Raw genomic sequence first — 72,089 nt, forward strand, 5'->3', positions numbered from 1 at the left:
GGACAAAACGGCTCCTTCATTCACGTCTATCACCAGGCTAGTATTATGTGGTGCACATGTAGTTAAATTTACAAGTGCTTTTGTAAGAAGATCTTACAAGAAAAGAGACAATTCCGAGCTTGTAATTTTTACCATTGTTCGTATTTTGCAGCAAAAGAACCTTAAAAGAGTTAAATACTATCAGGTTCGTCTTGAATGTATTTTGCAAAAAGATTATATAACACCAAAGCCAAAACTGTCTTTGAGGGACGTTTGTGAAGTACTACAGACATATGACGCCTTAATCGATGAAACAGTTAACGCAGATTTCAGTCAGTACGAGGCTAAGCTTTATAAATTGTCTCAAAATGGGCCGAAGAGCCAAAGGAATCCATTTGTTAAATATTTATGTGGTTCAAGGAGAGAAGATTCGAGTGAAGAAATTTACAGCATTATTTTTCCCGTCAACCAAGAGAAGAACGAATACAAAAGTGACTATGTCCTCCAAAGAGCTAAACGGCTAATTGTAAATCTGTGTCCATTGTCGACAGCTGTGATGATCAATTCCAATGGTCAAGGGCTTATCGGTAAAGACAGATTAACAAACTCTTCCGTTGAAAATCATTTTAAGATTCTTAAACACCAGGTATTAAAGGTAGCCTCTAGGCCAATTCACGTTTCAAACTTTGTCGACAAAGTTTATGAAAACTCCAAACATATCACAAGTATTAGACTCAGTGAGAATAGCCAGAATGAACACGTGTCTTGATATGCCAAACCAGATAATGTTCAGTTAGTATCGTCCGTGTGTGAATCAAAATATTTAGGTTATTATTGTTATTTAGACGAATCATCAGAATAAGAAATCATAAGGTTTTCTCTGCCATAACCAACGCAGGAGTCCTGTTAAAAAAAGCGCAACTCCATTAAATATAATTAAGAATTTTATCGAGAGCCTTGGTCCAAAAAATTGATATTTTATAAAAAGTATTTTGCAGAATAACATTCATCCCAAAATAGAAACCCCAATTAAAATAAATCGAATGTATTCGCTCCAGTTGAGCCGTCATATAAAAAATATGAGCCGCTGCCAAAAGGAATCAAAAGGGAAAACAGTACATCAAAAGTAAAAAAAACACAAGTATAAATGAAGAAAATACAAACTATGAATCCAAAAGATACACCAAATTTGTGCAAGAATTTCATGAAATAGACACAACTAACAAGCTAATAATTGGACGGATCCGTACTGGCAGCCATAAAGTTACGACTGGAAGATTTGAAAACACTTATTGAATTTGAATGGCTTAGTGACAAAGTAATTGATTATTGTATTTCCGTCAAGCTTCAAGATCTAGGTCTTACAGATGCAATGAGTGTGTTCCCATTTCCTGTAGCCGATAAAATTCTTGATGGAAAGTCTATTAATTCTAGACTATTCCAAAAAAAAATTTTTATATTCACTATTCTTCAAACTGGCCACTGGAGAATTGTAATTATTGACAAAGAAAATCGATGTGCCATTTTCTTTGATCCTCTTAACCACGAAATGGAAGGTGAAAAAAAAATGTTCGAGGCATGGATGATAAAAAAGGGGATGCTTGGGCATGAAGACAAACTGGATAATTTACAGTTCCAATTCTACCGCCAGACAGACGGACACAAATGTGGAGTTATGTGTTTATCATTTTTAGAGTTCATCTTCAATTTATATGAAAACACCCAGCAGTCACCGCTTCTAAAAATTAATGAAATGAATAAACAACGCAAGGACATAATTCCAAATTTTCAAAAACAGAATGTTGCCCTTGCATACCGAATCAAGATTTTTGAATACGTTTATTTACATACTGATACAAATTATTTTCAAAATCGTTGCCGGATTTGCGGTTTTGGTCATCCCCCGTACAAAGACTTGGTTAAAGGAAAGCAAGTACAATGGATTGGCTGTAACTCAAATGCTAACCATTGGTTCCATATAGTATGTTTTGAGAGAGAAATTGGCGAACTACCATTCAATGACGGAGAATAGTTTTTTTTTAGAAACGCAGATGAAAAATTATTCAAATGTGGACTTTGCACACATGGTATGTTGTAATAGAAAAATAAGAATCACTTTGAGAAGAATGTGTAGCAAATTTATTTAAAACAACTACTCAACCTCTAGCCTGAACAGTGACAGCAAGCCCAATGATAGTTTAACAATACTGTCCCAACATCAACTTACATAACTAGTATTTATATTCAAAAGATAGAGTTTATAGAACAAGAAAAAATAATATATAAAATTTTAAAAATATCTGTTTTAAAAATTGAGCTATAAAACAACTTTGATTTTTACTACATTAAAAGAAAAAGAATAATTTCACTGAAAATTTAAATATTGGTAAACTCAAAATTTAAATAAGCAAATTAAAGTCAATAAGAAGATGTAAAAAAAGAAAATTGAAGCCAAACAAAAATATGAAGTAAGAATAATAACGTAAGAAATTGTACAAGCCTTTGGACCAAAAAGTGTTTTGCATGTAATTTTTTGTAAAAAAAATTAAATTGCTTTTCTGAACTGATTTTAACTAGTGTGTCGTAATGATCCAAACCATTCTAGTTTTCTATATTGTTTTCATTTTAATTTTAAATTTAGCAGTATATTCAAACCAAATTTATCGGTACAATTTTTCTGATATCAAATCATTAAATCATTACCACTAGTTATCTAAGTTAAACACATGCAGGCCCACGACTGTACACTCGCACAAACTCACTTACCTACGAACAAGAACATGCTAAATAGAAACAAAGTGTCGTCTATATCCAGCAGTAAGAATTAGTGACAAAATTTGGTAAAAAACACAGTTGAAAAATGGTATCTCATTTTTCAAACACTAGCACGATACATTTTTTTTGTAGAGTTTTCGTTCTGATAGGTCAAATTATATTAGTCGAACGAGTAATCAAAAAATGGCTACCGTGTTTTTACACGTCCTTTCGGCTACTAAGGTCGTTAGGAAAAAAGTGCAGGACTCCACCTAGGTACTCTTTTCCATGGTATTACGAAAATTTGCCACCAGGCATGGCTCGGTAAAAGAAAATTTTTACCCATCCCCCCCCCCTTCTACCGCCCCTCCTGACTGTTTTTTTTTTGCAATTGTTGTTTTTTTTTTGTCAATCCACGTTCCGATAATTTTATTTTTTACTTTTTTGTTTTATTTCTCTTTATAAAATTTATTAGGATAGTATTGTTGGTAATAGTATTATTAATATGGTAAGGGGGGGGGGAAGTTGACCGTATATCAATGTCTTCTCTTATAAGTAGGAATAGAATTACTGATTTACAATTCCAAAGGTACCCTCCGAGATTTATACGACCACTCCTTCAATATGAAGGGCATCTGAGGATATAGAGAATAATAAAACATTATTGTTAATATGGTTTTAAGATTAAACTTGACAAGACCAACGTTGTGGCTCTTTTCTATAGGCAGGGCGTAGCACGCATTTACGATAAAGTTGTATTGTTGATTTGTTCATGTGCAAGAATATAACCCACTAGAAAGCTGTAAAAAATTAACTTTTTAGAGGTCGTATCTCCCTTTTGATTAGGAGTGTCAGTTGCTAACTTTTTGCTATAACCTCTTTATTTTTATAACACCAGGTTGAACACTTTATACTCAATACAGTCCCAATAGCTGTTATAAAAAGGAAAATTTAAATTGCTTTTAAATTAATCAGAATTAGGCACAAAGCAAGGGGATTAAATTATATTTAAACTTTTTTTTGCCAAAATTTATTTTTTTTTTTTTACAGAGTAGTGTAAATTTTCAAAATTGGTTTGAGAATATGAAAATATATTCTAATTTTTTTATATAAAAATAAAATTATAAACGATTCGAAAAATCAAAATAGTTTATCCGTCCATTCTCGACGACACTGTAAATAAACAAACACACATGGTGACTCATTGCAAAAACAATGACAAGAATAAAATCTAGGTTAATTTTCAACTGTAAGACTATGCTCTAAACTATTTTAATCTTTGTCTCTAATACTGGACGTAGAGAGCAAATAAGGATATAAGGGCAATGACGTCAAATAGAGGAAAAAGGTTTTCTAGAATGGACAATTTGAATGGCAAAAATACAAAATTTGGGGAAATTCGCTAGTTTAGAAAACTCGCTAGTTTAGAAAATTTTCATATCTACGGGTAAAAGAATAGGTTTTAAGATTAAACTAGACAAGAAACACCTAAATGACTAAAATAATAACATTGAAAATTTAAAGGCTGGAAAAATCTATAATTAAAAACTCAGACTATTAATTTTTTACTGAACCGTTTAATTTTTTACTGAATAGTTTAATTATTCTGCATTTGTTCATTTATTTGTACCAAGTTTGGGAAAAAAATAGCCTTGGGTGTAATATTACAAAATTACTCTTTGGTAATATTTGAAATATTATTAATTACAGCTGAAGTCTTTGCTTAGGTGTAAAGTTTCTTTGTTCACTTCTCTGTGAATTGTCTATTTCTCTGTACAGTGAGACTTCTTCTCTTTAGGGCCTTATGGTAGCGTTGGCTTATTATCTGGGTTCTACCGGTGGAGGATGCCTAGAACCTCTAACCATCACATAGTCTGTGTTCAGAGTATAAAACGTTTATTTATACATATAATACAGTGAAGGTACATATGGCTAGGACAGATACAGAATTCGAACTGACTTAAATAATCCAAATTGGTACCCACATTCGGATACACATCTGGCCACTTGACAGAACTGATAAAGAGAATTTCTAAGAAGTGGGGTTGTTGATATGTTGATAATTTGCAACGTTTGCATCTTAGATAATGGGTTTATTCCGGGTTCAAGTGACCATGGGAAGAATTACACATACGAATCTCCGACATATATTTCGAATCTTAATTATTGGTTTTAAGCAAGAAAAACCTATTTCCAAAGTTTACAGATTTTCCCCGGGGTTTTAAAAATCTTTTTTTTCCCACACACACACACACACACACACACACACACACACACACACACACACACACACACACACACACACACACACACACACACACACACACACACACACACACACACACACACACACACACACACACACACACACACACACACACACACACACACACACACACACACACACACACACACACACACACACACACACACACACACACACACACACACACACACACACACACACACACACACACACACACACACACACACACACACACACACACACACACACACACACACACACACACACACACACACACACACACACACACACACACACACACACACACACACACACACACACACACACACACACACACACACACACACACACACACACACACACACACACACACACACACACACACACACACACACACACACACACACACACACACACACACACACACACACACACACACACACACACACACACACACACACACACACACACACACACACACACACACACACACACACACACACACACACACACACACACACACACACACACACACACACACACACACACACACACACACACACACACACACACACACACACACACACACACACACACACACACACACACACACACACACACACACACACACACACACACACACACACACACACACACACACACACACACACACACACACACACACACACACACACACACACACACACACACACACACACACACACACACACACACACACACACACACACACACACACACACACACACACACACACACACACACACACACACACACACACACACACACACACACACACACACACACACACACACACACACACACACACACACACACACACACACACACACACACACACACACATAGCCTAGACCAATATAGCCTAGACCAATAGACCACACACACACACACATAGCCTAGACACACACACATAGACCAATAGCCTAGTTTGTTTGAGGTAGCCTAGGCTAAGAAACTAATTTCAATGGTAGTCTATGGTTTGAACTACAAATATCCCAATTCCAGAATTTGTAAGAGGGTATATGGACTACCATGCAGTGCTTTCACCCCTTTGATTCGTATCTTCAATCCTTCATTTTCTTCAGCTCACTTATGTTTTCAGAAATGGTCAGCAGTAATTCTATATAGTCAATATCCCTAGGGCTATTTATCAACTTTCTATTTGGCTAAGAGTAATTTTGTCTGGCCCATTTGTAATTCACCTCCCGTCTAGAATTAAAAATAATTAATTATTTTACGGAACGAGGAACAGATATGAGCAGTGGGCGGGGTCTATTATTTCTAATATAGGTGATGTGGAATAGATTTCAGTGAAAAAAACTAATCATTATTAATTATAATCACGACGTGGAATACACCCTGTAATATATGTAGTATGTACTGCGTTTCATTACTTGTCCGGAATTCCGGATAAGTAAGATTATTAATCCAAGTGTTTCATAAGGGTAGACGTGACGTCAGAAATTAGTGGGGATAAATAATGGAATGCTCAGGATTACTTTTCTGAGGACTTACACTTGCTAATCCTAGAAAAAGCAGGATTACTTGAGGTAAAGGTACGGAAAAATGAGGTCCACACTTTTTGTTAGCTCCTTAGCCTTTAACGAAATCCTCATCATTTTGTCAATGATAAAATTAAAAAATTGAATTACGAAAGTGCTACAAATTAAAACACATAGCCTACTACAGTGCTACACATGATGAAATAGTGCTGAAATAGTTCTTTTGTGCTAAAGTCAGAAAAACTTTTGCCCCTAATCTAACTCTACTTTTACCTTGCTTGCTTACCCTTGGTGAATCCTGCTCTGCTTTCATGGAAGAACAGCCATTTTGCGTGATTAATTAAAACAACTTTTTCCACCAAGTAAGTTTTTCAAAGAAAAGTAAAGAATTCCATTAAACCAAAAATGAGCAAAAGTCAAATCAAATAATCTACCAAGCGTGAAACGACCACAAATCAGCATCGATAAATAAATGAAACCCAGAACGAACAGAAAATACAATAAATAAACGAGTCAAGCTCAAAACAAGCGGAAATTAACATGAGTAGGGCTAATACCCCCTATGCCTTCCCAATGCCAGAACATAATTTGCACTTTACTGAAAAAATATAAATGTTTTTACTTTTATAACTTTAATAAATCAAATAATATTAACAAATGGATTACTAAATATCAGTATATGTATATTAAACTGACAATGCACATTCATTTGTATTTTTTTTCATTAAAGTGCAAATCATGTTCTGGCATTGGGAAGGCATAGGGATTTTGAGCCCTACTCTTGTTAATTTCTGCTCGTTTTGAGTTTGACTGTTATTTATTGTAATTTCTGTTCGTTTTGGGTTTCATTTATTTATCGATGCTAATTTGTGGTAGTTTCATGCTTGGTGGATTATTTGATTTTATTTTTTCTCATTTTTGGTTTAATGGAGTTCTTTACTTTTCTAAAAGTAAATCTAAAATTTTTTAGATTTAGGCTATTTTTAGGCTATCTATAAATTTTGATTGGATGTGTTTGGGGAAAAGGTCAGCGTGAGAGGGAGTTTAGTTGCCCTCCAATCACTTTCGACTATTAAAAAGGGGACTAGCACTTTGAATTTCCATTTGAATGAGTCCTTCTTCAACTTTCTACGACACAGCTTTCAATAAAAACCTTTTATGCCCCCAGGGCATTACTTACAACCCTTACCCTGAGGGCTATGGGGAAAAAATCCTCCTCAAAGATGTAATATCCGGACCTTTCAACTACTTTGAACAAAATTGCTATCCCAAAATTTTGATTGGATGTGTTTGGATAAATGGTGGGCGTGAAAGGGGTTTTAGTTGCCTTCCAACCACTTTCGACTATTAAGAAGGGCACTAACCATTTCAATTTCCTATCAAATGAGTCCTTTTTGAAATTTCTACGGCAACGCTTTCTATAAAAAAAAATTATATGCCCAGAGGGCATAACTTACAACCCTTGCCCTGAGGGCTCCGGGGGGGTTTTCATCTTCAAAGACCTAATTTCCGGATGTTCAACTAAGTTGAACAAAATGGTTATCTAAAATTTTTGATTGGATGTGTTTGGGAAAAAGGTCAACGTGATAGGGGGGTTAGTTGCCCTCCAACCCATTTTGACTATTAAAAAGGGCACTAGCCATTTGAATCTCCAGTTGAATGAGCTCTTCAAGTTTCTACGATCAAGCTTTCAATAAAAACCTTATATACCCCCAGGGCATAACTTACAACCCTTGCCCTGAGGGCTGTGGGGGAGTGTCTTCCTCAAAAAAGAATTTCTATTTGGAAATCAACTACGCTGAACAAAACGGCTATCTAAAAATTTTGATCAAACGTAGCAGACTCGCCATGTCCTATTAAGGTTTATTCTATTATAAATGCACAACTGGTACTGCCTGAACAGTTAAATAAAATTATTCGTAAAATTTTGCTTAGTTTTAGCTCCTTTCACCCCATGTCCTTTTCTTTACTTTTTTTTTTATGTATTTACTAGTGTATTTATCCACTTAAAAATAGTACATAACCCCTAGTTGCTGGAAAATGATTTCTGTCAAGATATGCATAACCAGATCATTCTAGGTTGGAGATGGGAGAGTTATATAAGATCAGGATTTATTTTTATTTATTTGACAGCTTCATTAAAAAAAAAAAAACATATATGCACCAAAAAGATTTTCGGGCAAGGTTCCAGGCACAAGACGCTGCAAGTTAATTTTAAAATTCAGATACAATGATAAACAGTTTCTTCATTTTTATTAGAATTCAAAATAAAATGAATAACTATAAAAAATTTGAGGATCCTTGGCAATTCTTTTCCAAGCTGCTGAATAGAATGGCATGAATTTGTAGAAAAGAAACAGATCATGAACCCTGAATGAGAGCATAAAAGACTTCAAAAGCCTTTAGAAAAATTGCCCCCCGTTTCTAGCAGCTTAGAAGCTGTATCCAGGATTTTAAGTTACTTTATGGTGTTGTAGGAGCAACGCTTTGGTTTTAGTTGTAGTTTTCCTTTCTTTGTCTTTTTTTGCTGCCAATTCTAACTAATTATAAGAAAGTTGAAAATCTTTAAACTTTTTATTTTATGCTGAGAATAATCCTTGATGACCTGATCAATTATGGGGCATCGGTTTAATCATAAAAAAGCAATTTATCAGGTACATTATTCAAAAAATCTTCAGAGGCTGGTAAATATATTTTGTGGTGCATATTGAAAAAGTGTTTGACACTCAACAATCGAGCTAAAACCTTATTTTGCGCAAAAACTACCTCCGTCTTGAGTTGGTGCGATTTTTTTGGCAGAATCGTTGGCAGGTAGCACCTAGTTGCAAGGAGAATCATACATCACATCCCTATCAGTACGTTTTCAGTGGCTCAAAGTACTGTCAGGTTTTCTTCTTCTTCCATTATTTTGCTGTACTTTGTTTTTGAGAACATTACTTCTAACAAGAATGCCAATGAAAAACTAGATGGGGTTTAAATGTCTAAAACCCATAAGGTAAGCTATATTTATCTAACTCAATGCTTTTTCTTTGTCAAATTTTATTCATTTATATTTATTCAAAAAGGTAATTTATTTATTTTTAAGAAAATCGTGCAAAAAAAGTCTGTTCAAGGAAATAGCTGCAGTTAAAGCACCTGCAACAGAAATTAGGCTTTTCAATCAATAGTACATCAGTCTCATTATTTTGCACCATTATTACCACTAAAATGGAGCAACAGCCACTAGGTTCTGAAACTGAATCAGAAGGAATCCGTGGCTTTTTATAGGTGTTGGCTATTATTTTTCGGTATAGGTTAAGGCAATTTTAATTTGGAATGAATAAGTAGGTATTGATATGTGCGAGCATAAGACGGAATCATAGGCAGCGCGCTAGCGCTGTCTAAGTAAAGAGCGATGTGGGCGCAATGTCTTCTTTTTTTGGGGGGGAGGGTTTCTCCATACCCAGACACTTCGTATCGAAGGAGTCGTCGTAGAAACTTCGAAAAGGGCTCATTCGATTGGAAATTGGAGTGACTAGTGCCCTTTTTAATAGTCGAAAGTGATTGGAGGGTAACTAGCCCCCCCCCCACGCCCATCATTCCCCCGAACATATCCAATCAAAATTTTGAGATAGCCATTTTGTTCAGCATAGTTGAATTCCAGAAATAGAAAATATGTTTTTGAGGAGGACACTCCCCCACAACCCTCAGGGCAAGGGTTTTAAGTTATGCCCTGGGGGCATATAAGGGCCTTATAGAAGGCGTTCCCGTAGAAACTTCAAAACAGGTTCATTCGATTGGAAATTTAAAGGGCTAGTATCCTTTTTAATAGTCGAAAGTGACTGGAGGGCAACTAGCCCCCCCCCCCCCACGCCCATCATTCCCCCAAATACATCCATCAAAATTTTGATAGAACTATTTTGTTCAGCGTAGTTGATTTCCAGATAGAAAATATGTTTTTGAGGAGGACACTCCCCCACAACCCTCAGGTCAAGGGTTTTAAGTTATGCCCTGGGGACATATAAGGTTTTTATAGAAGGCGTTGTCGTAGAAACTTCAAAACAGGCTCATTTGATTGGAAATTCAAAGGGCTAGTACCCTTTTTAATAGCCGAAAGTGATTGAAGGGCAACAGGCCCCCCACGCCTATGATTCCCCCAAACACATCCAATCAAAATTTCAAGATAGCTATTTTGTTCAGCGTAGTTGATTTCCTGATAGAAAATATGTTTTTGAGGAGGACACTCCCCCAAAACCCTCAAGGCAAGGGTTTTAGGTTATGCCCTGGGGGCATATAAGGTTTTTATAGAAGGCTTCGTCATAGAAACTTCAAAACAGGCTCATTCGATTGGAAATTCAAATGGCTAGTACCCTTTTTAATAGTCGGAAGTGATTGGAGGGCAACTAGCCCCCCCCCCCCCCCACGCCCTTCATCCCCCCAAACACATCCAATCAGAATTTTGAGATATCCATTTTGTTCAGGGTAGTTGATTTTCAGATAGAAAATATAATTTTGAGGAGGACACTCCCCCACATCCCTCAGGGCAAGGGTGTTAAGTTATGCCCTGGGGGTATATAAGGTTTTTAAAGAAGGCGTTGTCGTAGAAACTTCAATAAAAGCTCATTCGACTGAAAATTCAAAGAGCTAGTGCCTTTTTTAATAGTCGTAAGTGATTGGAGGGCAACTAGCCCCCCCCCCTTCACCCATCATTCCCCCAAATACATCCAATCAAAATTTTGATAGAACTATTTTTTTCAGCGTAGTTGATTTCCAGATAGAAAATATGTTTTGGAGGAGGACCCTCCCCCACAACCCTCAGGGCAAGGATTTTAAGTTATGCCCTGGGGACATATAACGTTTTTATAGAAGGCGTTGTCGTAGAAACTTCAAAACAGGCTCATTCGATTGGAAATTAAAAGGGCTAGTACCCTTTTTAATAGTCGAAAGTGATTAGAGGGCATCTATCCCCCTCTCACTCCCACCTTTTCCCCAAACACATCCAATCAAAATTTTTAGATAGCAATTTTATTCAACGTAGTTGAAAGTTTTGGAAATTAGGTCTTTAAGGATGACAACCCCTCCCCCAATAGCCCTCAGGGCAAGGGTTGTAAGTTATGCCCTAGGGGCATATAAAGTTTTTATTGAAAGCGTTGTCGTAGAAACTTCAAAAGGGATCATTCAATTGGAAATTGAAAGGGCTAGTGCCGTTTTTAATAGTTGAAAATGATTGGATAGCGACTAACGCCCCTCTCATGCCCACAATTTTCCCAAACACATCGAATTAAAATTTTGAGATATCCATTTTGTTCAACGTAGTCGAAAGTTCTGGAAATTTTTTCTTTTAGGATGATAACCCCCTCAGAGCCCTCAGTGCAGGGTTGTAAGTTATGCCCTGGGGGCATATAAAGTTTTTATTGAAAGTGTTCTCGTAGAAACTTCAAAAGGGGTCATTCGATTGGAAATTCAAAGGGTTAGTGCCCTTTTTAATAGTCGGAAGTGATTGGAGGGCAACTAGCCCCCCCCCCCTCCCACGCCCATCATTCCCCTAAACACATCCAAGCAAAATTTTGAGATAGCCATTTAGTTCAGGTTAGTTCAGGTTGATTTTGTTCAACGTAGTTGATTTCCAGATAGAAAATATGTTTTTGAGGAGGACACTCCCCCGAAACCCTTAGGGCAAGGGTTTTAAGTTATGGCCTAGGGGCATATAAGGTTTTTATAGAAGAATTTGTCGTAGAAACTTCGAAAAGGGCTCATTCGATTGGAAATTGGAGTGGCCAGTGCTCTTTTTAATAGTCGAAAGTGATTGGAGGGCAACTAGCCCCCCCCCCCTACGCCCATCATTCCCCCAAACATATCCCATCAAAATTTTGAGATAGTCATTTTGTTCAGCCTAGTTGTTCTCCACATAGAAAATATGTTTTTGAGGAGGAAACTCCCTCACAACTATCAGGGCAAGGGTTTTAAGTTATGCCCTGGGGGCATATAAGATTTTTATAGAAAGCGTTGTCGTAGAAACTTCAAAACAGACTCATTCGATTGGAAATTCCAAGGGCTAGTGCCCTTTTTAATAGTCGAAAGTGATTGGAGGGCAACTAGCCCCCCCCCCCACCCCTCTTTGCCCCAAACACATCCAGTCAAAATTTTGAGATAACCATTTTGTTCAGCGTAGTTGATTTCCAGATAGAAAATATATTTTTGAGGAGGTTTTTATACAAGCCTCCTCCTTCCTATTTGCCCATTATGTTTCAAAACTAAATGTTGCCTTAAGATTAAATCAAAATGCACTGTGATAATGCTAATTCCCAATAAGGCATCTCACCAGTATCCTAGGAACGACTGAGGGTATTATGTTCATACTTTTGAGGCTACATCTGCTCTTAAAATTTAACCAAATCAAAATAGTGAAAGTGTATCCAAGCTATCAAAGAGAGTAAACAGATTTTTTGGCAAATGGTATCAAGTTTTCCATTTCAGGTCAACTAGAGGAGGTATCAAACTAAGTTAAACAGTACTATTTATTTGTGTCCAGATTTTTAAAATGGTGTATGTTGTTAAAAATTGCTGAAAATTTTTCTCCAGCTTACAAATAGCAGGCCAAACTATAAAGTCTTAAAAAAACGAAAAGATTTAAAGTGTTATTTTCTTTTTACCTGAAAAGACTATGTCAATATAAAACGAACAGAAATTAATAAAAAAACTTTTTCCATTAAATAAGTTTTTCAAAGAAAAGTAAAGAACTCCATTAAACAAAAAATTAGCAAAAATAAAATCAAATAATCTACCAAGCTCGAAACTACCACAAATCAGCATCAATAAATAAATAAAACCCACAACGAGCAGAAATTACAATAATTAACCGAGTCAAACTGAAAACAAGCAGAAATTCATATAAATCGGGCGCAAAACTCCTATGCCTTCCAATGGCCAGAACAAAATTTGCACTTTACTGAAAAAATACAAATGAATGTGCTTTGTCAGTTTAATATACATATGCTGATATTTACTAATCAAAATGTTAAAATTATTTGATTTATTAAAGTTGTAAAAGTAAAAAATTTATATTTTTTTCAGTAAAGTGCAAATTTTGTTCTGTTCTGTAAATTTTGTTTCAGTAAAGTGCAAATTTTGCCTTTTTTGATGTTACACATCAAAGGCAACAAGCTCCAGAAAATCTGGAAAATTTTCAAAAATAAGTAAAACACCCACAAAATGGCAAATTGTCGTAATGAAAGTCAATCCCCTAGATTCACCACATTAGATGACCATACTGTAGAAGTTTCAAGTTCTTATCTACAAAATATAAGAAATGGAAACGATCAAAAATGGGGCTTTTAAGGCCAAATCAGCATACTAAATAAACATTCTAAATATATTCTAATACATTCCCCACTGAGTTATCAGTGGGGCCTTTCCCAGGCCACTCAGCGCGTCCCCAGGTGGCGGATAGGGGAACGTCCTGTAGATATGCAGGGCACCTCCCGGTAGGGAGGCGCGGACCAAGGGAGGACCCGGTCTCTGGGATCCTGAAATATAGCTGGAGCACCCACGTCTGGGGACCATGAATTCAGGTGGAGAAGGTGGAAGGCCCCTCTGATGTGCACTGGGCAGGGCTCATCGGCGTTTGGATACGTCCCGCCAGTCACAAACCTTCTCCCAACAATGGGAAAATTGCAGGTGATGCAGGACGCCAGAAGGGCACATTATCGGTAGTAGGATATAGCCGGCCCCTGCTAGGGATGGAGAGGAGTGGCTTACCGCCGTCCTGAAATTAGCCAAGAAACCTCTTTTCCTACGAAGAAAGAGGCCCCAAGACGACCTTCAAGGACGGATGGGACTTAAGTCAAGTAAGTCATATTACATTTTAAATACCAACATTTAGGTCTACCTTTAAACAGAGATTCCGGTGATTTAAGAATAAACTAGTCATATTTCGGTTTTCTCAAAAGAGAAGCCGATACTTTAGTAATTCCTGAAATAAACCTTGAACAACTTTCCCAATCATATAATCAAACACGTGAACAACCCCTTAGATCTCAAAGAGTGTCTGCGAGAAATGCAATAATTAAAATAAGAAATCAGATGTCATAGTTCTCCAACTTATTTAATCACTGGTTAGTTTTGTTTTTTGAGTGAATGAAATGTTTTCTTTCAACTTTTTAGTTGTTCGCTAGTATCCGTCGAAGGCAGTTGATAATTTTTTGGATTTTGTGCAAATCGCGGATATTGGTGAATGACTCGCTTTTATGGTTGTTAGGAATTTGGTTTTAATTCTTATAATTTTTGGCTTTTATTGAATTTTATTCAACTTTTAATTATTTGGTTTTTTGGTTTCTTTTCACATTGACTGTCCGCGCTTGCTTTTGTTGAATTTTTTTTCTTCAGCACTTTTCTTGAATACATTATTTCGTTTCGCGCTGAAGAAGAGAGGTGGTTGTCCTCTCGAAATATTCGCTTTGTTTGCTTATTCAGTATTCTCGTTTGGCTTTAAAAACCCCATTTTCGATCGTTTCCATTTCTTATATTATGGCAGGCGAATATGGTTTTAGAAATTATCTATTCTACAAATACATGAAATTTGTGTCTTTTCCTAGAAAGAAGATTACAGATGCACGTTTATTCGTTTGTTTATGAAGTGATTTTAATAGGAATATCACACAAATCAGTTGGTAAAAGTAAACAGCTAGTCGATAAAATCCATTGCCCACCTCCAAAACATTTTGGGTAGTAACGTCTGTGCTTTGCACCAGGCCAAGTCAATGACTCGCACTTCATAGTCTCAGCCTGTTACCTCAGTGCAATTCCATCATAGGGCAACTGTTTCAAAGTCACTACTAAATTCATATTTTCAAATTATTTCCTTCAGCCTTTATCTTATAATATAAAAATAATACTATAGGATATTCTACACATTACATTTTGCCGATATTTTGAATATACGGTAAAATATTCTATAGTTATTTATTTTCTTAATTATTTTTATTTGTCATACTTTTTTCAGCTGCTCAATTTTGCATGAAGGGAGGGGGGATTTTCTAGAAGGAACTTTTCACGGGAGAATTTCCACCTTGGGGGGATTTTCCGTAGGGGAATACACCTAGAACCAGATAAAGAGAGACACTATCATACCTTTCATTTAATAAATTAGATTTCCAAGAAAAATGTACTTACAGCGCCATATTTTGTGCAGATCCGTATACTCTATTGGGATACAACAAGAATTACAGTTTATCTTAGGTTTTATCTCCCTTTCAATAGCCTGAAATAAAAAGTATGCGGAATTTCTGATGAAACTATAATGTATGTTTCCATCTACTGTGCATTTTTACCATTTTTAGTAATTTCTGTTTCCCAAAGTAATGCCTTGGCGGTGCAGCTATAAACAAATTGTTGTATAAACATGTTCCGTTTCTACTGTATCTGCTGCATATTATTTTTTACGACTATACATGGTGTTTCGGTACACATAACAGCCTCTTATTATTCTATGATATTTTTTTGCACAATTTATATACACAAAAAATGAATAAAGTAAAGTTTGAAATTGGATACATGTCCCCTTTGTAATGAGTAGTTCAAATTTTCAACCACGAGAACGTTTCGAATTTGTGTGAACACAAAGAAGTCTTTATAAATTTCCGCAATATTTTTGCTTACAAATTCATATTCCTCCTGTCACGAAATTTTTAAAACACAGAGCATAAGGTTGGTTTTTGAAGCAAAAAATATAGGAAGGGGTATATAAAGAGTGTTTTTTTGTTTCTAGGGTCTTCAAAAGAAAAGACAAAAAGTAGAACAAAACACTCTTTTCTAACGGCCCTCTAGAGCCTTGTAACTTTGAGTGTGAAACAATAGGGGAAAGCTCCTATATGTGTTCCAGAATCTGAAATGAGAATGTAATCATGTGATGATTCACTAAAGGTTGGCTGGGACGTTATGAGTGGAACTGCTAGAAACAATGAGATGTGAACCGACTTTACAAGGGTCTTTGAAATTAGACATTTTCTGGTGGATTCTACGGACAGGGAAATATAGGCGTATTAATTCCTTGATTTTTTCCTTATCTATAGGAGAAAACTCATACAAATACAGTCGCTGTAGAAAGCTTTCGCATAAGAAATTTGTTAAATTTACCACAAATTGCATATCGAAATTGGATAATAATAAATCTACCAAATAGATAGACAGGTAGATGGATACATTTCAATAAACAAACATCTAATAATTGAAATAACTAATCTCCGCAAAGATTCCATGACCTATAAAGCAGGGGTATCATAAAAGAGGAAAGTATCCTTTTCTTTATTTTCTCCACAGTTGAGCATTAAGAAATATTTAATTTCATACGTTTAGCAATTTGCATAGTACATTTACGCATTTATATAGCCATTCATACAAATGACTTAATTTATTTCTGTATATTTTTTTAAGTTCCGAAAATTTTATTTACATTTTCTTCATTATGATCAAGTTTTCTAAGTTAATGTAAAAATAAGAGTGAGCTTCAGATGGCACTTTTAATTTTATGGTAAAACAATTTCCTTTCAGTATATCTTTTTCTAGATTCGACTAAAACAGAATAAAAAACGTACGGTTTTATGGAAAATACTCATTTGCAGAAGAAAATAAAGGAAAAAAAAACACCCTACCACTTCCGCTCTTATTTGCATCTCTTATCAATGAGTAAGAATATTTGTATCCCATCTTGGTACTTGTATGATATGAAAAAAAAAAACGATAAAGGATGCGGTACTAGACACTCAAGGTCCAAACCAGCGGTGCTGATCTCCGTCTCAAGGCCCTTCAGCCAGGAAGTGCAATGAGGGGAGGGATGGGGCCGGCCATCCTGTGCTTTCACTCACCCTTCCTGTTTATGATATACCCACTATCTAATATTCTTCTAATATGTTTTTTTGACGCTCAATCCTAATGAAATATACCAAAGTGAGATAAGAATATAATACTTCAGAAACAAATTTGGGCTATGTATTTCTACATTAGGGGGGGGGGGTATAGTATAGGGGGTATGCATGCCTGATGTTTTAGGTACAATTATACTGCATATTCTGCAGTAAGAATTGCTTTCCAACTTCACACTTTCCAAATACTTTACCCTCCCCCCCCCCTAAATGTGCAAATATGTAGCCCAAATTATATATTTTCCATCTATTCCATCACCCCTCTTTGTCTTTTCTCACGCTAAGCCAAAAGAAACTAACGAAAAAAACGGGTTCTATAATGCGTCAATGAATTAACAACTTAAGCGGTAGTAAGTTTATCATACAAGTACCCCAGTAGAACCCTATCATGAGCTCGTGACGGGGCTCCTTATATGGGCATAGAATACTGACGGGGCACCAAATATGGGCATAGAGTCATTAGGGAGAATGATTACGTAATGGGGTCAATGACCTCTTTTTCCAAGGTCGATTTATTTGATGTTTTTCTCGGATGTCAACATCAAATTATGGATGTTTTATGGTTTTTGTCAGTGTGAATTTGAAAAACAGGAACTTTGTCACATTTATGGATGTCAACAGCAATTCATGTCTATTTTATAGTTGTCTCACTGAGAATTAAAAAACAGGGGTTTTCTTACTTAGATTTACATGATCGCTAGGGGACATCATTGATTCACGAAAGGGAGGACTATTAAAAAAACAGGGCTTATGTGTGGTTTTTCTCGCTAAACATGATAACTTGATTTAAATAATCACGATGGGAAATTATTGATTCACGAAGGGGGGAATTAAGAAACATTAAGGCTTCTTTAATCTTAGGTCTGAGGGATAAACGTTCTTTAGGTCAGAGAGAAAAATTAATATTCTATTTTTAAATAGGGCTTCATTGATCTTTAGTGTCAGGAATTATAATTGACGAAGGGGAGAATTAAGAAACATTAAGGCTTCTTTAATCTTAGGTCTGAGAGATAAACGTTCTTTAGGTCAGAGAGAAAAATTAATATTCTATTTTTAAATAGGGCTTCATTGATCTTTAGTGTCAGGAATTATAATTGACATCACTTGTTATCTTGGAATTATGCGGGAGTCTAAAGAGATAGAAATTATATTTTTAAATACGGCTTCACGGAGCTTTAAGTCGGAGAGATAAATTGATATTCTAACGAAACCCTAATAGTTTAGCTAGGAAAATTTATGAGATGAAGAGATTAACGTAGGAAAGGGTTTCCTAGAAATTTGAAATGCGTTAGCGCAGAGATGCCAAACAAAAGGAACACGCTGAAATTACGTTTAGGGATTATTTGGGCGAAACGGTTTTAGATATTTTATGGGATTATTTCGGCGAAACAGTTAGAGACATTTGAAAGAAGATTTTAGGAAAGGTTTTAGAAGAGAATTTGAGGGTGAAACTCTGTGGTCGTTATAATACACAAGTTCCATTTGAACAGTGTTGTGAGGTCCTCTACCCCAACCCCAAAGGGTTCCGATCCCCCACCCCAACCCCGAAGGAAGCCCCCGGTACTCAAAGGTCCCCCAAGCTCCCATAGAGCCCCAGACCCCCAAATGACCTCCGCAGACCCTCAAAGGCCCTCCTCTGGTCCTCAAAGGGCCCCCCGATCCCCAAAGGGCACCCCGGACCCCCAAGGCCCGCCCCCCGGTCCGCAAAGGTCCCCCCGGGCTCCCAAAGAGCCACCCGTGCCCCCAAAGGCCCACCCAGACCCCCAAAGGGCACCCCCGGGCCCCCCAAAGGCCCATCGAGCTCCCAAAGGACCAACGGGGTCCCAAAGGCCCTACACCGGTCCCCAAATGTCCTCCAGGCCCCCAACTGGGCCCCCCGGCCCCCCAAAGCCCCCCCCCCGGCCCCCAAAGGGCCCACCGGCTCCCAAAGGACCAATCGGTCCTCAAGGGCCCCCCAGACCCCCAAATGCCCGCCCCCGCCCCCCCCACCCCCACCCCCCCCCCCCAAAGGGCCAACCGGCTCCCAAAGGACCAATCGGTCCTCAAGTGTCCCCCAGACCCCCAAAGGGCACCCGGACCCCAAATGCCCTCCCCCAGTCCTCAAAGGTCCCCCGGGACCGAGAAGCGCCGCGGGCCAGGAAAGCGCCGCATGGGGATGCGCCGCAGGGGCATGCGCCACGGGTCGGGGGAAGCGCCGCAGGGATGCGACGCAGGGATGCGCCGCAGGTATGCGCCGCAGGAATGCGCCACAGGGAAGCGCCGCAGGGATGCGCCGCAGGGATGCGCCACTTTTTTGTTAGAGTTCTATTTTACTTTAATTTTAGTTAAGAGTTTGATTTTTTACCTTTGAGTTTCAGTTAGAGTTCTTGTTTAGTTTTAGTTAAGAGTTTAGAGTTTTTAGCTTAGAGTTTTTGTTGAAGTTCTAGTTTAGTTTAGTTTTAGTTAATAGTTTAGAGTTTTAGCTTAGAGTCTTAGCTTAGAGTTTTTGTTAGAGTTCTAGTTTAGTTTAATTTTAGTTAAGAGTTTGATTTTTTAACTTTGAGTTTCAGTTAGAGTTCTAGTTTAGTTTATTTTTAGTTAAGAATTTAGAGTTTTTAGCTTAGAGTCTTAGCTTAGAGTTGTTGTTGAAGTTCTAGTTTAGTTTAGTTTTAGTTAATAGTTTAGAGTTTTAGCTTAGAGTCGTAGCTTAGAGTTTTTGTTAGAGTTCTAGTTTATTTTAATTTTATTTTAGAGTTTAGAGTTTTAGCCTAGTCTTAGCTTAGAGTTTTTTGTTAGAGTTCTAGTTTAGTTTAATTTTAGTTGAGAGTTTGATTTTTTTACCTTTGAGTTTCAGTTAGAGTTTTAGTTTAGTTTTAGTTAAGAGTTTGGTGTTTTACCTTAGAGTCTTATCTTAGAGTTTTAATTTGATTTATATTTTAGTTTATTTTTAGTTAAGATTTTAGAATTTTATCTTATAGTTTTTTTTTGTTATAGTTGTAGTTTATTTTAATTTTATCTAAGAGTTTGATTTTTTTAACTATGAGTTTCAGTTAGAGTTCTAGTTTAGTTTTAGTTAAGAGTTTAGAGTTTTTAGCTTAGAGTTTTTATTGAAGTTCTAGTTTAGTTTAGTTTTAGTTAATAGTTTAGAGTTTTAGCTTAGAGTCATAGCTTAGAGTTTTTGTTAGAGTTCTAGTTTAGTTTAATTTTAGTTAAGAGTTTGATTTTTTAACTTTGAGTTTCAGTTAGAGTTATAGTTTAGTTTAGTTTTTGTTAAGAATTTATAGTTTTTAGATTAGAGTCTAGCTTAGAGTTTTTGTTTGTGTGTGTGTAAGTTTTTGTGTGTTTGTAAGCTTTTGTGTCTGTGTAAGTTTTCGTGTGTGTGTGTAAGTTTTTATGTGTGTGTAAGTTTTTGTGTGTGTGTAAGTGTGTGTGTAATAAGTTTTTGTGTGTGTGTTAGTTTGTGTGTGTGTTTAAGTTTTTGTGTGTGTAATTTTTTGTGTGTGTGTAATTTTTTTTGTGCGTTTTTAAGTTTTTGCTCGTATATGTAAGTTTTTTGTATGTTTGTAAGGTTTATGTGTTTATTTAAGTTTTTGTGTGTATGTATTGTGTGTTTAAGTTTTTGTGTGTGTAAGTTTTTGTGTGTGTTTAAGTTTTTTTGTGCATGTGTAAGTTTTTGTGTGTGTGTAAGTTTTTTTTGTGTATGTAATTTTTTTGTGTGTGTAAGGTTTTTTTGTGTATGTAAGTTTTTGTGTGTGTGTAAGTTTTTTTGTGTGTGTAAGTTTTTGTGTTTAAGTTTTTGTATATTTTTTTTTTTGTGTGTGTAATTTTTTGTTTGTGTTTTAGTTTTTGTGTTTTATTTTATTTGTGTGTGTTAGTTTTTTTTTTGTGTGTCTGTAAGTTTTTTTGTGTCTGTTAGTTTTTGTGTGTGTGTATGTTTTTTTTTGTGTGTGTTAGTTTTTGTTTGTTTGTTAGTTTTTGTGTGTGTGTTAGTTTTTTTTTGTGTGTAATTTTTTTTTTGTGTTTTATTTTTCGTGTGTGTGTGTAAGTTTTTTTATGTGTGTAAGTTTTTGTTTTTGTGTAATTTTTTTTTTTGTGTGTGTTTTTTTGTGTTTTTTTTTTTGTGTTTTATTTTTTGTTTGTGTGTAAGTTTTTGTGTGTGTATGTAAGTTTTTTGTGTGTGTGTAAGTTTTTTTTGTGTGTGTAAGGTTTTTGTGTGTATGTAAGTTTTTGTGTGTATGTAGTGTGTGTTTAAGTTTTTGTTTGTGTAAGTTTTTGTGTGTGTGTGAGTTTTTTTTTGCATGTTTAAGTTTTTTTGTGTGTTTTAGTTAGTTTTTTTTATTTATGTTTTATGTTTTTTTAATGTTTTTGTTCTTATGTAAGTTTTTGTGTGTGTGTTAGTTTTTATGTGTTTGTAATTTTTTTTTTGTGTTTAAGTTTTTTTTTGTGTGTAAGTTTTTTTTGTGTGTGTGTAAGTTTTTGTTTGTGTGTAAGTTTATGTGTGTTTTAGTTTTTGTGTGTGTGTGTAAGTTTTTGTGTGTGTGTAAGTTTTTGCGTGTGTGTAAGTTTATGTGTGTGTGTAAGTTTTTGGGTGTGTGTAAGTTTTTGTTTGCGTGATTGTTTTTTTTGTGTGTGTATTTTTTTTTTTTTTTCTAAGTTTTTTTTTGTGTGTTTTTTATTTTTTGTTTTTGTTTTGGTTTTTGGGTTTTTTATTGTTTTTGGTTTTGTTATTTTGTTGTGTGGGTTTAATTTTTTTTGTTTGTGTTTGTTTTTTTTTTTGTTTATTTTTTTTTGTGTGTGTATGTTTTTTTGTGTGTGTGTTAGTTTATGTGTGTGTGTGTTATTTTCTGTGTGTTTGTAAGTTTTTGTGTGCGTGTAAGTTTTTGTGTTTGTGTAAGTTTTTGTGTGTGTGTAAGTTTTTTTTTGTGTGTAAGTTTTTGTGTGTGTGTGTGTGTAAGCTTTTGTGCGTGTGTGAGTTTTTGTGTGTGTACCCATATCAATTCTATTTTCCTAAAATAATATAAAAATTTCCACTTCAATTAAGATTTTTCTCAGACAGATGAAAGAATTTAAAATACAGTTCTAAATTCTTCATAGAAGATAGAAAAGTTCAAGTTCTCTTCTGAATTTTACCAAAGAACATAATTAAATTCTAACTTCTCCAGAGAAAATAAAAACCTTCCTCTTCAGTTTTACGTTCACCAAGACATGAAAAATTTAAAGTTCACTTCTAAATTTTTCTGTAGAAGATAGGAAAAGTTATACTATGATTCTGGTTATTTTCCATGAAGATAAAAAGTTTCACTTTAATTCTAAATTTTCTTAAATTCGATTTCCACCTTTCTCAAAGAGATGAAAAAATTTAAAGTTCTGTTCCAAATATTTTCCCGGAAGAAGAAAAGTTCAACTTCGATTCTCAATTTTCTCAATGAAAATGAAATAAGTTATTGATCAATTCTATTTTCCTAAAATAATATAAAAAGTTTCCACTTCAGTTCAGATTTTTCTCAAAGAGATGAAAAAATTTAAAATACTTCCAAATTTTTCTTAGAAGATATAAAAGTTCAAGTTTTCTTCTGAATTTTAACAAAGAACACAATTCAATTCTAATTTCTCCAGAGAAAATAAAAAGCTTCCACAGATTATTTTCCATGAAGATAAAAAGTTTCACTTTAATTCTAAATTTTCTTAAATTCAATTCCGTCCTTTCTCATAGAGATGAAAAAATTTAAAGTTCTGTTCCAAATATTTTCCCAGAAGAAGAAAAGTTCAACTTCGATTCTGAATTTTCTCAATGAAAATGAAATAAGTTATTGATCAATTCTATTTTCATAAAATAATATAAAATTTTACACTTCAATTCAGATTTTTCTCAAAGAGATGAAAAAATTTAAAATACTGTTCCAAATTTTTCTTACAAGATAGAAAAGTTCAAGTTCTCATCTGAATTTTACCAAAGAACATAATTCAATTCTAATTTCTTCAGAGAAAATAAAAAGCTTCCACATCAGTTTTAAGTTGACCAAGACATAAAAAATTTAAAGTTCAGTTCTAAATTTTCCCGTAGAAGACAGGAAAAGTTATACTATGATTGTGATTATTTTCCGTGAAGATGAAAAGTTTCACTTTAATTCTAAATTTTCTTAAATTCAGCTCCGACTTTTCACATAGAGATGAAAAAATTTAAAGTTCTGTTCCAAATTTTTCATTGGAGATGGGAAAAGTTATACTTTGATCGTGAATATTCAAGTTCTCTTCTGAATTTTACCAAATAACATAATTCAATTCTAATTTCTACAGAGAAAATAAAAAGCTTCCACTTCAGTTTTAAGTTCACCAAGACATAAAAAATTTAAATTTCAGTTCTAAATTTTTCCGTAGAAGATATGAAAAGTTATACTATGATTGTGATTATTTTCTATGAAGATAAAAGGTTTCACTTTAGTTCTAAATTTTCTTAAATTCAATTCCGACTTTTCTCAATGAGATGAAAAAATTTAAAGTTCTGTTCCAGATATTTTCTAGGAAGAAGAAAAGTTCAACTTCGATTCTGAATTTTCTCAATGAAAATGAAATAAGTTATTGATCAATTCTATTTTCCCAAAATAATATAAAAAGTTTCCACTACAGTTCAGATTTTTTTCAAAAAGATGAACAAATTTAAAATACTGATCCAAATTTTTCATAGAAGATATAAAAGTTCAAGTTCTCTTCTGAATTTTACCAAAGAACACAATTCAATTCTAATTTCTCCAGAGAAAATAAAAAGCTTCCACAGATTATTTTCCATGAAGATAAAAAAAATTTTACATAGTAAATAGGAAAAGTTATACTATGATTGTGATTATTTTCTATGAAGATAAAAAGTTTCACTTCAATTTTAAATTTTCTCAAAGAAGTGAAGAAAAGTTCAACTTCGATGCTGAATTTTCGCAATGAAAATGAAATAAGTTATTGATCAATTCTATTTCCCCAAAATATTATAAAAATTTTCTACTTCAGTTCAGATTTTTCTCAAACAGATGAAAAAATTTTAAATACAGTACAAAATTTTTTCATAGAAGATAGAAAAGTTCAAATTCTCTTCTGAATTTTACCAAAGAACACAATTCAATTCTAATTTCTCCAGAGAAAATAAAAAGCTTCTACGTCAGTTTTAAGTTCACCAAGACATACAAAATTTAAAGTTCAGTTCTAAATTTTTCCATAGAAGATAGGAAAAGTTATACTATGATTTTTATTATTTTCATGAAGATAAACAGTGTCACTTTAATTCTAAATTTTCATAAATTCACTTCTAACATTTCTCGAAGAGATGAAAAAAATTAAAGTTCTGGTCCAAATATATTCTCGGGAGAAGAAAATTTCAATTTCTATTCTGAATTTTTTCAATGAAAATGAAATAAGTTATTGATCAATTCTATTTTCCTAAAATAATATAAAATTTTCCACTTCAATTCAGATTTTTCTCAAAGAGATGAATAATACAGTTCCAAATTTTTTCATAGAAGATAGAAATGTTCAAGTTCTCTTCTGAATTTTACCAAAGAACATAATTCAATTCTAATTTCTCCAGAGAAAATAAAAAGCTTCCACATCAGTTTTAAGTTTACCAAGAAATAAAAAATTTAAAGTTCAGTTCTAAATTTTTCCATAGAAGATAAGAAAAGTTATACTATGATTTTGATTATTTTCATGAAGATAAAAAGTTTCACTTTAATTCTGAATTTTCTTAAATTCAATTCCGACCTTTCTCAAAGAGATGAAAAAATTTAAAGTTCTGTTCCAAATATTTTTCCGGGAGAAGAAAAGTTCAATTTCGATTCTGAATTTTCTCAATGAAAATGAAATAAGTTATTGATCAATTCTATTTTCCTAAAATATTATAAAATTTTCCACTTCAATTCAGATTTTTCTCAAAGAGATGAAAAAATTTAAAACATTTTTCCAAATTTTTCATAGAAGATTTGAAAAGTTATACTTTGATTGTGACTATTCTTCATGAAGATATGGAGCTCCACTTTAATTCTGATTTTTCTCGAAGAAGTGCAAAATGTACAAGTTCTCTTCTGAATTTTCTTAGAGAATATAAAAAAAGTTAGCTCAATTCTAAAATTTACCATTGAAAATGAAAAAGCTGCCATCTCAGTTCCTAATGCCTCAAATACATAAAAAATATAAAGTTAAATTATAAATTTTTCCATAGAAGATAGGAATGGCTATACTATGATTGTGATAATTTAACATGAAGATAAAAAGTTTCACTCTATTTATAATTTTTCTTAAATTCATTTAATTCATCTAAACACCAAAAACAATAGGATAGGTTAGGTTAGTTATAAATAAATATTAATAAATAATTAGAAACATTTCTCAATGTTTAAGTTAGGTTAGGTTAGGTAAACTTATCACGAGCGCTCATGATAAGCTAACCTAACCAAACTTAAACATGATAAAAAGATTAAATTAGGTTAGGTTAGGCTAGATTAAGTTAGGTTAGGTTAAGTTAGGTTAGGTTAGGTTAGCCTACGGACGCGCGCGTACGTAGGCTAACCTAACCTAACCTAACTTAACCTAACCTAACTTAATCTAGCCTAACCTAACCTAATTTAGAATTTAGAATTGAGCTTTAAATTTCTTATGTCAATTAGAAATGAGGATCTTCAAGGGAATCTGTTTCACTTTCATTGTTAAATGGTAGAAACGAGCTAACTGTGTTGTTTCTTCTCAATGCAAAATAATGAGGAACATTGTACACTTTTCACTTACGTTAGACACTCGATACCGGCATTGTAGACTCAAATCTTCATGAAAAATATTCACAATCAACTTATAACCTTTCCTATCTTCTATGAAAAATTTGGAACAATTTTTTAAATTTTTTCGTCTCTATGAGAAAAATCTGAATTGAAGTGGAAAATTATATAATATTTTAGGAAAATAGACTTGATCAATAACTTATTTCATTTTCATTGAGAAAATTCAGAATCGAAATTGAACTTTTCTTATCCCGTACAAATATTTGGAACACAACTGTAAATTTTTTCATCTCTTTGAGAAAGGTCGGAATTGAATTTAAGAAAATTCAGAATTAAAGTTAAACTTTTTATCTTCATGAAAATAATCAAAATCAAAGTATAACTTTTCTTATCTTCTATTGAAAAATTTAGAACTGAATTTTAAATTTTTTATGTCTTGGTGAACTTAAAACTGACGTGGAAGCTTTTTATTTTCTCTGGAGAAATTAGAATTGAATTATGTTATTTGGTAAAATTCAGAAGAGAACTTGAACTTTTATATCTTCTATGAAAAAATTTGGAACTGTATTATTAATCTCTTTGAGAAAAATCTGAATTGAAGTGGAAAATTTTATATTATTTTAGGAAAATAGAATTGATCAATAACTTATTTCATTTTCACTGAAAAAATTCAGAATCGAAATTGAACTTGTCTTATCCCGAGAAAATATTTGGACCAGAATTTTAAATTTTTTCATCTCTTTGAGAAAGGTTAGAATTTAATTTATGAAAATTTAGAATTAAAGTGAAACTTTTTATTTTCTTGAAAATAATAAAAATCATAGTATAACTTTTCCTATCTTCTATGGAAAAATTTAGAACTGAACTTTAAATTTTTATGTCTTGGTGAACTTAAAACTGACTTGGAAGCTTTTTATTCTCTCTGGAGAAATTAGAATTTAATTATGTTCTTTGGTAAAATTCAGAAGATAACTTGAACTTTTCTATCTTCTATGAAAAAATTTTGAACTGTATTTAAAATTTTTTCATCTGTTTGAGAAAAATCTGAACTGAAGTGGAAAATTTTTATATTATTTTGGGCAAATAGAATTGATCAATAACTTATTTCATTTTCATTGCAAAAATTCAGAATCGAAGTTGAACTTTTCTTCACTTCTTTGAGAAAATTAAAAATTGAAGTGAAACTTTTCATCTTCATAGAAAATAATCACAATCATAGTATAACTTTTCCTATCTTCTATGTAAATTTTTTTTTATCTTCATGGAAAATAATCTGTGGAAGCTTTTTATTTTCTCTGGAGAAATTAGAATTGAATTGTGTTCTTTGGTAAAATTCAGAAGAGAACTTGAACTTTTCTATCTTATATGAAAAATTTGGAACAGTATTTTAAATTTTTTCATCTTTTTGAGAAAAATCTGAACTGAAGTGGAAACTTTTTATATTATTTTGGGAAAATAGAATTGATCAATAACTTATTTCATTTTCATTGAGAAAATTCAGAATCGAAGTTGAACTTTTCTTCTTCCGGGAAAATATCTGGAACAGAACTTTAAATTTTTTCATCTCATTGAGAAAAGTCGGAATTGAATTTAAGAAAATTTAGAATTAAAGTAAAACCTTTTATCTTCATAGAAAATAATCACAATCATAGTATAACTTTTCATATCTTCTACAGAAAAATTAGAACTGAACTTTAAATTTTTTGTGTCTTGTTCAACTTAAAACTGAAGTGGAAGCTTTTTATTTTCTCTTGAGAAATTAGAATTGATTTATGTTCTTTGGTAAAATTCAGAAGAGAAGTTGAATATTGACGATCAAAGTATAACTTTTCCTATCTTCAATGAAAAATTTGGAACAGAACTTTGAATTTTTCCATCTCTATGTGAAAAGTCAGAACTGAATTTAAGAAAATTTAGAATTAAAGTGAAACTTTTCATCTTCACGGAAAATAATCACAATCATAGTATAACTTTTACTATCTTCTACGGGAAAATTTAGAACTGAACTTTGAATTTTTTATGTCTTGGTCAACTTAAAACTGAAGTGGAAGCTTTTTATTTTCTCTGTAGAAATTAGAATTGAATTATGTTCTTTGGTAAAATTCAGATGAGAACTTGAACTTTTCTATCTTGTAAGAAAAATTTGGAACAGTATTTTTAATTTTTTCATCTCTTAGAGAAAAATCTGAACTGAAGTGTAAAATTTTATATTATTTTAGTAAAATATAATTGATCAATAACTTATTTCATTTTCATTGAGAAAATTCAGAATAGAACTTGAACTTTTCTTCTTCTGGGAAAATATTTGGAACAGAACTTTAAATTTTTTTATCTCTTTGAGAAACGACGGAATTGAATTTAAGAAAATTTAGAATTAAAGCGAAACTTTTTATCTTCATGGAAAATAATCTGTGGAAGCTTTTTATTTTCTCTGGAGAAATTAGAATTTAATTGTATTCTTTTTTAAAATTCAGAAGAAAACTTTAAATTTTCTATCTTCTAAGAAAAATTTGGAAGTATTTTAAATTTTTTCATCTATTTGAGAAAAATCTGTACTGAAGTGGAAACTTTTTACATTATTTTGGGAAAATGGAATTGATCAATAACTTATTTCATTTTCATTGAGAAAATTCAGAATCGAAGTTGAACTTTTCTTCTTCCGGGAAAATATTTGGAACAGAAGTTTAAATTTTTGCATCTCTTGGAGAAAGGTGGAAATTGAATTTAAGAAAATTTAGAATTAAAGTGAAACTTTTTATCTTCCTGGAAAATAATCAGAATCATAGTATAACTTTTCCTATCTTCTACGGAAAAATTTAGAAGTGAACTTTAAATTTTTCATGTCTTGATGAACTTAAAACTGAAGTGGAAGCTTTTTATTTTCTCTGGAGAAATTAGAATTGAATTATGTTCTTTGGTAAAATTCAGAAGAGAACTTGAACTTTTCTATCTTCTATGAAGAATTTAGAACAGTATTTTAAATTATTTCATCTGTTTGAGAAAAATCTGAATTGAAGTGAAAATTTTTATATTATTTTAGGAAAATAGAATTGATATGGGTACACACTCAAAAACTTACACACAAACAAAAGCTTACACACACACACACAAACAAAAACTAACACACACCCAAAAACTAACACACAAACAAAAACTAAAACACACACAAAAACTTACACGCACACACAAAGTTACACACACACAAAAACTAACACACACACACATAAACTTACACACACACAAAAACTAACACACACACAAAAACTAACACACACACAAAATCTAATACACACAAAAAAAATAACACACACAAAAAAAACTAACACACACACAAAAACTAACACACACACAAAAACTAACACACAAACAAAAACTTACACCCACACAAAAAAACGTACACACACAAAAAAACTTACACACACAAAAAAAACTTACACACACACAAAATCTGACACACACACAAAAACTTACAATCACAAAATAACTAACAAACACACAAAAAATAAAACAAACAAAAAAAATAGAAAAAACACAAAAAAACTTATAAAACAAAAAACAAAAAAAAAAACAAAAAATTACACACACACAAAAAAACTAACACACACACAAAAACACACACACACAAAGAAACTTACACACACATACAAACTTACATAAACACAAACAAACTTACACACACACAAAGACCTACACACACAAAAAACTTACATATACACAAATAACTACACACACACAAAAACTTACACATGCAAAAAAACTTACACACACACAAGAACTTACACACACAAAAACTTAAACACACACTACATACACACAAAAACTTACATACACACAAAAACCTTACACACACAAAAAAACTTACACACACACACATAAACTTACACACACACACAAAAACTTACACACGCACAAAAACTTACACACACAAAAACTTACACACACACAAAAACTTACACACACAAAAAAACTTACACACACACAAAAACACACACACATACAGAAACTACACACACACACGAAAACTACACACACATAAAAACTTACACACACACAAAAACTTACACACACACAAAAACTTACACACATACAAAAGCTTACACACACACAAAAAAACTTACACACACAAAAAAACTTACAGACACACAAAAAAAAAACTTACACACACACATAAACTTAAACACAAAAACTTACACACACACAAAAACTTACACACACACAAAAAAAAAACCATACAAAAACTTAAACACAAAAACTTACACACACACAAAAACTTACACAAAAACAAAAAATTACATAAACACAAAAAAATTACACACAAAAATAAATTACAAATAAAAAAAAAAGTAACACAATCACAAAAACTTACACATTCAAAAAAAAACTTACACACACACACAAACTAAAACGCACGAAAACATAAAAACACACTCCATACAAACAAAAACTTACATACACACAAAAACCTTACACACATACAAAAAACTTACATATACACACAAAAACTTACACACACACAAAAAAACTTACACACAAACACAAACTTACACACACACAAAAACTTACACACACAAAAAAACTTACACACACACAAAAACTTACACACACACACAAACAAAAACTCTAAGCTAAGACTCTAAGCTAAAAACTCTAAATTCCTAACTAAAACTAAACTAAACTAGAACTCTACTTGAAACTCAAAGGTAAAACATCAAACTCTTAACTAAAATTAAACTAAACTAGAACTCTAACAAAAACTCTAATCTAAGACTGTAAGATAAAACTCTAAACTATTAACTAAAACTAAACTAAACTATAAATTAAATAAAAACTCTAAGATAAAAACTATAAAATCTTAACTAAAACTAAACTAGAACTCTAACTGAAACTAGTATTTAAAAAAATCAAACTCTTATATAAAATTAAAATAAACTATAACTCTAACAAAAAAAACTCTAAGCTAAAATTATAAAATCTTAACTAAAACTAAACTAAACTAGAACTCAAATTAAAAATCTAAGCTAAGACTCTAAGGTAAAACACCAAACTATTAACTAAAACTAAACTAAACCTCTAACTGAAACTCAAAGGTAAAAAAATCAAACTCTCAACTAAAATTAAACTAAACTATAACTCTAACAAAAAACTCTAAGCTAAGACTAAGCTAAAACTCTAAACTCTAAAATAAAATTAAAATAAACTAGAACTCTAACAAAAACTCTAAGCTACGAATCTAAGCTAAAACTCTAAACTATTAACTAAAACTAAACTAAACTAGAACTTCATCAAAAACTCTAAGCTAAGACTCTTAGCTAAAAACTCTAAATTCTTAACTAAAACTAAACTAAACTAGAACTCTAACTGAAACTCAAAGGTAAAACATCAAACTCTTAACTAAAATTAAACTAAACTAGAACTCTAAAAAAAACTCTAAGCTAAGACTCTAAGATAAAACTCTAAACTATTAACTAAAACTAAACTAAACTAGAACTTCAACAAAAACTCTAAGCTAAAAACTCTAAACTCTTAACTAAAACTAAACAAGAACTCTAACTGAAACTCAAAGGTAAAACATCAAACTCTTAACTAAAATTAAAGAAAAATAGAACACAAACAAACACGTGGCGCATCCCAGCGACACGGTCTTGTAGCGCATTCCTGTGGTGCATCCCTGCGGCTCAGTCCTGCGGCACATCCTTATAGCACATCCCTGCGGTACTTCCCCCGACCCACAGCACATCCCCCCGTGATACCTCCCCCTGCGGCACATTTCTGGCCCGCGGCGCTTCTCAGGCCTGGGGGACCTTTGAGGACCGGGGGGGGCCTTTGGGGTCCGGGGGCCCTTTGGGGGTCTGGGGGACACTTGAGGACCGATTGGTCCTTTGGGAGCCGGTTGGCCCTTTGGGGGCGGGGGGTGGGCCTTGGGGGGCCGGGGGAGGGCCTTTGGGGGTCTGGGGGACACTTGAGGACCGATTGGTCCTTTGGGAGCCGGTTGGCCCTTTGGGGGCCGGGGGAAGGCCTTTGGGGGTCCGGGGGGACAGTTGGGGGCCTGGAGGACATTTGGGGACCGGTGTAGGGCCTTTGGGACCCCGTTGGTCCTTTGGGAGCTCGATGGGCCTTTGAGGGGCCCGGGGGTGCCCTTTGGGGGTCTGGGTGGGCCTTCGGGGGCGCCGGTGGCTCTTTGGGAGCCCGAGGGGGACCTTTGAGGACCGGGGGGAGGGCCTTTGGGGTCCGGGGTGCCCTTTGGGGGTCCGGGGGCCCTTTGAGGACCAGAGGAGGGCCTTTGAGGGTCTGAGGAGGTCATTTGGGGGGCTGGGGCTCTATGGGAGCTTGGGGGACCTTTGAGTACCGGGGGCTTCCTTCGGGGTTGGGGTGGGGGATCGGAACCCTTTGGGGTTGGGGTAGAGGACCTCACAACACTGTTCAAATGGAACTTGTGTATTATAACGACCACAGAGTTTCACCCTCAAATTCTTTTCTAAAACCTTTCCTAAAATCTTCTTTCAAATGTCTCTAACTGTTTCGCCGAAATAATCCCATAAAATATCTAAAACCGTTTCGCCCAAATAATCCCTAAACGTAATTTCAGCGTGTTCCTTTTGTTTGGCATCTCTGCGCTAACGCATTTCAAATTTCTAGGAAACCCTTTCCTACGTTAATCTCTTCATCTCATAAATTTTCCTAGCTAAACTATTAGGGTTTCGTTAGAATATCAATTTATCTCTCCGACTTAAAGCTCCGTGAAGCCGTATTTAAAAATAGAATTTCTATCTCTTTAGATTCCCGCATAATTCCAAGATAACAAGTGATGTCAATTATAATTCCTGACACTAAAGATCAATGAAGCCCTATTTAAAAATAGAATATTAATTTTTCTCTCTGACCTAAAGAACGTTTATCTCTCAGACCTAAGATTAAAGAAGCCTTAATGTTTCTTAATTCTCCCCTTCGTCAATTATAATTCCTGACACTAAAGATCGATGAAGCCCTATTTAAAAATAGAATATTAATTTTTCTCTCTGACCTAAAGAACGTTTATCCCTCAGACCTAAGATTAAAGAAGCCATGTTTGTTTCATAATTCTCCCCTTCGTGAATCAATAATTTCCCCTAGCGATTATGTAAATCAATTTCTCAGGTTAAGCTAGCCAAACAACAATGAAGCCATGTTTGTTTCTTAATTCCCTCTTCGTGGATCAATAATTTCCCCTAGCGATTATGTAAATCCAAGTGAGAAAATTCCTGTTTTTTCATTCTCACTGAGAAAACTATATAACAGACATGAATTGCTGTTGACATCCATAAATGTGACAAAGTTCCTGTTTTTCAAATTCACACTGACAAAACCATAAAACATCCATAATTTGATGTTGACATCCGAGAAAAACATCAAATAAATCGACCTTGGAAAAAGAGGTCATTGACCCCATTACGTAATCATTCTCCCTAATGACTCTATGCCCATATTTGGTGCCCCGTCAGTATTCTATGCCCATATAAGGAGCCCCGTCACGAGCTCATGATAGGGTTCTACTTACCCCCATCTCTAATAACCAAAAATCTATCATAGTAAACAATAGCATTGACTTAAATGTCTCCCATGTATTTTTTTTCTTCACGCTCATCTTATAGTCGTAGTACAGATTTTTGTACAAATTTGGGAGAAGAGGCATTGCTCAGATTCTTAAGTAACCCTCATAAATGATTAGATTCTAATAATTAGGAGTAATTAACATCACACTGAAACTGTCCAAAATCGCAAGACGTTAATGACAAATTTTACAAATGGTATTGCAGTTATATAATCGATATTTGTAGAAACTTAGGAGTAGGCTTATCTTATCACAACCTGAACTGATCTTAGAGTTCCTTTTAACAGCCCACGTGGATTAGAGCACTTTTTGAAACCCCTTCGATACACGGTGTCTCCTAAAGCCCCTGCACAGCGACATGTGACATCGAATAGAAAATTTTAAAATGTGATTTTAATCAAAAGGCTAGAAAAGTAAAAAAAAATTGTGACTGTGGATGGGGGCATGATCCTCTACTACTACTAACAACTCACCGCAGTACCAAGCCACCTGAGGCCAGCATAGCTACGTACGCTCCTCCTCCATCCCAATCTGCTCAAAGCTTCCCTTTTTAACTCTCCCAAAAAGTTCCCATTTCCTTTAGATCTTTTTTTATGACGTTCTCCCACCCCGAACGAGGACGACCTGCTTTTTGTTTAGCCCTAGACGGTTGGCCAAAAAGAACAATCTTCGGCAATCTGCGATCCTTCATCCGCACAACATGCCCTAGCCTTCTCAACCTTTCTTTTATTATAGCCCTAGAGAGCGGTATTGAACCACATTTTTCGTACAGCCTATTGTTTGAAATACGGTCAGTCGGCCGGGTACCCAGAACAATCCTTAAGCAATTTCTCTGGAAACCATCCAGCCAATCTTCATCCGCATTTCGAAGCGCCCATGCTTCAGAGCCATATTTCACTATTGCCATCACTGTAGCTTCTAATATTCTGATCTTGGTTTGCAGACTTATCTTCCTGTTCTTCCAAACTTTATTTAATTGTGAAAAAACACCCTGAGTCTTGGCTATTCTACTTTTAACATCTTCACTGCTCCCACCATCTTTACTAATAATACTACCAAGGTAAGTGAAGCTGCCCACTTGATCAATCTTTTCATTACCCAACGTCACCTTTTCATCTTCACCTATTCCTAGCCTTAGTGACTTAGTCTTTTTTAACCTTAATTCAAACCTATTCTAGCACCCTCAACTCGCAAAACCTCTAAAAGTTCATTCATTATGCTCACACTTTCCTCTAGGATGCTTAAATCATCAGCATAATCTAAGTCCAAGAGACTTTTTCCTCCCCTTTGATTCTGTGGTCTCCCATTGCCTTTACTGTGCTCCTTAATACAAAATCCATCAAAATAATCCATATAAAGGGGGATAGAACACAACCCTGATTAACTCCTGATTCAATACAAAGCCAGCCGCTAACCTCATTTCGTACCTTAACCGCAGCAGTGTTATTCTCGTACATAGCACTAATCACTTTAATGTATTTGTCTGGTATACCATACAAGGATAAAACCTTTGCTAAAGCTCTTCTATCAACAGAATCCGACTCTTAATCATAGTCTATAAAATTAAGGACCAAAGGTGTTTGACAACTAAGGCACTTCTCAATTATTAACCTAAGAGTGAAAATTTGGTCGACGCATCCTCTACTTTTTCTAAAACCGCACTGTTTTTCTCTTAAAACTTTGTCTACGGCATCTCTCAGTCAAAAAGTATCATATTACTAAGTAATTTGCCACCTACAGAGACCAGACTAATGCCTCGATAATTACCACACTCACTTTTATCACCTTTCTTATAAAGTGGCTTAATTAAGATTTTCCTAAAATCATTAGGTACTTCCCCCTTTTCAAAAATATCTCCAGTAACTTATTTCTAACCTCAGAGCCACCATATTTAAGAAACTTATTTACCACACTATCTGCACCTGGAGCTTTATTATTTTTTAATCCTTTTGGTACTATTGCTAATTCTTCCTCACAAAACAAATTTTCCTTCACATCCAAAGTCTCACACGCTTTTTCATTTGCCTCTATATCTTTTCCTGAAACTTTATCTACACTCATCTTTGTTCCTTGTATTTTAAACATATTTTATTAATTGAATAAAGTACTCAGAAAGGTGCAACATCCGATTATGACAGATAGATACAGAAATGAATTTTCTAAAATAAGGTTACGAATATATGAATAAAATTGAAACATTTAAAACACAGAAATGTCAGCCAAACTCAATTTCCACCGTCAGCAGACATAAAGAATTACGTAATTGTTGAGTCTTCTTTGACAAGACCAGGAAATGTGCAACTTATATTTTGTGGGTTTTCAACTATTCTTTTTTTAATATTAAAGTTCCACTTATGGGTTAACCTGGAAAACAACCTAAAATTTAATATTCACACTTGACTGAAAGAAATTCCGATATTTTATACAGTATATTATGACAGGAGTAAGCACAGAAAAAAGAGGGACGTAGAAATGATTGATAAATTTGTAATGCCAATTAAATGAAAAATATTGGAGGAGCCAAAGAAGGGAATACCAGCAACATAGTTATTCGGTTTAATAAAAATCTCTGACTTCTGATGCAGGTATAAAATGAATAAATAAAAAATCCCCAAGGATTAAACAAACTGCTCTGTTAAAGACTTTTAAAACTCTACAAAGACTAAGCGTTCTTGTTCATGCATTTTTAGCCTTTTAATTTTTTCTAGAGCTAAATAAGAAACACTGCAAAAACAAAAGCTTTGAAACCATGAACCTCTAACTTAGCAAAAAATAGTAAAATAAGTATATAGTAAAAAAGGGAATAGATAGTAAAAGGAAAAAAACTAAGGTTTGTTTAAACTACACCGTAGATTTTTAGACACTACCATAGCATAAAAGTTTACTGTATGCTATGTTATTCTTAAAGAGCAAGCTTTGTCCGTAACGTAAGTGGTGCTAGTAGAATCTAGCTCGACTTGAAAATTTTTGTTACGTCTGTTTAGAATTCTACGTTACTTAGAAATTAAGTTATAGAATTTACGTTTCATAGAACTTTAGTTGTATAGAATCTAGAAGTTGCTTAGAATTTTACGTTAGGCCCGTTTATCTTGCGTCATGGAAAAGTCAATAGCCAAAGCTAATGGTGGCAACAGCATAGGATTTCTAGATGAGAAAGAAAGAAATTTTGAGGATAAAATGAAAAGCAGACTTTCCCTATAAAGCTCTTAGCGTCCAATAAAAGCCTTAATTTCCATCTCCATTTCGTATTTTCGTTCCCATATTACGTTTCCTTTTTTACAAGTCATAACAATTAATTTCACCCACTAATAAGACTTAAATTCCCTAAGCTTTTAGAGTTTAAAGCACGACAATAGTTAGAAGTCAGACTAGATATGCATCTAAAATACTCTTTCCGGCTATGTCCAATATGATTGTCCAATTGGTGAAGAGAAATAACCGGACCTATATGCCACATCAATAACACTTTTCACGTCAACTTGCCCAAAGGAAGTAATTCCCTGAGTTTGTACTGGAATGATGTTTTGAGGTAATTGAGGAGGATGTACAGCTTCTTGCACAGTGTTAAAAGTCTGAGCTTGTGCAAAAGAAGCAGTTTGCTGAGTTTGTACTGGGGCAAAGTTTTGGGGCTCTTGGGCTGGGTATACTGCTTCTTGCGTAGTTTTGAAGGTCTGAACTTGCACAAATGGAACAAATGAAATTGCTATAAATGGAATTTCTTGAACTTGCTGCTTGATAACAGTTTGCTTTTCGATCAAAGAGGCTATATTTTGTGGTGCAGAGCTCTGGAAAGCCTTTGCAGGCTCGTTAAAATGGGAAACTGAAAGCACTTCGGGAGCAGAAGCTGCTTCTTTGACAACAACAGCAATGGCTGGTGAAGATGTTGTTACAGGCACAATTGTGTTCTTCTACAGGTGCATTAAAGAGAGTGGCTGAATTCTTTCCTGGTTGTACAGCAATTACAATAGAGCTACTAATCGAGAATGCCCCTTGCTGACCAGGAACAGCATGATTGCTTGCTAAGTCACAACCTGAAAATAAAAAGAGCGGGATGAGACAACATTTACACTTTCAGATAATAAAATTACATGCCAATTGTGAATAAACGGAAAACTTGCATTAAGGTTTCTTTTAGTCTACTTGTGAAACATGTGAGGGTAAGCCTCCAGTTCTGACTTGCGACGACATAACAAGATATTTAAATTATAATTAAATCATTAGTTTCAGGACTTCCCATTCACTGAACCATAATTATGATATCTTGCCTCCTGCTTCTACACATTTCCTCTTAAATGTAAAATGTTATTTTGAAAACAAATTTATGGGAATTTCAAAACAGAGCCTGAAAACTATCGAAAATTCCGTCGGGTAGAAATGAAAAGTAAAGATATATTTCGAAATCAAGAGGAGAGGGCATTCTAAAATGTAGGGTGCAGAAGACCCCCTCCCTCAGTTGACACCACTTGAACTTGTAGGAAGCTGCAACATCACATGAATTGGCTTTTATGAGAGATTTATATTTGAAAATAGCATACAAAGACGCATTTAGGGATGACAGAATTTCGAGTTTTTTTAAGAATAGAAGGAGTTACCTAAGTGTTTCTATACAAAAAGTGATTTTCCTTCTTGTTCGTGGTGTGTGAACATGTGGCAAGATATCATAATTATGGTTCAGTGAATGGGAAGACCTGAAACTAATGATTTGATTATAATTTAAATGTCTTGTCCTGTCGTCGCAAGTCTTAGTATCCCTTACAATAAGTCACAATGATTAGCAATATGTCTTTACAAGGCAGCATTGCCATACCTCTCACTAGCTAAATAGTATTTGAAAACCCTATATAAATTCTTCTTTCGAAGAAGCTATAGGCAAGAACACAGGAACCAAACACCCCATCAAATAAAAAAAAAAATTAAGCAAGAGACAAGTAAGGGAGGGAAGAGAAATGCGGAAAAGAGAGCAAGATGAGGAGGAAGGTAGCAGAGACTGAGAGGCCAGAGGAAAGAGGAGTAGATTGAGAAATGAAAGAAAATGCAAATTTTTACGGGATTTTTTTCACGGGGGAAAAAATAGATTACTCGGAAAATGTGAAACTTACTTATCATTCAAAAGCGTAACATAACTGTAACATAAATTCAAAAACGTAACAAAAATGTAACGTTTCTAGGACCGTAACGTGAAACGTACCGTTTTATTTAAAACGTACCGAAAATGGTACGAAGGTAACCTCGGTGGCAACCCTGATCGCGCAGAACGTTTAGTAAATGATCATGAGTGAAGCGATTTCTCATCTTGTACCACTCCTTGGACCAACGACCTTTCTTATTTTCTTTTTTTCTCGCTTTAGCGCAACCAAAGTGCATGCAAGAAAAGCCAAATCAGTATTATTCTGCATTTCACACACGGTAGTGTCTACCGTGGGTGAAATGTGTCTACCGTGTCCGTCTACAAGTGTCTACCGTTTCCACAAAACAATTTCCACTTTTTATTCCAGACGACTCTCTGCTACAATGTTCCTAACTGTTGTTTAGATATCTTCAAAAGTCAGAGCTTGATCTTACGTGGTCGTGACCCTCCATATCAGTGTTGCCAGAAAGTGAAACAAAAAACAAGCCGAAGCCTTTGAAAAACATGCCAAAATACGCCCTTCCCATTGAAAACCAAGACTACCATCATGGTCAGCTCCTAAAGTGCTAAAATTTCCCAAATGTGTGTAATTTACACAAATTTTAGGTGTCAAGTAAAAAAGATTTTGCACAAGTCGCAGCTTTCGCCGCGAGACGCACATGGCCCGATAAGTGTAGTTGGATTATTTTAAATTAATTTTTTTTGCCCGGTTATTTCAAATTTAGCACCAAACTTTTGAAACAAACACGGCAAAATGGTGGTCCTTGTTAAATCAAACTTCGCATAAATCTTTCGAAACAAATACGGAAAAATGCGGTTCACACTTTTTGTTAGCTCCTTATCCTTTTACAAAATCCTTTTAATTTTGTCCATGACAAAATTAAAATAATTTATTACGAAAGTGCTACAAATTAAAACACATACTACAGAGCTACACATGATGAAACAGTGCTAAAATAGTTCTTTCGTGCTAAAGTCATAAAAGTTTTGCCCCTAATCTAACTCTACTTTTACTTTGCTTGCTTACCCTTGGTTATTCCTGCTCTGCTTTCATGGAAGAACAACCATTTTGTATGATTAATTAAAAAAACTTTTTGCACAAAGTAAGTTTTTCAAAGAAAAGTAAAGAACTCCATTAAACCAAAAATGAGCAAAAGTCATATCAAATAATCTACCAAGCATGAAACTCCCACAAATCAGGATCGGTAAATAAATGAAACCTAAAACGAACAGAAATTACAACAAATAACCGAGTAAAAATCAAACGAGCAGAAATTAACATGAGTAGGGCTCAAAACCCTTATGGCTTCCCAAGGCCAGAACATAATTTGCACTGTACTGAAAAAATATAAATGTTTTTACTTTTATAACTTTAATAAATCAAATAATATTAACATTTTGATTACTAAATATCAGTATATATTTAGTAATATGGGAACGAAAATGCGGAATGGAGATGGAAATTAAAGCTTTTATTAGACGCTAAGGGCTTTATAGGGAAAGTCTGCTTTTCATTTTATCCTCAAAATTTATTTATTTCTCATCTAGAAATCCTATGTTGTTGCAACCATTAGCTTTGGCTATGGACTTTTCCATGACGCAACATAAACGGGCAACGTAAAATTCTAAGTAACTTCTAAATTCTATGCAACTAAAATTCTAAGTAACGTAAATTCTATAACTTAATTTCTAAGTAACGTAAAATTCTAAACAGACGTAACAAGAATTTCCAAGTCGAGCTAGAGTCCACTAGCACCACCTACGTTACAGACAAAGCTTGCTCTTTAGGAATAACAGAGCATACAGTAAAGTTTTATGCTATGGTAGTGTGGAATGTTGTACGGTGTAGTTTAAACAAACCTTAGTTTTTTTCTTTCTACTAACTATTCCCTTTTTTTACTATTTACTTATTTTACTATTTTTTGCTAAGCGTTATAAGTCTGAATTTCTGCAAAAGAAGCAGTCTGCTGAGTTTGTACTGGGGCAAAGTTTTGTGGCTCTTGGGCTGGATATACTGCTTCTTGCATAGTTTTGAAGGTCTGAACTTCCACAAATGGAATTGCTACAAATGGAATTTCTTGAACTTGCTGCTTGATAACAGTTTCCTTTTCGATCACTAAGGCTATATTTTGTGGTGCAGAGCTCCCGAAAGTCTGTACAGGCTCGTTAAGATGGGAAACAGAAAACATTTCGGGAGCAGGAGCTGCTTCTTTGACAACAACAGCAATGGCTGGTGCAGATGTTGTTATAGGCACAGTTGTGTTCTTCTACAGGTGCATTAAAGAGAATGGCTGAATTCTTTACTGATTGTTCAGCAATTGCACTGGAGGTACTAATCGAGAATACCCCTTGTTGAGCAAGAGCATCATCGTTGGTTGCTAAGTCACAACCTGAAAATAAAAAGAGCGGGATGAGACAACATTTGCACTTTCAGATAATAAAATTACATGCCAATTGTGAATAACCGGAAAACTTGCATTAAGGTTTCTTTTAGTCTACTTGTGAAACATGTAACAAGACATTTAAATTATAATTAAATCATTAGTTTCAGGACTTCCCATTCACTGAACCATAATTATGATATCTGGCCTCCTGCTTCTACACATTTCCTCTTAAATGTAAAATGTTATTTTGAAAACAAATTTATGGGAATTTCAAAACAGAGCCTGAAACCCCTCGAAAATGCCGTCGGATAGAAATGAAAAGTAAAGGTATTTTTCGAAATCAAGAGTAGAGGGCATTTTAAAATGTAGGGTGCAGAAGACCCCCTCCCTCAGTTGACACCACTTGAACTTGTAGGCAGCTGCAACATCACATCAATGGGCTTTTATGAGAGATTTATATTTGAAAATAGCATAAAAAGACGCATTTAGGGATTTAGAGATGACAGAATTTCGAGTTTTTTAAGAATAGAAGGAGTTACCTAAGTGTTTCTATGCAAAAAAGTGATTTTCCTTCCGGTTCGTGGTGTATGAGCAGGAGGCAAGATATCATAATTATGGTTCAGGGAATGGGAAGACCTGAAACTAATAGTTTAATTATAATTTAAATGTTTTGTTCTGTCGTCGCAAGTCTTGGTATTTCTTACAATAAGTCACAATGATTAGCAATATGTCTTTACAAGGCAGCAATGACATACTTATCACTAGCTAAATAGTATTTGAAAACCATATATAAATTCTTCTTTCGAAGAAGCTATAGGCAAGAACACAGGAACCAAACACCCCATCAAATAAAAAAAATTAAGCAAGAGACAAATAAGGGAGGGAAGAGAAATGCGGAAAAGAGAGCAAGATGAGGAGGAAGGTAGCAGAGACTGAGAGGCCAGAAGAAACGAGAGTAGATTGAGAAATGGAAGAAAATGTAAATTGTCCAATTGACAGCAATAAGAAACCACAATACGAGATTAAATCTTGAGGAAAAACATCATAAGAATAATTAAGACTAATGCTGGCTGTGATGGAATTTCAAAGTGAGATGGAAGGCAAGAGCAGGTAAAAGTAAATCTCTTAATAAAGAGATTAGAAGCACCTGTTTTTTGCCTCTTGACACTAAACCGTAATAAATGAGATGCATTCAAAAAAAGGTACTTTTCGTGGTAAAAATAGCTTATAACAATGAAAAGCCTCTAACATTAAGCCATCTTCTTTTGCCAATATTATGATATTTGCATACCTTTGTCATCATCCCTAGTTGAAATAGTGATGATGTACCAATTCAGTCTCTGAACGGGAAAGAAATAGTTTTTGAAGACAATCGGATTAACTTTGCTTTGTTATATTGCACAATTGCGATTGAGTGCATCACGATAAATTATTTGGATAAACTGTTTATCGTATAGATAGCTGATAACTTGGATTTTTGGATTATTATTGACTGTATTTGATTGGATTATCTTATTTCGAAGGACTATTTTTGTGTAAAATTGGCAGTTTTAGGACCTGTGCGTTAACGTGCACTGTTCAGTGCCTTGCTTTAAAGGCAGGTTGGCCGACTTCAAACAGGTTGAATTTGAAATCCTAGCGGAAGCATTAGTGAGGCTCGGCCCTCACTCAAAGATAAGTCTTTTTGTCTTGTTTATCGGCTCATTCTAATTAGATTTTTAATAATTATGCAGCGTTTCGAGCAGTTTGAGGTTTTGCTGGCTAAATTCAAGAACTATCCCCTTTGGCCAGTAAGAGTTATTCAGAATGGAAAGGACTCAAAAAGGAAGCCTACATACCTCGTTTTTTGCTACGGAAGTCACGATGAATTCAGGCTTATTGATGCGAACTTTCAAAAATACGACCCTAAAACGACTGATTTCATTCACACCTGCTGTTAAAAAAGCATTTGCCGAGCTTACAAATACTTCTGAAATTTATCAGGCTCTTTCACAAATAATTTTATCCTTGAAAACTAGGGTTAATGTTAAGTTCCCCTTAGTTTCTCCTAGTGTTGCCCCAATTTATGAGCAATTATTTGTAACTGAAGCCCAGCTAGAGAACACAAAAAGTGATTTGATTGAAAATATTACGCAGAAAGGGAGTGAAAAGTTTAATGATTCAAGGTCAATGAAAGAGCCTGCTGAAGTAATAATTAGCCAGGTTTATGATGCAATCACACTCGAGTTTAATCCGAAGTTTGCGAAAATTGAGCAGACTTTAAAGGGTCTGAGAACTCAAATTAAAAGTCTCGATGACAGAATCCTTTGAATTGAAACAAAGCTGGATGATTTTGATCAGGAGTCCCTACTCGACAGCCTTGTATTTCATGGGGCCAAACGGTTACCCAGTGTGGAAAGTCGCACGGCAATACTTCAAATTCTGAATAGCAAAATGTCTCTGAATGAACTCTCGCCTTCTGATCTGATCAATGTGTACCGCCTCCGCCTGAATGATCAGACCCCGCAGACTGAAGAAAGTTCTACTAGAGTTGCTCCGATCATTGTTAAATTTTCTAGCAAAGATGTAGCCCGAAAAGTGTTTAAACCAAAAGCTAGACTTGCATCTAGGGGAGACTGGGGCACCTCCGTGCACTTTTTAATCAAAGTTACCTGCTTCGGCTTGTGCGCGCTATCGGGACTTCTTATTTGGCACCAGCATAGCTTAGCCACTTGGACAGAGCCTGGACAGAGTTAAAGCGAAAATATGCAAGCGCTGCTAAGTAGTTGACGTTTTCCCTGGGTCCACAAAATGTCCGAAACTGCCCCTATATAGGGGCAGCTTTGCACAGGTGTGGGGGTAGCTCCGGACATGCTTTCAGATACTGTATTCTTCAGATATAGGATACAAAAGTAAATAGAAAAGAAAAAAGGTTCATAGTTATCAAACTTAAATCACTCAGCGGATATGATCCAACCAAAGACCTGCAAAAACATAAGTAGCTTGGACCCGAGCAGTTCCACCGTGTCGAGTCACCTCCAGCTTCTTCACGACATCTTCAAACGACACCGATGCCTTGTCTTCAATATCAAGAAAGTGAAATCGATCAGAGTCTTTCTTTCTCCGTAGAAAAGAAACCTGAAACTCCCTGTTCATAATATCAGTCTCCAAAATCTTTGCTGCATAAAGAACAAAATCTTTCTTAAGCTGAAACCTCACTAGCACAAATTCGTCAACCTTGATCTCTTCTGGAATGAATGAAACTTCACTTTCAGTTTCAGGTATTTCACAGTCTGACCCTGCATGGAGGCTTTCATCTGAAGAGTCATGGAAAGAGATTTCCGAAGGGGAGGAAGGTTCTCTTATCGTTGACAACTCTTGCTCCTTGCTCTTTGCCAGTTTTACTCTTTTCCTACCAGTCTTCTTTGCTGACTTTGCTTGTGCTCTTTTCTCCAGATCTTCTTTCTCTGGCGTATCCGTTAAAATTCTCGTTTTGCCAACTCGAGCCCTATTCACAGTTAGCTTTCTTGGTTTAGCCTTCGGGAATGGAAAAATGTCTTCTGGATTGACATCATGTTTGGGCCCTGGTGGTTGCTCTAAGGCCGAGGAATTCAGGACAGGGTCAGCAACTGCTTCCAAAGTATTCCTAGACTCTACCCTATCAGTTACTTCTCCAGCGGTGTTTGGTCTGTCTGAGACCTTAGCGGCGATGAAGTCTGCATCAGTGAACGCTGATCTTGAGAATGGCCATATTCCTGGTTTTGAAAAGCCCGATGTGATGTTGTTCGGAGTAAACGCTAGGGGATAAGCTTGACCAACTAGGTTTGCGGTGTGAGTTATTTGAAATCTTTCGTGTGGATGGTTTGTTTGCAACTCGCCGAACTTAGCCCTCAGATACGCCTTGAACGGGCCATAGACAGATATATCTAAGGGCTGCATTTTGTGGCTGCAGTGTGGCGGAAATGTGAGAAGCACTACTCCATTCTCTTTTGCATATAGAACTGCCTCCAAATAAATATGGCTTTCATGGTTATCGAGGATGAGCAACACCGGATTCTCCTTGTCGCATCGAGTGTGCTTGACGAAGTGCTTCATAACTTCTAAGAAGTTCGGTCCAGTCATCCAACCAGACTGGAAAGCTAACCCAAGGCTACCAGGTGGTGCTCCATGGAGCATGTGTTCTCTGAAGTGCACGCGTGGGAACACAAACGCTGGGGGGACGGTGTTCCCGATGGCATTAACGATGCAACACACTGTAACTAACTCCCCCGCTCAGCAGCAACGGCCTTGCCCACTTGCTTTATACCAGATTTCGCTATGACTTTAGGGCTATTCATGACAGTTGTTACTCCGGTTTCGTCTAGGTTGTACACTCGTTCAGGTGTGAAGCGGTGCCGATTGTATAAAGCTTCAAGATTATTCATGAACGAGTTTACATTGAAGGGATTGAATCCTGAAGCCCTGGCCAGGCTGGTGTTCTCAGGTTTCCGAAGACTCAGCTCTGGATGACGCTTCATAAATCCATATGACCAGTCATATGTGGCGGCACACTTTTCATCCCAGTTCTTGGGATAAGAGATCCTCATCTTCACTGCATATTGATATGCCAGCTTCTGAGTTTGTGCTAAAGTCAAACCATAGTGAAGTTCGCAGGAACGAAGAAGGTAAGTCTTAAGTTTTTCCTCTTGATCGTCAGTGAAAACCTGACGGGTGGAATACTTTCCTCGTTTCAAATTGGCTGATCTGGCTATTCCTTCATCCACACTAGTCTCGTTGGCTGATTTTGACTTCTTCAAGCGATCAAATAATGTTGAAGCAGCTATTCCATGGGTCTTGGCCGCTTTTCTGACCGAATCTCCATCTTGTATGGCTTTTAGCCCTTGTTTGATAGCTTCTTCGTTTGGCTCGGACTTAGTAGGGATATAATTTCGCACCATTTCTGGAAAGAAAAATGCTGCCTTCAGTAAAACTCAGTTATTAAGCACTTACTAGGTGCTATAATAATAATAATTTATTTTTAACCCGCGTCATAACAAGTTATGACACTTGTGGAGTAACACAAGTAAAAAAAAAAAAAGACAAAAGAGAAAATGAAATAAAGTACACTACAATGAAATTAACCGAACAGACGGACCAAAGGATGATGAGGCGAAAAACGACAAAAAGCTGAATCCGACAGCCTTCCATGCAGCACGGCCAACTTTGCTGTTATATCAGGGACTTCAAACTTACGAGTTATCTTACCATTACTATGCCAGGGGGGGAGATAAAGTAAAAATTTACAATATCTGAAGTAAAAAGACCGGATCTGCTTAACATCTTTTTTCTTAAGAAGGGGATAAAGACCAGAAAGATAAAGGACAGAATGATCACAGAATGTAGAATATAGCCTACCCAATGCACGTCTATTATACTTCCCTCGATTGGCAACAATCTTAGAATATCCCATTTGAATTTTCTTTTGAACATCACGAACAGTGCACTGCCGTAAGCTAGAAATTGAATTAGTAACAGTAATACCCAACCACCGAAAGGCGGAAACAGAGGGTATAGAAAAACCGCGACAAACTAAGGGAACATTAGAGGAAGTCGGACCATTAAAAACTAGAAATTCGCATTTCTCAACATTAAGAGAAAGACCAATTTTAGAAAATAAACGTGAAACTTTTGAGACCATAAAAGAGAGACCTTGCTTAGTTTTACATAAAAGTAGAAGATCATCCGCATAAGCAAGATAAGAAACATCTGAAAGTCCAATGAAATATTTTGATCTAATTTCATCTAATATACCAGAAATACACATTTTGAATATACTAGGTGATAAAACCCCTCCCTGTTTCACACCCCGACGTACACGGACAAACGGAGGTCCAGATTTATTAATTCGGAGGAAAGAATTCTCATACCGAAAACGAAGAAGAAAAATAACTGAAAGATTTACACCATTATTAAAAAAGGAGAAAAAAGCTTGACTATGGACTACACTGTCAAAAGCTTTAGAAAGGTCCAAAGTGCACATATAAAGTGGCGACCCCTCAGCCAGGCTATTCTTAAGGGCGGAAGAAAGAACACGGTGTGCATGTTGACAACCAATACCAGATTGAAACCCAAATTGATTCGATCCGAAATTTATATTTTCATTTAAATGAGGAAGTAAAATATATTCGAGGATTTTACTCAAGTTACACGCAGTGGTTATAGGGCGATAAGATGAACAATGAGAAGGGAGTTTTCCTCGTTTTAATATTGAGGTGACAGTTCCACAAAGAAAGCTATCCGGAACCAGCGAAGATGTTAAACACATTTGGAACAACAACTGCAAATGAAATAAAAGAACAACACACTTTGGATTTATATTATTTGCACTAATACCATCAATATCAACGGATGAAGATTTCAGTTGCTTAATTGCACTTTCAACAGCAGCTACTGATACTGGAATAATATGGCCCTGATGAAGCGAAGGCGGAAGAATTTTAGAAAGTAACCGAGAATAATGTGACTGCACGAAAAAGTTAATTTTGGAAAAAATTGACGAATAATAATCATACCAAGCTGAACTAGAAATCGAATCACTTTTATGAAGATCACTTTTATCCAGCTTCTCAGAATTAATCAATTTAGACCAATCATTCTTAGATGTTGGAAATTCCATACCCTTATAACGAATGGATTTAAGGTACTTTTTATATTCATTCTTTGTTTTCTGCTTTATATCCGCAACAGACCCCGACGCAGGTCTACCACAATCAACCCAAATTCGCAGCCAAAGTTTTGCCTTATTTTTATAATTCTTTAATTCAGGATCGGCAGCCCATATAGATTTTCGCGTTTTAATACGAATACGCTCTTCGGGAACCGCAATTTTTTCAGCTTCTTTCATACATCTAATTATATCATCAATCCTTCCTTTCCTTTTAAAAATGAAAGAAAAAAACACCAATGGCTGCTCAAATCATCGGGGCACCTCCGGACAGTGTCCAAACCTGCCCCAAAAAAATTGTCCGGAGGTGCCCCTAAGGAGCCTTTCAGAAGAAAAGAGTCATAACCAAAGAACACCTAGAGTTACGTCAATCTTATGTAGAGGAAGCATATTTGGGTTCGTTTTGCTTGTTCCTAGAACATTACATTAAATGTATCTATAAAACTTACCTCTCTATTTCACTTTTATCATCACGCGAAACAATTGGCAGCTGTATCTTTAAAGTCTTATTACCGACTGACTCACTGCTATGCTATTTGATGGAAGTGCCATCTTGCCTCCAAGATGAACAGTAAAATGGCACATCCTTGTGATTTTTTTCCAATTTTTCCGCTAGATAGCAAAGCCAACAGGTTCGATGTCTGGAGGTGCCCCGTGTGCGGAGGTACCCCAGTCTCCCCTACTGGTATTTCTATACCGGAGTCTTTAACATAGCGTCACCGGGACATTTTGAATGCGGCTAAAGACATTTACGGTCCGCGCAATGCGTGGTCAGATCAGGGTCAGATATTGGCAAAGCCTAGTGTAGGGTCAGCAATAAAGAAAATAAGGTCTATTGCTGATTGCATTTAGTATTAGAAGTTATGATTTGTTTGTTTGTTTGTTTTCGTTTTTTTTTTTTTTTTTTTTTTTTTTTTTAAATAAGCTGTTTTTTGTGTGTGTTTTTTGTTTTTTTAGGTATGTTTAGTATCTTGCAGTATTGCAGTATTGGTATGATAGTTGCGATTTTATTTATTTATTTATTTTTTATTTTGATTTATAGCCTCTTAGTTATTTTTTCATTTATTTTATTCTGTGTGTGTTGCGATGCAGGTTTGATACATAGTCTCCTTAAGTTATATGAATTTTTCTAACTCAGGCTCTGTGGATTATTACTCCCTTGATGGGCGTTTACTTCAATTACAAAGAAACCCCTTAGATGTTTTTAGTATTATTAATAATTCTATTGGTCAATTTAAAAGAAATTCCCTAAATATTTCCCAATAAATTAATAGTAAGTATGTTTCTGATTTAAAGTGGGGTACTAGACGAGATGATCATTTTTGGTCTTTCAACTTAATAATCAGGGTCTATGCTCATCGATTGATCAGCTGAGGCAGATAATTTTTGGTGGACGAGCCGATGTTATCGGATTATGTGAGACTTTACTGAATTCTAGCAATGAAATGCTTTTAGATATACCCGGTTACAGAATGGAGCGACTAAATTGCAGAAGGATGGCAAAGGGTGGACTAGTAATGTATATTTCTGATATTTTTCCCTATACTGTTCGAAGCGATCTGTCAAGGAATGACGAAGGGGTTTTGAATCCCAGTTTATTAAAATTAAATTAAAAAATAAGGTTTTGATAATTGGTAATGTTTATAGAGCTCCCAGTGGATTCGTCCCTTCTTTTCTTCAGGTCCTTGATGAGGTCTTGGATTTGATAGGCAGGCGTCCTTGTGAACTTGTAATAATGGGAGACCTTAACTTAAATCTAATTAACATGGCTTCCTCTACAACGGTAGATTTTCTCTCAGATATGCTCACTGCTGGGGTTCTACCAACAACCTGTATTCCGACACGTGTAACTAATGCCTCAGCGTCTTTAATTGATAATATTTTTTCGTCTCTTAATTTGGTTCGGAAATATGTTGTGGTGAGTGATATTTCAGACCATTTTCCTGTATTTTCCAGTGTTATCCTTGAAAAAACATTGAATAGGGACACTCCAGCATCTGGTTCAGCTTCTTTTAGGTTTAGTTTGAATGAATTGATACGACTTAGATCCTATTTAGCTGAGAAGACATGGAACAACTTTGGTGAGGATAATGATTTTGTTCAAAGTTTGATTCCTTTTATGAGTCAGTGAAGGAGTCTATTTTTGACGTATGTGCTCTGTCCCCTTCTACTTCAAGGTCATAAAGATCTATTCCTCTTAACCCGTGGATGATCCCTGTTCATCTAAAGAGTTGGAGAAGGAAAATTAATCTTTGGAAAGCTTTTAAGTCAGCAAAGCCATTTTTGAATGCTGCACGTCTTTAGCAATTCAAACTCTACAGGAATGTTTTCAATTTTTTATGCCGGAAGGCTAAATTCTTTTATTATTCCAGAAAATTCTCGGATTGTGGGAAAGATATTCGAAAAACTTGGCAAGTGATCAATTCCGCCTTCAAAGGTTCTTCTTCGGCTTCTTCTATCCCTCCAAGTCTTTTAGTTGGTGATGTGGTTGTTGAGGGTATTCCATCTGTTCAAGAAGCACTTACATCATATTTTGCCAATAATGGGAAAACCACTGTCAGGTCTTCACAGTCACAACCAGATTACAAATCCTATCCTCCGCCTTGTCTCAAATCGATGGTGTTATATCCTGCTTCTGTTGTTGAAGTAGCCAGGATTGGAAACAGCTAGAAGGGTTCTTCGTCGTCTGGCCCAGTCTGTATTCCATCTATGGTAGTCAAATTCTATCTTCCTTCAATTATTTCTCCATTGACAAAGCTTATAAATATTTCTTTTGAAAATGGGATTTTCTCCAGTTCCCTTAAGCGAGCTAGAGTAATTGTTTTATATAAAAGTAGACCAAGAAGTGATCCAACCAATTATCGTCCTATATCTTTGCTGTCTGTTTTTAGTAGAATTTTTGAAAAGACCATGCTTTCCCGTCTACTTGCTTTTCTAGAGGCTAAAAGATTTTTTCATGATTTTCAGTTTGGCTTCCGAGCTAAACATTCTACGGAGCATGCGTGTGCAACTCTTTAAATTTTCTCCACACCGCGCTTGACTCTGGTTTGATTCCCGCAGCTATATTCTTAGATGTCCGTAAGACTTTTGACTCTTTAACTCATGAGATTCTGCTGTATAAGCTACCACAGAATGGTGTAAGAGGACAGGCTCATGCTTGGTTTTATTCCTATTTGTCAGGCAGAAATATTTCTGTAGACTCCCTTTCCCGCTTTTCGTCTGAAGTTGAGTTTGGTGTTCCTCAAGGCTCTATTCTTGGACCGTTTCTGTTTTTGATTTATATTAATGACCTTATAGCTGCGGTTAAGAATCAAAAACCTACAGTTTGCTGTCGCCTATGTCATCCTGAATCTTTTAATGCTAAAAAGAATCCATCGTTTTCGAAGGATGTGGACACTCTCGTTGCTTTTGCTGATGACAATACCATTGTTACTGCTGTAGGAACTGAGTCTGAGATGCTTCCCAAATTAGTTGACGTTTTTGAGAGAGTCGTTCTTTGGTTTGATGCACATTGTCTTGCCCTAAATGTTGCCTAAATGGGTCTCATAAAAATCCCTTTTTGTTTGGGTCTTTTTATTATTGTTTTTTTTTTGTCTTCTTTGTTTTGTTTTGTGTGTGTGTGTGTGTTGACTCTCTGAAAGTTTGAAATGCATTATATTGAAAATACTTTTTTTTTTTTTTTTTTTAGTATTTATGCCATTTCTGTTGTTCCCCTGTTTTTTTCCTGCCCGTAGAACCTTACGGGGGGTTCTATATTGAAGTGTTTTTGTCGTAAATTTATTGGTTGAATAAATTGATTGATTGATTGATCATAGGGTAGATTACGCGGAATAAATTGATTGCTTGGTAGTCCCCTGTTTAGTTTTTGAGTTTTGGAATTTTTTTTCTCTCTTCTTGTTTTGTGTGGATCATTGTATTTTATGATTTTTTTTCTTATTTATCTTTTTTCTCTCTTGTGTTGAGTCTCTTAAAGGTGTGAATGTATGATGTTGAAAATGTTTTTGTTTTTTTATGTATTTGTTTCATTTTTGTTTCTCCCCTGTTTTTTTCCTGGCCATAGAGCCTGACGGGGGAGTTTATATTGAAGTATATTTTGTTAAGTTTATTGATTGAGTAAATTGATTGATAGATTAATTGAAAATTGTTTTATATTATAAAAATTAGTCACTTTTAATTTTTGAATCTATAGCCTAGGGCTTTACCTGGGACCCGTAGGTAAGGCTGTACCTGGGGGGGTAGGGGGTTGAGCCCCCTCCCCCTCCTCGCCAAAAGGTTTGTCTGACTCGTAAAAACGTAATAAAAATGGATATAATTTTTTTTATGCGTTTTTGAGTTTTATTTTGTGTACCCCCCCCCCCCCCACACCCGACAAAAAATCCTTGATTAAAACACCCCCGAAAAAAAGTCCTGGGTATGGCCTTTCCAGTAGGGATAGGGGATTGTAAATTGCCACAAATGCGACTATAACCATCATAAAACTACTCATAGTAATTTCGTAGTAATTCCTTCAGAAGAGCCCTAACTCTATTGTGTTACCTCCAAGACTATAAATATAACTAAAAAGCAACTGCAATTTAATTCTCACTTTATAAAATCAAACAAGTTTCTATTGATTAGATTGTCTAGTTTTGATTTATCTATTGATTCATTTTGATAAATTTACATAGAAAGTGTTTTTCCATTTTCATTTATGTGTTTCAATCACTGTTAGATGATAAAATTATTTTCTGTCTCTATTATATCAAACAGTTCGTGGTAACGAACTGTAAAGTAAGGAGCGACCCGGCTCAATGGTAACCAAAACTCTAGAAAACGGGATTTTGATACCAATAGATACATCAACAGAATCAGATTTTACTGCTGATTTCAAATATATAAGTTTCATCAAGTTTAGTCCAACCCATTAAAAGTTACGCACCTGAGAAAATTTGGCTGATTTTTGAAAAAAGGGGGAAAAGACCTAAAAGTTATAGAACCTTAATGAAAATCACACCATCATATTCACCGTATCAGAAAACCCTACTGTAGAGGTTTCAAGCTCCTATCTACAAAAACGTGGAATTTTGCATTTTTTGCCAGATGAAAGATCACGGATGCGTGTTTATTTGTTCTTTTTTTCCAGGGGTGATCGTATCACCCCAGTGGTCCTAGAATATTGTGGGAGGGCTCATTGGAACGGAAATTAAAGTTCTAGTGCCCTTTTTAAGTGACCAAAAAAAATGGAGAGCAACTAGTCCCCCTCCCCTGCTCATTTTTTTCCCAAAGTACACCAATCAAAATTTTGAGATAGCCATTTTGTTCAGCATGATGGAAAATATGATAAATATGTCATGTAGGATCAGTTAATCCTTCGAAGTCCCCGGGGGGAGGGCTGAAAGTTATGAACTTTACACAATGTTAACATATAGTATTGGCTATTGGGAAGTATACAGACGTTTTCAGGGGGGATTTTTTCTAGTAGTGGGGGGGGGGGGGGGGGGTTATGTGGAAGGATCTTTCCATAAAGGAAGTTTTCATGGGGGAAGGGACATTACTATGAAGGGGGCATCGGATTTCACAGCATAATTTAAAAAAAGATCAGAAACTAAAAGTATATGATTGGGTTCACCCCCTAGTCAATACCTCGCTCTTTAAGCCAAATATTTTTTAGTACTTTCATACGAGTTATTTATTCTAATTAACGGCCTTTGTGATTAAGGGGTAATTTTTAAAGAAATGGAACAAAGTTCGAACTTTAGCTTAAAGAGCAAGGTATTGAATAGGGGGCAAACCCCCTAATATACGTATTAAAAATATACGAATATAGAAGTTCGTTACGTAAGTTAATTCGTAATTTACGTATATTTATTACTAATAAAAACCCTCGTAAATGAAATTAAACAAGTTTCGAGAAAGCCATTTAACCAAATAAAGGTAAAATTAATGTGCAAATTTTGTTTTTTATTATTTATGTACAGTGAGCCAAAATAAAACCTGCATTAATTCAAAAACGTTCAAAAATTAAATAAAAAAAAACAAGTTTTTTTAACTGAAAGTATGGAACGGCGTTAAAACTTAAAACGAACAGAAATTATTCCGTATATGAAAGGGGCTGTCCCCTCCTCAACGCCTCGCACTTTATGCTAAAGTTTGACTTTCTCACAACTCTATTGTTTTCAAAAAATGATAAACTATAGCGTAAATAGCGAGGCGTCGAGGAGGGGACAGCCCCTTTCATATACGGAATAATTTATGTTCGTTTTAACTTTTAACGTCGTTCCTTACTTTCAGTTAAAAAAACTTGTTTTTTTTTTATTTTTTTCAAAATAGGACAATTCTTTTCTTTGCATGAGCTGTATTCAGATTAGCTGTAAATTGCTAGCTGGCCATATATATCCACACATTATTTTACAAAATACAAAATCGCAAAGAAGAGGGAAAACGAGGACTATAACAACCAGTTATCTCTCTTCTTCACGATTTTATGTTTTTTATTATTAGCCAGCGTGGCCTCAGAAATTATTTACATTACTTTATAATGCCAAAAAATAAACAGGAACATTTTACAACCAACAGTCTGCTGTTAAAAAATAAAGAAAAAACTAGTTGCACTATTGTGAAATTTAATGTGAAGACACTATTTAGTCCGTATTTTTATCTGTCAGGGGGAGGGGGTTATGGATAAAGTCAAGCGATTCGTTTTTGGAATGAGATTAGTAAGTAGTTACAATTTTTATAAAATAATTTTCAGGATTTTCTGTAACTGAAAGTTTCATTTTCCAAACCAAGCCCCTTTCCAAGATTGCAAAACGTAGCTAAACTAGAATTTTACCATACGCAGACAAATTATAGCCAACAAATTTTTCATGCAGCCCTGCTATACTTTATCCCCCCCCCTAATGTACAAATATATAACCCAAATTATGTATTTCCTATCTATTCTCCCTATATCTCTCTCTTGTTTTAACCCATGTACCTGCCTGTAAATTGAATCAACTATGGTTAAACAAGAACCACGAAAACAAGTAATAGATGGTGGAATGCATTTTAAATATATAATTTGGGCTATATGTGTCAGCATATAAAATATTTCAGCTATAATTATTCTGCATGTTATGAAGTATGAATTGTTTTCTTAAGATTTTCTCTTCTCTACAGGTTCCTACCCTTTTTGATAAATAGGCTACAGAGACATTTCCATTGCTGAGCTATGAATTAGGTGAACACACCACTTGGTGCCCTTTTTTTATACTTTTTCCAAATATAATAATCATGTTACTCAGATATTCAATTTTATGCCCCTTATGGAACGTTACAGATATCTTTTTTTCGTATTTTTGGATATAGAAAAGGGTTACAATATTGGTTAGAAACTTACTAATTGAGTATAATTTAATTAAAAGAAATATAATCCACAGGCATTGATTCAACCTGATCCAATAACAAATTTTTCAATTCAATTTATTCAATGCAATTCAATTCGTATTTTTGGATATAGAAAAGGGTTAAAATATTGGTTAGAAACTTACTTTTTGATTATAATTTAATTAAAAGAAATATAATCCACAGGAATTGATTTATCCTGATCCAATTGAATAACAAATTTTAATTTGGTTTTTAAATTGCCATGTTTACACTAAGCTATTCACAGTTTTTCTCCTACAAAAGGCTGCATTTTGCTATGCATCATGCTTGTTTTAACTTGCGTACCCATAAATTGAATCAACTCTGGTGAAATCAAGAACCAAAAAATACATGGGAAATATATAATTTGGGCTATATGTTTGTACATTAGGTGGCGTGGGGGTATAGTAGAATTGTAGTCAAAGTGTGTTAACTACAATTATTCTGCATATTACGAAGTTAGAATTGTTGTTTTTAACCATTTTCTATAGCCAATTGGTATCAAGGAGGCACACTTGTGCCTCTATAAAGAGGTGACCCACCACAATGTTAAGCGATTTCCGGTCCTAGCGGTCGCAGAGAGACAGCGGTAATCGCATTTTGTAGCCCAAACTGCAACTAAGAAACGTGCAAAATTTCCCCCCCTCCGACTTTATCTTCATGGGTAAAAGTGGGCCGGAAGTTTCGACCCTCCGACCACAGCCCCCCTTTAACGTTGTCCGATTGGGTTGAAATTTAGAGGTTAAGCTTTCCTAGGGCCCGGGAGCTCACCCTCGAAATTTCAGGTCAATCCAATCACTCCTTCCCTGTTTTCCAAAAACCAAATATAGCAACTTAAAGTTCATTTTTTATTTTTTTTTGTTATCCACACCTACAGGCCACAGTTGGCAACTGATCCGGGTGAATGAGGACTCATTCGAAGCAGAACTCGACCTGTTTGGGCCTTTTGATATTTTCAGACCGAAAAAATTATCCCCCGAATTTACATTTACGAAAAACCTCGTTTTCCTATAATAGCCTATGTTAATTTTTCCCACCACAACCCCCCTTTAACGTTGTCTGATCGGGCTGAAATTTAGAGAATAAGCATTCCTGGGACCTGGGAGCTTATCCTCGAAATTTCAGCTCAATCTGATCACTCCTTCCCTGTTTTCCAAAAACCAAATATCAAGTTTTGTGGGGATTTGCTTGCGTCAAAAATAGATTCCACTTACTAAAAAACAATTACAAATGTGTCTCTTTAGTACATCGGTCGATACTCCTGACTGTCAGGCGGAAGATCCGGGTTCGATTCACTGTCAGAGCAAATTTTTTATATACTGAATTTAAAGTTTAAAAAAGAAACTCAGTTTCTTTTTTAAATTATTTGAAAAAAAATTACGTTTTCTAAAGAGTTAAAGAGGCTGAGTTACACGGCCGACCCTTAACCCGTACCGGTACGAGGAGGCACTGTTGGGGGGCTGTACACGCGGCTGAGACACCAGTTTGGATCTTAACATGGACAGGTCTTAGGTGGAGCAGATGGTGAGTGGCTGCCCCCCAAACCCCCGCTTCTGTATATGAAAGGGGCTGTGTCCTCTATAACACCTCGCTCTTTACGCTAAAGTTTGACTTTCTCACAACTCTTTTTTTTTACAATAAAAACTTTAGCGTAAAGAGCGAGGCGTTGAGTTTATATTGAATTTAAAGTTTGTACGTTTTAAGGTTCGACCTTGTAACTCAGCCTCTTTAACTCTTTAGAAAACGTAGTTTTTTTCAAATAATACTTACAAAATAATAAGCGTCTGATTGCACAAACTAAACGTCATCTAGGTTTCTTAGACAAAAAACAAAACAAATCAGTGTGGATAGAGTTCTGACTGCAAATCCTGAAGACAAAGCTCCCAGAGAGAACACCTTGAGAAGACAATAGTCTTGAAGCTAAGTTTAGGCTAGACTAACCCAAGAACTTTTCTTTAGTTGTGATACTTACAAAAGAATAAACAATATATATATATATATATATATATATATATATATATATAATATATATATATATATATATATATATATATATATATATATATATATATATATATATATATATATATATATATATATATATATATATATATATATATATATATATATATATATATATATATATGTATATATATATATATATATATATATATATATATATATATATATATATATATATATATATATATATATATACTGCAACTGCACCTCCTAAAGTTGGGGGGCGGCAGCCCCCCAACTTTAACTCCTGACACGATCAGCTAACAGTTAGTCAAGCAATAATAAATAATAAACTGTACAAAAACGTGCAGAAATTATTTGAAAAAAAACTACGTTTTCTAAAGAGTTAAAGAGGCTGAGTTACAAGGTCGAACCTTAAAACGTACAGGGATTAGGAGGCACAGTTGGGGGGCTGCTGCCCCCCAAACCCCTCGCATTCGCAGCCCTTAAATAAAAAAAAAGAAGTTTTTTAAACTGAAAGTAAGGAGCGACATTAAATCTTAAAACAAACAGAAATTATTCCGTATATGAAAGGGGCTGTGCCCTCCTCAACGCCTCGCTCTTTACGCTAAAGTTTTATTGTTTAAAAAAAAAGAGTTGTAAGAAAGTCAAACTTTAGCGAGGCGTTGAGTTTATATTGAATTTAAAGTTTAAAAAAGAAACTCAGTTTCTTTTTTGAATCCAATCTATTAAATCCTTCGGCTCAACAGGCGTCTCCAGAAGAATATCACAGTCGGCCTTCAGGCTAGAGGTAAGTCTCCACTGCTTTGATAACATTATTTAAAAAAAACTACGTTTTCTAAAGAGTTAAATAAGTAATAAGCTCAACAAAAACGTGCAGAAAAGATTTGAAAAAAACTACGTTATCTAAAGAATGAAAAAGGCTGAGTCAAAAGTTCAAACCGTAAAAAGTGTAGGGATTAAAAGGTGAAGTTGGGGGGCTGCCACCCCCCCAAACCCCCCGTCCGTATATGAAAGGGACTGTGCCCTCCTCAACGCCTCGCTCTTTACGCTAAAGTTTGACTTTCTTACAACTCTTTTTTTTTACAATAAAAACTTTAACTTAACGAGCGAGACGTTGAAAAGGGCACAACCCCTTTCACATGCGGACGCGGGGGTTTGGGGGGCAGTCGCCCCCCCGTAGTAACTACTACTCTCTATGCGGGGTCATCGTCGACATTGTGACTCAGCCTCTTTAACTCTTTAGAAAACGTATTTTTTTCAAATAATCATCTTTAAGAGTCCATAAAGGGCTTGAAATTAAATTTCATTGCTGATTTCATTGAAATTGAATTGCTGGCTGATAAACGAATTAAGAAAGACATCCTGTCTGTGAATAAGGTTGTTCTGCTGTATGGACCAACGGGCAGTGGAAAAACATCTCTGTGTAAAGCGCTTGCTCAGAAACTAGCCATTCGTTTTAGTAACAGATTTTTGTCAGCAAACCTGGTTCGAGATTAACAGTCAGTCTTCGTTTTCTAAGTATTTTTCTGAGGTAAGCTAAACTCTTTTATATCTGAGGAAAAACTATTGTTCTGTTGTATCTAACTCATAATTTAAGTTCTGTATAGGGCCATATCCAGGATTTTCGTTCGGGGGTGGGGGGTTTACACAAAAATACTTTTAAAAAACCCATCATTTTTTTATGCATTTTTTAGGTTTTTCCGAGTTGAAAAACCATTTCGAGTGTTGGTGGGGGGGGGGGGGGAGGTCAGACACCTAACTCCTGCCTTTTGGATACGGCATAGTTTGTGTAATATTGCAAAGTTTTAAATCATATGTATAAAATGTAATATACATAAAGCTTTATAATGCTGTGCTGAAAGCATTTATGAGTGCAAGAAATATGTAGTCGAATGGGTTTTAAGACATTTTGATTGAAGATTGTATTGTTTAAAGCAAAACAATATTGTTTCCCATTCTTGACATATTGCGAAAAATAGGTCATATTCTATTCGAATCATCTTTTTTCTAGAGCAGTAGTTCTCAAAGCATTGGGGACAGAAAGTCAAAGTTCAGCGTAAAGACCGGGGGTTTCGGAGTGGGAAGCCCCCCTAATATAGGAAATAATTTGTGTTCGTTAAAGTTTTAATATTATTCATCTACCTTTATTTGGAGAAAAAACTTGTTTTTTGTTTATATTTAATAACTGTTTGTTTTAATACCATACCCAGCGTTACCCTAAATATGACTAACCGAATTCTTTAAATGAAAGCTTAAAACCCATTCTTTAAATGAAAGCTTAAATTTCTTAGGAAAGTGCTCAGATAAACAGAGCTAATCCAATGGGGATTAGGGCATCTGGTTTGAATGTATGTAACGGTTGAATATACCTTCATCGATATTTTTCCGATTCGTAAATTTGACGTAAAAATGCAAATAAAAAGACTAATTCTCCTTGAAAACCAAAAATATTTCTTCAACATGTAAGTTGGTCTTAAAAAATGCAGGTAAAAAAATTGTAAGTAAAATGATTATTATATTTGGAAAGAGTATAAAGAAAGAGTATATCCATCAAGTGGTATGTTCACCTAATTCATAAGTCAGTACCCATTTACCCATTTTTTAGAATTAAAATAGGTGTAGACCTATCATGTATGCTATCTTCAAACCCCAAAATATACATAAAGGGTAGACATAGTAGTTTTTTTAGATCATGGTTGCAGCCGTAGCTGCAACCTAGTAAAGAGCAAACCACAGCCCATAGTAACCAAAAGTTAAAAAACGTGCTTAGAAAAAAATTACCTAGTGAAAAAATTGCCATCTGACACTGATTCAGGAATGATAACTATTATTTCGATTTGTCTTAAAAGTAAAAGTTTATTGCAAAAAGAAATTTATGGTGATACCAAAAAAAGCCTAAAACCCCTTGAAAATGGTGTCAGATCAAAATGAAAATTGTACCATTGCAATCAGCATGGTCGAAAACCATGAATAGGGAAATGACAGTCCCTTTTCTAGGGCCCTTCTTAAGAGTCAAAAGTGATCGGAGGGCAACTAGCCCCCCCCCCCCTCAAGGTGCTTTTCCCCCCAAATGCATCCAATCAAAACTTTGAGATAGTTATTTTGTTCAAAATAGTTTAAAGATCCAATAACAAAAACTCCGGCGTCGACATATCCCCAAAGAGTCCAGGGGCAAGTGTTGTAATTTGTTTCCCTACGGCATATAAGGTTATATGTAAGGAGTGGTCGTATAAACTTCAGAGATGGCTCTTTTTATTGAAAACTTAAAGTTCTAGTTACCTTTTTAAGCCATCAAAAGTCATCAGAGGGTATCTACTCCACATGTTTTCCCCCAAATACATCCAATAGAAAAATTGAGATAGCCATTTTGTTCAAAATAGTCCAAAATTCAAATTACTATAAATTAGGGATTAAGAAATCCTCAATAGCACCTGGGACAAGAATTGTAACTTATATAAGTTGTAAGTTCTTGAGAATCGAAAGTGATAAAAAACTAACAGCCCCCCCCCTTGTTCCTTTTTCCCCAAATCCATGTTATAAAAATTTTAAATAGTCATTTTGTTCCAAATAGACCAAATTCCAAATTACTATAACTTAGGGGTGAGAAATCTTCATTAGCTCCACGGCAAGGATTTAACTTATATAAGTTGTCCATTATTAGAATATAAGTTCTGTGGAAGGGGTGGTCGCATTAAGTTTTAAGGGGGGTCATTCGATCGGAAATTGAAACTTCTAGCTCTTTTTAAGAGTCAAAAGTGATCAATGGCCAACTAGCTCATGCCCCACTTTCCCAAAGGGCATCTGGTAAAAAATTTGGAGATAGCAATTTTTTTCAAATAGTTCAAAGGCCAAATAACTCTGCTTCCGAGGTTAAACCCCCTCCCAGCTCCGGGGAAATGGCTCTGAGTAACAGAACTTAATCATTGTTATTTTGATGCTTGGATTTAGTGATTTACGTGGTAACTTCGATTTAAGGTGCAAGTAGAAGGCTATCTTATACTCCCACGCGAACCACGTGGTTTATGGTTTTCTCACTGAGAATGAAAAAACAGGAATTTTCTCACTTGGAAAAACAGGAACTTTGTCACATTTATGTCTTTTTTTATGGATGGTTATGTGTGTTGATCGATTTATTTGATGTTTTTATGGTTTTTGTCAGTGAGAAGGGAAAAACAGAAACTTTCTCACTTGGAAAACCATAAACCACGTGGTCCTGTCACGAGTAGCACCTGTGCTGTCGACCTCAATTCACCTATCGTGAATCAATAATTCCCCTTAGAAACAACAAATTAATTCCCCTTTCTTGACAGAACAATCAACCAATGACATCATCTGTCAGACTTTAAAAATTTTCGCCTAGAAACATTTCTCCAGGAATAGATCCAAGTCATAAATGTCTTTGTCTCGGAAACAACTCTTTTGGTCGAACTCCAAAGGATATTAATAACCAAACGCCATGGAAACAATTCTCCAAGAAACATCTTAGCGATGAATTGTTTTAGCGCGGGAATCAGGTTTCTTATTAATTTGAAATGCATTAGCGCAGAGATGCCAAAAACAAAAGGAACACGCTGAATTACGTTTAGGGATTATTTGGGCGAAACAGTTAGAGACATTTTAAAAGATGATTTTTGAAGAGGATTTGAGGGTGAAACTCTGTGGTCGTTATAATACACAAGTTTCATTTGAACAGTGTTGTGAGGTCCTCTACCCCAACCCCAAAGGGTTCCGATCCCCCTACCCCAAGCTCCCAAAGGGCCACCGGCGCCCCTAAAGGCCCACCCCAGACCCCCAAACGCCCTCCCCGGGCCCCCCAAAGGCCCATCGAGCTCCCAAAAGACCAACGGGGTCCCAAAGGCCCTCCACCGGTCCCCAAATGTCCCCCAGGCTTCCAACTGGCCCCCGGACCCCCAAAGGCCCTCCCCCGGCCCCCAAAGGTCCACCGGGCTCCCAAAGGACCAATCGATCCTCAAGTGCCCCCCAGACCCCCAAAGGCCCTCCCTGTGCCCCAAAGGCCCCCCCGGTCCCCCAAGGTCCCCCCGGGCCAGAGAAGCGCCGCCGGGATGGGCCGGGGGCCCGGAAAGCGCCAGAGGATGTGCCGCAGGGATGTGCCGTGGGCCAGGAAAGCGCCGCAGGATGTGCCGCAGGGATGCGCAGTGGGTCAAGAAAGCGCCGCGGGAGATGCGCCGCAGGGAGGCACCGCAGGAAAGCGCCTCAGGATGCGCCGCAGGGATGCGCCGCAAAAAAAAGTAAACTAAAAATTAAAAATTTCGAAACGTTATCCCCCAACCGCCCACCTCTGACCCCCAAAGGCCACCCCCTGGTCCTCAAAGGTCCCCCGGGCTCCCAAAGGGCCAACCGGCCCCCCAAGGGTCCCCCAAACACCCACCCTGGGCCCCCCAAAGAGGCTCCTCTCCATTTTTTTTTAATAGTTTTTTATGGCTTTATTATATCTTTTTTGAACAAGATCCATTCATAATGTCATTCCTAATCCCATTTTCCAACCTCAAAGAGTCCCCTCCCCAATTCGTAAATACTTTCTTGAATTTTTTAACATTGTATTTTTTTAACTTTTTTACGTATCTTGAAATGACATTAAATATGCTTACGGCTCTACCAATCGTACTCTGTGCTTGTTCATGGACACGACGTGGCTTTCCCACTGGTACTCTATGGCAAGTTATCGACACTACCTAGTTTATTGCATGCATTAAATCAGTATTTTTTACGCAGTGGAAGGATAAACACACAATTCATATCTGTAAAAAAGTGAGGATGAATTATTCGACGAACGTATGTGCACATGATAAAATCATTGTCGTATTGAATGCTGACAAGGAGAAATACATGAACTATGAAACGAGTGCAAGCGGTAACACTATTGGAAATGTATGCATGCGTTGTCATGACAGCGAGAAGTTAGATTTCTTTGGAGTACCCAAGAATTTCAATTGTGTAAACGGTGGATATGCAAGAGTATCATTACCAGAGATATTAGTGCTCAAAGAGAATGCAAACTTAAAAATAATTGTCGATGATCGGGGACAACTCTTTGCTAGAGTTTCTGGTAACACATTACCTGTCGATAAATCCTATCGTCATCTTTCCGGTATTAGCATTTTAAAGAGAACAAGAAGGAGAAGACAAGCATACTCCTGCAATAATGTCATTAATCATATCTTGTCAATATGCCAAAACTGCCATCTATGTAAAAATAATGTGACAGTAGCCAGTGAAATCACAGGCAGAATAAAAAGAACATTAGCAGACAATATCATCAATGAATATAAAGAAGAATTGACGGAAAGTGAAGCGCAAGTGTACTAATAATGTGTAATAATGTATTTAACGTATTTTTATATTAATATTCTACATCACATTATTTCATTAAAAATATTTTATGTATTATTTTGTTAAGTGTTCATTATTTTAGGGTATGCTAGAACGTCAAATGTTCAGAATATCTATTAAAAAGGTCAGAGATGAAAGAAAAAGAATTTTTAGAGATAAAGATACTACTAGCAGGCTCAATGTTTCATAGAAGATAGAAAAGTTCAAGATCTCTTCTGAATTTTACCAAAAAACACAATTCACTTCTAATTTCACCAGAGAAAATAAAATGCTTCCACTTCAGTTTTAAGTTCACCGAGACATAAAAAATTTAAAGTTCACTTCTAAATTTTTCTGTAGAAGATAGGAAAAGTTATGCTATGATTATGATTATTTTCCATGGAGATAAAAAGTTTCACTTTAATTCTAAATTTTCATAAATTCAATTCCGACCTTTCTCAAAGAGTCAAATTTAAAGTTCTGTTCCAAATATTTTCCCGGAAGACGAAAAGTTCAACTTCGATTCTGAAATTTTCTCAATTAAAATGAAATAAGCTATTGATCATTTCTATTTTCCCAAAATAATAAAAAAATTTTCACCTTCAGTTCAGATTTTTTTAAAACATATGAAAAAATTTAAAATACTTGTACAAATTTTTCATATAAGTTAAAAAATTTCAAGTTCTCTTCATAATTTTATCAATTAAAATTAAATAAGTTACTTATCAAGTCTACTTTCACCAGAGAAAATAAAAAGATTCCACGCCAGTTTTATGTACACCAAGACATAAAAAATTTTAGGTTCACTTCTAAATTTTTCCGTAGAAGATAGGAAAAGTTATCCTATGATTGTGATTATTTTCCATGAAGATAAAAAGTTTCACTTTAATTCTAAATTATCTTCAATTCAGTTTCAACCTTTCTCAAAGAGTCAAATTTAAAGTTCTGTTCTAAATATTTCCCCAGGAGAAGAAAATTTCAACTTCAATTATGAATTTTCTCAGTGAAAACGAAATAAGTTATTGATCATTTCTATTTTCCCAAAATAAATATAAAAATTTCCCACTTCAGTTCAGATTTTTCTCGAACAGATTAAAAAATTTTAAATAGTGTTCCAAATTTTTCATAGAAGTTAAAAAAGTTCAAGTTCTCTTCAGAATTTTACCAAAGAACACAATTCAATTCTAATTTCACCAGAGAAAATAAAAAGCTTCCATGTCAGTTTTAAGTTCACCAAGACATAACAAATTTAAAGTCCAGTTCTAAATTTTTCCATAGAAGATAGGAAAAGTTATACTATGATTGTGATTATTTTCCAGTGAAGATAAAAAGTTTCACTTTAATTCTAATTTTCTTAAATCCTGAAATGACATGAAATATGCTTACGGCTCTACCAATCGTACTCTGTGCTTGTTCATGGACACGACGTGGCTTTCCCATTGGTACTCTATGGCAGGTTATCGACACTACCTAGTTTATTGCATGCATTAAATCAGTATTTTTTACGCAGTGGAAGGATAAACACACAATTCATATCTGTAAAAAAGTGAGGATGAATTATTCGACGAACGTATGTGCACATGATAAAATCATTGTCGTATTGAATGCTGACAAGGAGAAATACCTGAACTATGAAACGAGTGCAAGCGGTAACACTATTGGAAATGTATGCATGCGTTGTCAAGACAGCGAGAAGTTAGATTTCTTTGGACTATCGAAATCATTCAAAATTGCTCAAGGTGGATATGCGAGAGTGAGAGCACCAGAGATGATAGTGCTAAAGGAGAATGCCAACTTAAAAATAATTGTCGATGATCTGGGACAACTCCTTGCTTACAGTTCTGCTAGTACGATAACTATTGATAGATCCTATTCCCATCGTTTTGGTATTACTATTCAAATGAAAGCAAAGAAAAAAAGAAAGGCCTACTGCTGCACTAGTGTAAGAAATCATATCATGTCTACCTGCCAGAACTGCCATCTATGTAAAAATAATGTGAGAATAGACAGTGAAATCACAGGCAGAATAAAAAGGACAGTAGCAGACAATATCATCAATGAATATAAAGATGAATTGACGGAAAGTGAAGCGCAAGTGTACTAATAATGTGTAATAATGTATTTAACGTATTTTTATATTAATATTCTACATCTCATTATTTCATTAAAAATATTTTATGCGTTATTTTGTTAAGTGTTCATTATTTTAGGGTATGCTAGAACGTCAAACGTTCAGAATATCTATTAAAAAGGTCAGAGATGAAAGAAATATTGAATTTTTAGAGATAAAGATACTACTAGCAGACTCAATGTTTCATATAAGATAGAAAAGTTCAAGATCTCTTCTGAATTTTAACAAAGAACACCATTCACTTCTAAGTTCACCAGATGAAATAAATATCTACCACTTCATTTATAATTTCACCAAGACTTAAAATATTGAAAGTTCACTTCTAAATTTTTATGTCAAAAATAGAAAAAGTTATGCTCTGATTTTGATTAGTTTCCTTGGAGATAAAAAGTTCCACTTTAATTCTAAATTTTCTTAAATTCAATTCCGACCTTTCTCAGAGAGTCAAATTTAAAGTTCTGTCCCAAATATTTTCCCGGAAGAAGAAAAGTTCAACTTCGATTCTGAATTTTCTCAATGAAAATGAAATAAGTTATTGATCATTTCTATTCGCACAAAATAATATAAAAATTTCTAGTTCAATTTAAAATTTTCTCAATGAAGTGGAGAAAAGTTCATGTTTTCTACTGAACTTTACCAAAGAACACAATTCAATTCTAATTTCTACAGAGAAAATAAAAATCTTCCACTTCAGTTCTTTATTTCACAAAAGACATAAAGAAATTTATAGTCCAATTCTAAATTTTTCGGTGGAAAAAAGAAAAAGTAATACCATACTTGTGAATATTTTCCCGGAAGATAAAAAGTTCTAGTTCAATTTAAAATTTTCTCAACGAAGTGAAGAAAAGTTCAAGTTCTCTTCTGAACTTTACCAAAGAACACACCTCAATTCTAATTTCTCCAGAGAAAATAAAAATCTTCCACTTCATTTTTAAGTTCCCCAAAGAAATAGATGAATTTAAACTTTTATCCCAAATTTTTAGATGGAAGGCAGAAAATTAACACTACGCCTGCGAGTGTTTTCCATAAAGATCAAAATTTTCACATTATTTATAATTTTTCTTAAAATCAGTTCAAATTTTTATCAATGAGAGGAAAAATTTAAAGTTATCGTTAAAATTTATCTTAGAAAATAGAAAAAGTTTTGCATTGATTGTGAATATTCAACAACAAAATAAGGAACTCCAATTTAATTCTGATTTTTTTCGAAGAAGTGCAAATTGTTCAAGTTCTCTTCTGAATTTTCTTAAAGAAGAAAAAAAATTAACTCAATTCTGAATTTTACCAATGAAAATGAAAAAACCTTCCACTTCAGTTCTTAATTTCTCAAAGACATAAAAAATTTAAAGTCCAGTTCTAAATTTTTCTGTAGAAGATAGGAAAAGTTATACTATGATTGTTTTTATTTTCCAGTGAAGATAAAAAGTTTCACTTTTATTCTAATTTTCTTAAGTTCACTACCGATTTTTTGCAAAGAGATGAAAAATTTAAAGTTCTGTTCCAAATTTGTCATAGAAGATAGAAAAAGTTATACTTTGATTTGAATATTCGACATGAAGATAAGGAGCATCACTTTAATTCTGAGTTTTCTCAAAGAAGTGCAAAATGTTCAAGTTCTCTTCTGAATTTTCTTAAAGAAGTGAAAAAAGTTAGCTCAATTCTGAATTTTACCAATGAAATGAAAAAAGCTTCCACTTGAGTTTATAATTCCTCAAAGACATAAAAAATTCAAAGTTCTCTTCTAATTTTTTCAAGAAAATAAAAAGGCTACACTTCAGTTCTGTTTTTTTTTTCTCAAAGAGCTGAAAAATTTAAAGTTCTTTTCTAATTTTAAATTAAATTTTATCTCCCTTTGTCATATGGATTTACCCATCAAATTTTTAAATTAGAAAATGAGTGACTCGTTCTATTATTAAAGACAATCGTTCAAACTCGTTCATCTAACCTTCAAAACAATAGGTTAGGTTAGGTATAAATAAATATTAATAAATAAATAGAAACATTCCTACATGTTTAAGTTAGGTTAGGTTAGGTTAACTTATCATGAGTGCTCATGATAGGTTAACCTAACCTTTTCCAGCGAGTATGGTTAGGTTAGGGTAGACTAGATTAAGTTAGGTTAGATTAGGCTAGGTTAGGTTAGGTTAGCCTACGTACACTTCACTTAGGTTAGCTTAGGTTAGGTGAGAGACATGCAAAAAGTTAGGTGTATGATTAGGGTAGGTTAGGTTAGATTAAGTTAGGTTGGGTTAAGTTAGGTTAGGCTAGGTTAGCCTACGTACGCGCGCGTACGTAGGCTAACCTATACACCTAACTTTTTGCATGTCTCTCACCTAACCTAAGCTAACCTAAGTGAAGCGTACGTAGGCTAACCTAACCTAACCTAGCCTAATCTAACCTAACTTAATCTAGTCTAGCCTAACCTAACCATACTCGCCGGAAAAGGTTAGGTTAACCTATCATGAGCACTCATGATAATTTAACCTAACCTAACCTAACTTAAACATGTAGGAATGTTTCTATTTATTTATTAATATTTATTTATACCTAACCTAACCTATTGTTTTGAAGGTTAGATGAACGAGTTTGAACGATTGTCTTTAATAATAGAACGAGTCACTCATTTTCTAATTAAAAAATTTGATGGGTATATCTATGTGACAAAGGGAGATAAAATTTAATTTAAAATTAGAAAAGAACTTAAAATTTTTCATCTCTTTGAGAAAAAAAAACAGAACTGAAGTGGAGTCTTTTTATTTTCTTGAAAAAATTAGAAGAGAACTTTGAATTTGTTATGTCTTTGAGGAATTAAGAACTGAAGTGGAAGCTTTTTTCATTTCATTGGTAAAATTCAGAATTGAGCTAACTTTTTTCACTTCTTTAAGAAAATTCAGAAGAGAACTTGAACGTTTTGCACTTCTTCGAGAAAACTCAGAATTAAAGTGATGCTCCTTATCTTCATGTCGAATATTCAAATCAAAGTATAACTTTTTCTATCTTCTATGAAAAATTTGGATCAGAACTTTAAATTTTTCATCTCTTTGCAAAAAATCGGAAGTGAACTTAAGAAAATTAGAATTAAAGTGAAACTTTTTATCTTCACTGGAAAATAATCACAATCATAGTATAAATTTTCCTATCTTCTACAGAAAAATTTAGAACTGAACTTTAAATTTTTTATATCTTTGAGAAATTAAGAACTGAAGTGGAAGGTTTTTTCATTTTCATTGGTAAAATTCAGAATTGAGTTAACTTTTTCTCTTCTTTAAGAAAATTCAGAAGAGAACTTGAACAATTTGCACTTCTTCGAGAAAACTCAGAATTAAATTGGAGTTCCTTATCTTCATGTTGAATATTCACAATCAATGTATAACTTTTTTTATCTTCTATGAAAAATTTGGAATAGAACTTTAAATTTTTCATCTCTTTGAGAAATATCAGAATTGAATTTAGGAAAAATTATAAATAATGTGAAACTTTTGATCTTCATGGAAAACAATCGTAGTCATAGTATTGCTATTTCTATCTTCTATGAAAAATTTGGAACAGAACTTTAAATCTTTCATCTCTTTGCAAAAATCGGTAGTGAACTTAAGAAAATTAGAATTAAAGTGAAACTTTTTATCTTCACTGGAAAATAATCACAATCATAGTATAACTTTTCCTATCTTCTACAGAAAAATTTAGAACTGGAGTTTAAATTTTTTATGTCTTTGAGAAATTAAGAACTGAAGTGGAAGGTTTTTTCATTTTCATTGGTAAAATTCAGAATTGAGTTAACTTTTTTCTCTTCTTTAAGAAAATTCAGAAGAGAACTTGAACAATTTGAACTTCTTCAAGAAAACTCAGAATTAAAGTGGAGTTCCTTATCTTCTTGTTGAATATTCACAATCAATGCATCACTTTTTCAATCTTATATGATAAATTTTGAAGATAACTTTAAATTTTTCATCTCTTTGAGAAAAATCTGAACTGAATTTAAGAAAAATTATAAATAATATGAAACTTTCGATCTTTATGGAAAACAATAACAGGGATATTATTACTTTTTCTGCATTCCATCTAAAAAATTAGAACAGAACTTTTAAATTTCTTTATTTCTTTGGGGAAATTAAAAAAGATGTGTAAGATTTTTATTTTATCTGGAGAAATTAGAATTGAGGTGTGTTCTTTGGTAAAGTTCAGAAGAGAACTTGAACTTTTTTTCACTTCGTTGAGAAAATTTTAAATTGAACTAGAACTTTTTATCTTCCGGGAAAATATTCACAAGTATGATATTACTTTTTCTATCGTCCACCGAAAAATTTATAATTTGACTATAAAAGTCTTTTTATCTTTTGTGAAAGATATAACTGAAGCTTAAGATCTTTTGTGTCTATATATAAATAATCATTGAAGTTTTTTATATGTTAAAGTTAATTAGAAGCAATGAGATTCTATCACCTTCAGTGATAAAATTTTAAATCGTGAAAGAAATTTGAGTATTATTTTTTTCAAATAAAAATAATCAATAAATTATTTCATTCTAATTGAAAAAATTCAGAATCAAAGTTGAACTTTTCTTCTTCCGGAAAAATATTTGGAACAGAACTTTAAATTTAATTCTTTGAGAAAGGTCGGAATTGAATTTAAGAAAATTTAGAATTAAAGTGAAACTTTTTATCTCCATGGAAAATAATCACAATCATAGCATAACTTTTCCTATCTTCTACAGAAAAATTTAGAAGTGAACTTTAAATATTTTAAGTCTTGGTGAACTTAAAACTGAAGTGGAAGCCTTTTATTTTCTCTGGTGAAATTAGAAGTGAATTGTGTTCTTTGGTAAAATTCAGAAGAGATCTTGAACTTTTCTATCTTCTATGAAACATTTAGCCTGCTAGTAGTATCTTTATCTCTAAAAATTCAATTTTTCTTTCATCTCTGACCTTTTTAATAGATATTCTTAACGTTTGACGTTCTAGCATACCCTAAAATAATGAATACTTAACAAAATAATGCATAAAATATTTTTAATGAAATAATGAGATGTAGAATATTAATATAAAAATACGTTAAATACATTATTACGCATTATTAGTACACTTGCGCGTCACTTTCCGTCAATTCATCTTTATATTCATTGATGATATTGTCTGCTAATGTCCTTTTTATTCTGCCTGTGATTTCACTGTCTATTCTCACATTATTTTTACATAGATGGCAGTTCTGGCAGGTAGACATGATATGATTTCTTACACTAGTGCAGCAGTAGGCCTTTCTTTTCTTCTTTGCTTTCATTTGAATAGTAATACCAGAACAATGGGAATAGGATCTATCAATAGGTATCGTGCTACCAGAACTGTAAGCAAGGAGTTGTCCTCTATCATCGATAATTATTTTTAAGTTGGCATTCTCCTTTAGCACTATCATCTCTTTTGCTCTCACTCTCGCATATCCACCTTGAGCAATTTTGAATGATTTCGATAGTCCAAAGAATTCTAACTTCTCGCTGTCATGACAACGCATGCATACATTTCCAATAGTGTTACCGCTTGCACTCGTTTCATAGCTCAGGTATTTCTCCTTGTCGGTATTCAATACGACAATGATTTTTTCATGTGCACATACGTTCGTCGAATAATTCATCCTCACTTTTTTACAGATATGAATTGTGTGTTTATCCTTCCACTGAGTAAAAAATACTGATTTAATGCATGAAATAAACTAGGTAGTGTCGATAACCTGCCATAGAGTACCAGCGGGAAAGCCGCGTTGTGTCCATGAACAAGCACAGAGTACGATTGGTAGAGCCGTAAGCATATTTCGTGTCATTTCAGGATTTAAGAAAATTAGAATTAAAGTGAAACTTTTTATCTTCACTGGAAAATAATCACAATCATAGTATAACTTTTCCTATCTTCTATGGAAAAATTTAGAACTGGACTTTAAATTTTTTATGTCTTGGTGAACTTAAAACTGACGTGGAAGCTTTTTATTTTCACTGGTGAAATTAGAATTGAATTGTGTTCTTTGGTAAAATTCAGAAGAGAACTTGAACTTTTTTAACTTCTATGAAAAATTTGGAACAGTATTTTAAATTTTTTCATCTGTTTGAGAAAAATCTGAACTGAAGTGTGAAATTTTTATATTATTTTGGGAAAATAGAAATGATCAATAACTTATTTCATTTTCATTGAGAAAATTCAGAATCGAAGTTTAACTTTTCTTCTCCCGGGGAAATATTTAGAACAGAACTTTAAATTTGACTCTTTGAGAAAGGTTGGAACTGAATTGAAGATAATTTAGAATTAAAGTGAAACTTTTT

At 34.7% G+C, this 72,089-nt stretch overlaps 1 long non-coding RNA gene across 2 annotated transcripts; it reads right to left on the minus strand.

Moving 5' to 3' along the window:
- Positions 1 to 35,912: 35,912 nt before the first annotated feature.
- Positions 35,913 to 41,275, minus strand: LOC148941624 (uncharacterized). 2 transcript variants are annotated; one of them, XR_016143287.1, is made up of 2 exons: positions 40,869 to 41,275; positions 35,913 to 37,792 (listed from the first exon to the last, which is right to left on the minus strand). It is a non-coding gene; the product is annotated as an uncharacterized LOC148941624 (long non-coding RNA). The 2 variants fall into 2 exon arrangements; XR_016143286.1 differs by having other exon boundaries at positions 40,750 to 41,275.
- Positions 41,276 to 72,089: the final 30,814 nt, after the last annotated feature.

This window comes from Artemia sp. Qi Xiang Cuo, chromosome 18 (genome assembly GCF_049724085.1).
Source record: "Artemia sp. Qi Xiang Cuo chromosome 18, ASM4972408v1, whole genome shotgun sequence".
NCBI lineage: Eukaryota > Metazoa > Arthropoda > Branchiopoda > Anostraca > Artemiidae > Artemia > Artemia sp. Qi Xiang Cuo.